This window comes from Oncorhynchus nerka, linkage group LG2 (assembly GCF_034236695.1).
Source record: "Oncorhynchus nerka isolate Pitt River linkage group LG2, Oner_Uvic_2.0, whole genome shotgun sequence".
Lineage (NCBI taxonomy): Eukaryota > Metazoa > Chordata > Actinopteri > Salmoniformes > Salmonidae > Oncorhynchus > Oncorhynchus nerka.
This window is the reverse complement of record NC_088397.1, coordinates 75373040-75445128: the sequence shown is the minus strand read 5'-3', so window position 1 is coordinate 75445128 and position 72089 is coordinate 75373040. Positions and strand designations below refer to the sequence as shown.

The 72089-nt window shown below is 43.2% G+C and overlaps 4 protein-coding genes, 1 long non-coding RNA gene and 1 pseudogene across 5 annotated transcripts; 3 read left to right on the top strand and 3 right to left on the bottom strand.

Annotated features, from left to right (window-relative positions):
• The first annotated feature begins 1764 nt into the window (after window positions 1-1764).
• LOC115142559 (acidic mammalian chitinase-like) lies at window positions 1765-7335 on the top strand (annotated as a pseudogene).
• An 8404-nt stretch (window positions 7336-15739) lies between these two features.
• LOC115142533 (gastrula zinc finger protein XlCGF48.2-like) lies at window positions 15740-22355 on the top strand. The gene is made up of 2 exons (XM_029682062.2): window positions 15740-16050; window positions 20920-22355. Exons 1-2 carry the CDS (start codon window positions 15864-15866, stop codon window positions 21810-21812), a joined length of 1080 nt encoding a protein of 359 aa, XP_029537922.1. The 5' UTR covers window positions 15740-15863; the 3' UTR covers window positions 21813-22355.
• Window positions 22356-23986: 1631 nt separating this feature from the next.
• Window positions 23987-26384, bottom strand: LOC115142551 (uncharacterized). Its single transcript, XR_003865518.2, has 2 exons — window positions 26115-26384; window positions 23987-25988 (listed from the first exon to the last, which is right to left on the bottom strand). It is a non-coding gene; the product is annotated as an uncharacterized LOC115142551 (long non-coding RNA).
• A 271-nt stretch (window positions 26385-26655) lies between these two features.
• LOC115142542 (zinc finger protein 572-like) lies at window positions 26656-29582 on the top strand. Its single transcript, XM_029682084.2, has 2 exons — window positions 26656-26946; window positions 27097-29582. The coding sequence occupies exons 1-2, from the start codon at window positions 26754-26756 to the stop codon at window positions 27837-27839; spliced, it is 936 nt and encodes a 311-aa protein (XP_029537944.1). The 5' UTR covers window positions 26656-26753; the 3' UTR covers window positions 27840-29582.
• Window positions 29583-31810: 2228 nt separating this feature from the next.
• il19l (interleukin 19 like) lies at window positions 31811-33438 on the bottom strand. The gene is made up of 5 exons (XM_029688023.2): window positions 33267-33438; window positions 33013-33075; window positions 32633-32785; window positions 32425-32487; window positions 31811-32075 (listed from the first exon to the last, which is right to left on the bottom strand). The coding sequence occupies exons 1-5, from the start codon at window positions 33429-33431 to the stop codon at window positions 31968-31970; spliced, it is 552 nt and encodes a 183-aa protein (XP_029543883.2). The 5' UTR covers window positions 33432-33438; the 3' UTR covers window positions 31811-31967.
• A 9739-nt stretch (window positions 33439-43177) lies between these two features.
• LOC115142526 (prolargin-like) lies at window positions 43178-57446 on the bottom strand. The gene is given in 8 exon segments (XM_029682051.2): window positions 43178-43900; window positions 44322-44400; window positions 44594-44790; window positions 44989-45146; window positions 45339-45524; window positions 47538-47767; window positions 47770-47972; window positions 57290-57446. Coding segments are annotated over 7 exon segments (1140 nt in total). The 5' UTR covers window positions 47969-47972; window positions 57290-57446; the 3' UTR covers window positions 43178-43809.
• Between the last annotated feature and the right edge of the window lie 14643 nt (window positions 57447-72089).

The following is a 72089-nucleotide window of genomic DNA, read 5'->3' as shown; positions in this document are numbered from 1 at the left end:
CTCCCTGACCATCCCTGACCCTAATGGCCGGCTATCTAGGGAGTGCACGGGGAAAGGAGAATCTATCGGCACCAGCGGAACCCCTAATTTAAGGGCGAGTCCGCGATCCATAAAGTTCCCAGCTGCGCCTGAATCGACTAGCGCCCTATGCTGGGAAGAGGGAAAAAAGTGAAGGAAAAAGGTTAAGACAAACATGTGGCCAACAGAGGGTTCTGGGTGAGTTTGATGCAGACTCACCTGGGATGATCGAGAAGCGTTCCGCCTGCCATCTCTACTCCCAGACGGACCCCCCCAGCACCGATCAGACGTGTGTCCTCTCCGACCACAGTTGGTGCAGGGAAGGCCTCCTCCTCCGGTACCCCTCGGCGCAGCCCCTCCCAACTCCATCGGAATGGGAGCGGAGGGGCTGGGTGGTGGAACGCACAGGACCCTCTCTGAACGCCCGCGGGCAGCCAGCAGATTGTCCAGTCGAATGGACATGTCAATCAGCTGATCCAGTGACAGAGTGGTGTCCCGACACGCTAACTCCCGGCGGACGTCCTCTCGGAGACTACACCTGTAGTGGTCCATAAGGGCCCTGTCGTTCCACCCAGATCCGGCTGCCAAGGTCCGGAACTCCAGCGCGTAATCCTGGGCGCTCCTCCTCTCCTGCCTGAGATGAAAAAGTCGTTCTCCCACCGCTCGGCCGTCTAGAGGGTGATCAAACACGGCACGGAAGCGGAGGGAAAACTCTGGGTAGTGCTCCCGCGCTGAGTCTGGGCCATTCCAGACTGCGTTCGCCCACTCCAGAGCACGACCCGTGAGGCAGGAGATGAGGACACTCACCCTCTCCGCTCCTGAGGGAGTGGGTCTAACGGTGGCCAGGTATAGCTCCAGCTGAAGCAGAAACCCCTGGCAACCCGACGCCGCTCCATCATAAGCCCTCGGTAGCGTCAGACGGAGGGTGCTGGAGTCGAGTGATGGGGAGTCCGGAGCCGTGGGTGCCGAAGGTGGAGAGAGGAGACCACTCCTCTCCCATCGGTCCATTCTCTCCATTACTTGATCCATCGCAGATCCGATCCGATGGAGAACGGTGGTGTGGTGGAGAACCCGTTCCTCCATCGATGGGAGAGGGTTGGCTCTGCTCCTGCTGACTCCATTCAATTTGATTTAGGTGCGGGATTCTGTAATGCTGCGGGTGTCGTGGGTGTGGAGTCAGACGCAGGAGACAGAGAGTGCAATGCTGTGCGTCTTTAATTGCACCAACGCACCACAGGGTACTCACAATAGTAACGACCCCAAACACAGGGAATGAAAATGTACAACGGAAAAGTCACGACCAGGCACTAACACGTACCTCTACAACAGAGCCGAAGGTTACACTGAAATAATCCCGCACAACAACCAGGCGGGCCGGCTGTCTAATAAAGACAAACTAATCATACCTAAACAGGTGCTACCAATAAACATACAAGGAGGGGGAGGAAAGACAATCAGTGGCAGCTAATAGGCCGGTGATGACGACCGCCGAGCGCCACTCGTGACAATGAGCTACTATCCGTGTAAACGTGGCCAGTGACACAGCAACATTTGAAAAAAAGTTCAAGGCGGCGTACTTTCTATAGGCACTGTGTCTTATCTGTCTTGTTTTGCATTTCTCAGCTGAGTACTGTGCATTACCTGGCACGACCCTGTCATAAATACATCTCCACCCGGTCCAGACCATTCTGTAGTTATCTTATCTGATTGTATTGCAATCATTTTATCAACCCCCCTCCCATTTGGTCACATAAACTATATAAAAGGACAGACTAAACTTCTCATCACTGGTTCTTTCATCGTTGAAATTCCCTAGGTAAGCTTGGAAGGAAACTCTGAGAGCTGACAGTTTATTCCGTCATATTTGGACCAATGATTCATTGTGTAATTGGATGAAAAAACCTTTGATGTTAGCTGCTATTTTGTTTTAGTTGCTAGACACTGTTGCTTTTAATTCTATTGCTAAATTAGTTTCCTAAAGATTCTAAGTATCTGAATGTATTAAGGAGAGTCTGTGAATGAACACATTTAATGCTATAATTTCAATAGTGTAGGACATGTTGTTTAGGACAGTACCATGCACAGTACAGTTGGTCAGGTTTATTTATCTAATGGGGAGATAAATATTAGTCGTGGGTAGTTTATTGTTGTGATGTAGTGAGCAGGTACATGTTTGACACCTTGCATCAGTTCCATCCTGGCATAACCCACTGTAAATACCAACTGTATTATATCAGATTCAAGATGAATTGATTAATCTCTCTCTCTCTCTCTCTCTCTCTCTCTCTCTCTCTCTCTCGTATCAAACAGAAGTTAAGATGTCTAAGCTGACAATTTTAGCAGGTGATAACATACAACTCATCCACTACGACTCCATAGTTTACATCAGGCACAATCACTGCCCTTTGTCGTCTAATAAAAGGATATGCTTTGACAAATGTTTTTTGGCAATATACAAAGTGCAGTTTGAAAGGCAAAGCAAATACCTATCACATCAGTGCAGATAAAAGTTATTCTCATGAGTTACTCATGTATTGACCTCAGATTTTTCTCTCTCTCTTTCTCTAGGCTTGTGCCTGGTGCTGTGCCAGTTGGGTGCTTCCACCTCAGTGTCCACCACAGCTGCAGCTTCTCCCAAGATGGTGTGCTACTTCACCAATTGGTCTCAATACAGACCAGACAAAGGGAAGTACAGGCCCGAGAATGTGGACCCCCACCTGTGCACTCACCTGATCTACGCTTTCTCCATCATCAACAGCCGCAACGAGCTGGTCACCTACGAGTGGAACGATGACGTCCTCTACAAGTCTTTCAACGCCTTGAAGGCCAAGTAAGTGGCTCGCTTCACAACTTATTAGTGTTGGTGTTGAATGAGAAACTTAGTTTCCCAATTGTCCAGGATATTTCATTGTTGTTGTTATTCATTTCTCTGAACTGGAGCTAGTTTTTAGCAGCCACTTAGATTTTTCAATCTACTTATATCCAAAATCGCTGAATAATCTCAAACTCGCCTTTCTTTGCCGTCTCTCTGCAGGAACCCTCATCTTAAGACTCTGCTGGCTGTCGGAGGATGGAACTTCGGTTCTTCCCAGTAAGTACCTTCCTTAGTCATGCCACAGGGCTATGAAACACACCATACATTTGGCTTAAACAACTAGACTTAGGTTTAGAGTACATCTTCAACTGTACCTACAGTATCGTAGTGTTTGGCGGGAAAGGGCAGCAAGCCGAAGGGTTGCTAGTTCGAATCCCTGAGCCAACAAGATTCAATATCTCTCGATGTGCCCTCGGGCAAGGCACTTATCCCTAATTGCACCAGGGTTACTGTTAATAATGGCAGACCCTGGCTGTGACCCCACTCCCTGAGGTTGTTTCAAGAAGAGTTGGGATATGCAAAAAAACACATTTCCAATTCACACATACATATTAATAGACACGTGTACATGTGTGAAATAGCTGAATTTAGGTTGTCTGGGTGTATGTTACCTATACTAGGGGACCTGAAATCACACAACGTTCATGTTTTACAAGCAAAGTGAAGATAAGATGCTGTTCAAAGTGCTTTTGACGTTTGTGTTGTCAAGATTACTTTCATCATGACTATCAGTACTATATGACTACTGATATCTGTACTAATTTACCTGTAGCACACATTAGCATCCATAGTGTATTATATTAAGGCATTGTGATAAAACCTTGATCTTCTCTCAGGTGTTCCATCATGGTGTTCTAGTAGAAAACTGAGTTAACCCAGAACGAAAATCTCACCTAGTTCTGTCAGATGCTCGATTTATGTTTACGTACTTGGTCCATGAGAAATTAGCTAGTAGTATATCTGTGGAAGTAGAACAGTAGTAGGTTGTATTTAGAAAACATATGGTGTATTGTAATACACAGCCTTATGATAAAACTTTTTTCTTCACCTCAGGTTCTCCATCATGGTGAGCAATGCTGCCAACCGTAATACATTCATCCAGTCATCCATCAGCTTCCTGAGGACTCATGGCTTTGACGGGCTGGACCTGGACTGGGAGTACCCTGGAGCCCGAGGGAGCCCCCCAGAGGACAAGAAGAGGTTCACTCTGTTGTGCCAGGTGGGTGTGGCACCTCCACTACAGTTATTAGTCAATGGAAACAATGTAGATAATGGTTTGGATTTATTAGTGCTTTACCAAGCATCCAAAGAGCTTTACAAAAACTGAGTGCATCATATTCATATATTTTCCCAAGCTCGTATGGTTTCCCATAATACATCTTTACCGTGTATCTCCAACCCTTTCTGACACATGATGCTTTCTGTATGTACGTTTTACAGGAGCTCGTGGCTGCCTACGCAGCTGAGGCCAAGTCCACCGGCAATGCCCAGCTCATGCTGACTGCTGCCGTGTCCGCTGGGAAGGGAACCATCGATGCTGGATATGAGATTGCTGAGATCGCCAAGTGAGTCTAGAGGCCATTTTTAATATGAATGTTTCCAGCATTGTTCCATCAGTTTTTATAGTGAGCTCTGGATCTTTAGAAACAGCTTCCAGGTGCCATTTCTGATCTAAATAGTTATAGTTTATGTGTCTGCTTGTGTGTGTATCTCCAGGTCTCTAGACTTCATCAACGTGATGACCTATGACTTCCACGGAACTTGGGAGCAATTCACTGGACACAACAGCCCACTCTACCGTGGTGCTCATGACACGGGAGACCTTATCTTCTTCAACACTGTAAGGAAAGTTTCCACACGAACTGACAGAATGTTTAGCAGTGTGTATAATGATACTTTTGTAGTGACTAAACAACCATCTTCATGAAGACAAATTGGTTTCATACATCATACAGCTTTACCGATGATATTGACTTATTATGGTATAATTATGACATTTGCTACGATGATAAAGAAACACCATAGTGCCACTTCACCTTTGAGTGTTATTCTACAACAGGGATGGGACATCGTGGCCCCCATTATTTTATGTTTTCTTTGGGACGGGGGGGGGGGGGGGGGGACTCAGTCAGGGTCTTAGAATACACAAGGTGCAATTTTGAAGTTTGGTTGTGCATCAGCAATCATTTAATTAGCCCATGTCAGCTACATTTGTTATAGATTGGTAAATTAGTCTAGTGGCCAGCTACCTAAACTTGTAGTAATCATGGTTGAATTACCGACCGGGGTGGGGCCCAGTGATCATCAGTTATCACATTAAACACTGCAAACATTTGCCTCCACCTTTTTTGGAAAATGTGTAGAATTGCAGGAAATTAGCTGTAAAACTTCACTTTCTCATCTCCACCCCATGGCAAGATGAGCAGAATTGCAGGATTTTTTTTCTTCTCTTTGCTGTCACGGGGGGCTAAAATGTTCGCAAGGTGGCGGGGTATGGATGTGAGTATGCAGACCCACGAGCCACTGCGGCCCCTAATGATGAGTTCCGTTTTTTTGTGGCCCCCACCTGCATCAAATTTACCCATCCCTGTTCAACAACAATAAATGCCCTAGCACTGCTGAGGTACTTGCTATATTTCTCACCTCTCTCCCCATCCCCCCCATCCCTCCACCCCTCTCTTTCTCTCTCAGGACTATGCCATGAAGTACTGGAGAGACAATGGCACCCCAGTGGAGAAGCTGAACATGGGCTTTGCCTCCTATGGTCGTACCTTCCGCCTTACATCATCTGACACCAGTGTTGGAGCACCAGCTAGTGGCCCCGCCTCCGCCGGGCCCTATACACGCGAGGCCGGCTTCTGGGCATACTATGAGGTGAGAGCTGGGGGCCAAAACATTCATACACTCCAAAGCAAAGTTATATATTTGTTTTTCATTGTTATTTCAAGAATGCAGTACAAGAGGGTGATTTCATTTGCATGATGATTTCACAAAACAACCTCCCGTTTCATGTGTTTTGTTCAGATCTGCACCTTTGTGAAGGGCACAACAGTTGAGATGATTGCAGACCAGATGGTTCCTTATGCCTACAAGGGCAATGAGTGGGTTGGATTTGACAACAGGCAGAGCTACGAGACCAAGGTCATTTTCAATTCAACATTTACCATGATACTAATTTAGAAAAGAGGACATTCTTGCTCAGTCATTAAAGTGGTAAACAAAGTATCTGGCATGATACTTAAGCTTTGTGAAAACTTGGGTGACATAGCCTCTAAATATATACCCTTTCTCTCTCTGTCTTTGTCTCTCTACCTTTCTCTGTCCTCCTTCAATCCCACAGGTCCGCTACATGAAGGCCAACAAGTTTGGCGGGGCTTTCGTGTGGGCCCTGGATCTTGATGACTTCGCCAACCAGTTCTGCGCCGAGGGTAATCACCCTCTGCTGGGACATCTGCGCAACCTTCTTGACATTGGTAAGTCTGACGTTTCAGTGAAGGAACAAACTTGACAATCCAAAACTTAACTAAAGTGTAATCGGAAGTGAACCAAATACTGGAACAGATTATCCCACTGTGGAGGGGGCCACTATGGTAAATGCAGTCAGATTAAATAATGTCCAGACATTTCATCACCTCAGCTCTGTCCCTCGTGGTAAAACCCTCTCTCCTCTTTTCTCTTTCCTCCCATCCAGAGCTGCCCCCTCTGCCCCCTACCACCACCCCCAAACCTGGCTCAGTCACCACCACACGCCCCACCACCACGCGCCCCCACCACCCACGCCCCTGGGACCGGCTTCTGCAATGGCAAGCCTGATGGCATCTACGCAAACCCAGAGGACAACAACTCCTTCTACATGTGCGCTGGTGGCATCACTAACCTCAGCAAATGCGGCAGTGGCACCGTCTTCAACGATAGCTGCAAGTGCTGTGTATGGCCTTGAGCGTGTTGTGAGGGAGTGAATTTATGACTTGTGATTTTAATTTCAGATCCCCATTAGCTGTTGAAGAAAAAGCAGCTTTCGTTCCTGGCGTCCATTAGCATCGTTAATGCTAAAGCTAACACCAACTTTGTATTTACCAACTTCAAGTGTTACCGTCGTGAAAAAGGTTTTATGGAAGAATACTTTCTGTAGACACCTGAAACCCCACCTCTTTAAGGAATACCTAGGATAGGATAAAGTAATCCCTCTCACCCCCCCTCCCCCTGAAAAGATTTAGATGCACTACTGTTCCACTGGAGGTCATAAGGTGAATGCACCAATTTGTAAGTCGCTCTGGATAAGAGCGTCTGCTAAATGACTTAAATGTTAAATGTTAACAATAGTTGAGATGCATTCAGTTGAGTCTTGCATTGAGTTTAGTAGTAGTGGAAATTGGTTGATTTGAATGTGCATTTTACTTTAGATTAGAAGCATATGAATAAAACATTTTTTTCCTGCTTTATCTTGTTGTAATTTCCCTGTGTTTGACATGGTTTTTAAGACTTTTCATTCTTAGCCCTACAACATATATTACCTTGAGGCTACCATTTTTAACATTGCACTTTTGTATTGCAATACTTCTACAAACCCAAAGCCATTTAACTATATTTTTTCTATTCTATTTGACTATCCGTATCTTTTCCCCTTTTCTTACTGACTCCTCATCAAATGGTAGGTGAAAATATACCAGTAATACTGTAACGGTTGCCTTGGTGGAAGGAGAGGAGGACCAAAGCGCAGCGTGGTAAGTGTTCATATCTTTAATAAAATAACTGAACAAAACAATAAACGACAAATGAACAGTCCTCTTAATTAAGGTGAATGAAAAAACACTAAACAGGAAAATAATCACCCACAAAACACAGGTGGGGAAAGGCTACCTAAGTTTGATTCTCAATCAGAGACAACGAACGACACCTGCCTTTGATTGAGAACCATACCAGGCCAAACATAAAACCACAACATAGAAAAAGTAACATAGACTACCCAACCCAACTCACGCCCTGACCAAACTAAAACAAAGACATAATAAAGGAACTAAGGTCAGAATGTGACAGTACCCCCCCCCCCAAAAGGTGCGGACTTCGGCCGCAAAACCTGAACCTATAGGGGAGGGTCTGGGTGGGCGTCTGTCCGCGGTGGCGGCTCTGGCGCGGGACGTGGACCCCACTCCATCATAGTCTTTGCCCGCTTCTTTACCCGCCTCCGGGGCGCTTTTAGAGCGGCGACCCTCGCCGCCGACCTCGGACTGGGGACCCTAGCAGCGGGCCCCAAATGGACGGGAGACTCCGGCAGCACCGGACAGGCGGGAGACTCCGGCAACGCTGGATTGAGGAGCGATTCCGGCAGCGCCTAACTGACAGGCGGCTCTGGCAGCTCCTGACTGACGGGCGGCTCTGGCAGCTCCTGACTGACGGGCGGCTCTGGCAGCTCCTGACTGACGGGCGGCTCTGGCAGCTCCTGACTGACGGGCGGCTCTGGCAGCTCCTGACTGACGGGCGGCTCTGACAGCTCAGGACAGACGGGCAGCTCTGGGAGCTCAGGACAGACGGGCGGACCTGGAGGGAGGAGACGGAGAGAGAGCCTGGTGCGTGGGGCTGCCACAGGTCCCACCAGGCTGGGGAGACCTACAGGAGGCCTGGTGCTTGGAGGAGGCACCGGATGGACCGGGCTGTGGAGGAGCACTGGAGCTCTGGTGCGCAGCCTTGGCACCCCTCCTCCAGGCTGGATGACCACTTTAGCCCGGACCCTCCAGAGTGCAGGCACAGGTTGAACCGGGCTGTGGGTGAGCACTGGAGATCTGGTGCATACCACTCGCACCTCTCCCTTAGGCTCAAGACCCACATTCACCCGGCACGGGCGGAGCGCAGGCATAGAACGCACTGCACCGTTCCAGCGCCCCAGAGACACAGCACGCAGCGCCGGCGCAGTATATCCTGGGCCGAAACGGCGTACTGGAGACCAAACACTCTGGGCTGGCACAACATGCCCTGGCTGAATGCCCACTCTCGCTTGGCACTTGCGGGGGGCTGGCCTTTAGCCCATCGGGCTATGAGTGCGTACTGGCTACACTGTGCGCTTGACCGCATAACACGGTCCCTGACCAGTACTGTGCTTCTTTCGGTAAGCCCGAGGAGTGGGCTCAGGTCTCCAACCTGACTATGACACACTCCCTGTGGCCTCTCATGCCTGTCGCGCTGCTGTGCTGCCTCCTCATATCGCCGCCGCTCAGATTTTGCTGAGAGCCTCCAGCTCTGCCTTGGAGCGGCAATATTCCCCAGCCTGTGCCCAGGGTCCTTTTCCGTCCAAAATCTCCTCCCATGTCCATGAGTCCGGAGATCGCTGCTGCCCGATACCACACTGCTTGGTCCTTGGTTGGTGGGTGATTCTGTAATGGTTGTCTTCGGTGGAAGGAGAGGATAACCAAAGCGGAGCGTGGTAAGTGTTCATATTTTTTATAAAATAACTGAACAAAACATTAAACGAGAAACGAACAGTCCCGTAAGGTGAATGAAAAAACACTAAACAGGAAAATAATCACCCACAAAACACAGGTGGGAAAAGGCTACCTAAGTATGATTTTCAATCAGAGACAACGAACGACACCTGCCTCTGATTGAGAACCATACCAGGCCAAACATAAAACCACAACATAGAAAAAGGAACATAGACTACCCACCCCAACACACGCCCTGACCAAACTAAAACAAAGACATAATAAAGGAACTAAGGTCAGAACGTGACAAATACAGTATTATTATTTCTGGGGTTTAGTAATACAAAAAACATAGAATTCACAACACAGGAGCCAATATTGCGACTGGCACAAGACAATGTGAAAGAGGAGTGAAAACATGTGGAAAACACATTTAAGTTAAATAGAAGGGTGTTTAAATACACATCCCCTATCTTGGGAATGGGGCTGCAAATGAGATATAGTACAAAACAAATGTTGAAATTCTTCATATAACCAAAACATGAATGAAAAACAACCCAGCAGTCGGGCTGACAGCATAGTCCAGTAGCCATAGGCTTGATCTAAGGAAGTGACATGGGGATTACAAGGATCCTGCCACCCAACACGATGCAGGGTTTGCAGTGGCGTATATTCATAGATGTTGAGGGAGGTAAAGGCTTCATCCCCCAAAATCAAAACCAAGATAATAAGAAAAAAAATATACACAACAATATATCTTTCATCTCTCTGTGTTTCATAATTTTCCTTCAATTCACAAGAGGCTGAATGTATCTCACTGGAAAAAGCATCCGAGTGAGTGTCTCTGTATGTGTACGCCATCTATCTGATGATGTCTGGTCAAAAAGAGTATGACAATATTATCAGTCGTAGCATTGAATGCCAGGTAAGCCAGTAACCATTTGGTCTCCCTTGATAAAAAAAAGTATAAAATAATAGCCAATCAGCGTTGAGCTAAACTGAGTGAGCTCAACTGTGAATGGGAAGACAGTTTGGATTTGGCTTCACCTCAGTCCCATCACATCGAGAGCAAAACGTTGTTGACAGAAAATAACTTTAATTGTTACGTCTCGTTGTGTTGTTGTCCTCCGATGGCTAACTAGCTAGCTAAAATTGGTTTTACTTAATTCTCCACAATGGCCAATGATTTCAAATGCGATCTGATCCAACTATAAATTCACACATTGACCTGAGAGGATGGAAGTTCAGTATGGAGCTAGATGTAGTAGGCTAATCTTAATGAAAGGCAGTTAGGGTAGCGAGCAAGCATTTTAGCCAGGTAGCCTAGGACACCACAATTTAAAAGCATGTACGGTATGACAGGTGCCTCTAGCTTGAACGGTTCGGGAGTTACTGTGGGTGAGTTATTTATGCAAATGTATATACATTTGTATTGTTTTAGTTGATAGAAGTTTTAAAGAATTTTGGATTGCCTGAACACGTGAAAGTTTGGTGTCTCTAGCTTAAACAGTTCAATAGTTACTGTTGTTTGGTTATTTTATGCTAATCTATGCTAATGTATATAATTATAGTTGATGACATTTTTGAAGATTTTGAAGTTATGAAATACTGCACATGAGAAAGTTGGTTCGGTGTCTCTAGCCTGAACGGGTCAACAGTTACTTCTGAGTGAGTTATTTCTGCAAATGTATGTACATTTGTATAGTTGTTAAAAGTTGCCTGAACATGTGAAAGTTGATTTGTTGTCTCTAGTTTGAATGATTCAAGAGTTGCTGTTGTTTGGTTATGTTATGCAAATTCATGCACATTTATGTAATTATAGTTGATAAAGGTTAAGAATTTAAAGTTAAGATAGACTGAACATAACAAAGTTGCTTTGGTGTCTCTAGATTGAACAGTTCAAGAGTTACTGTTGGTGATTCATTTTTATGCAAATGTATATAGGAGAACCGGCCAGACAGCAAGGCCTGCATCTTGTGACCGTAGTGTACGTGTAGGTATGTACGGCAGGACCTAATCAGAGAGATGGGTAGGAGCAAGCCCATGTAATGCTTTGTAGGTTAGCAGTAAATCCTTGAAATCAGCCCTTGCCTTAACAGGAAGCCAGAGTAGGGAGGCTAGCACTGGAGTAATATGATCAAATTTTTTGGTTCTAGTCAGGATTCTAGCAACTGTATTTAGCACTAACTGAAGTTTATTTAGTGCTTTATCCGGGTAGCCGGAAAGTACAGCATTGCAGTAGTCTAACCTAGAAGTAAGAAAAGCATGGATTAATTTTTATGCATCATTTTTGGACAGAAAGTTTCAGATTTTTGCAATGTTACGTAGATGGAAAAAAGCTGTCCTTGAAACAGTCTTGACATGTTCGTCAAAAGAGAGATCAGGGTCCAGAGTAACGCAGAGGTCCTTCACAGTTTTATTTGAGACGACTGTACAACCATTAAGATTAATTGTCAGATTCAACAGAAGATATCTTTGTTTCTTGGGACCTAGAACAAGCATCTCTGTTTTGTCCGAGTTTAAAAGTAGAACGTTTGCAGCCATCCACTTCCTTATGTCTGAAACACAGGCTTCTAGCGAGGGCAATTTTGGGGCTTCACCATGTTTAATTGAAATGTACAGCTGTGTGTCATCCGCATAGCAGTGAAAGTTAACATTATATTTTCGAGTGACATTCCCAAGAGGTAAAATATATAGTGAAAACAATAGTGGTCCTAAAACGGAACCTTGAGGAACACCGACATTTACAGTTGATTTCTCAGAGGACAAACCATTCACAGAGAGAAACTGATATCTTTCCGACAGATAAGATCAAAACCAGGCCAGAACTTGTCCGTGTAGACCAATTTGGGTTTCCAATCTCCAAAAGTATGTGGTGATCGATGGTATCAAAAGCAGCACTAAGGACTAGGAGCACGAGGACAGATGCAGAGCCTCGGTCTGATGCCATTAAAAGGTTATTTACCACCTTCACAAGTGCAGTCTCAGTGCTATGATGGGGTCTAAAACCAGACTGAAGCATTTCGTATACATTGTTTGGCTTCAGGAAGGCAGTGAGTTGCTGCGCAGCAGCTTTTTCTAAATTTTTTGAGAGGAATGGAAGATTCGATATAGGCCGATAGTTTTTTATATTTTCTGGGTCAAGGTTTGGCTTTTTCAAGAGAGACTTTATTACTGCCACTTTTAGTTTGTTTGGTACACATCCGGTGGATAGAGAGCCGTTTATTATGTCCAACATAGGAGGGCCAAGCACAAGAAGCAGCTCTTACAGTAGTTTAGCTGGAATAGGGTCCAGTATGCAGCTTGAAGGTATAGAGGCCATGATTATTTTCATCATTGTGTCAAGAGATATAGTACTAAAACACAAGTGTCTCTCTTGATCCTATGTCTTGGCAGAGTTGTGCAGACTCAGGACAACTGAGCATTGAAGGAATACACAAATTTAAAGAGGAGTCCATAATTTGCTTTCTAATAATCATGATCTTTTCCTCAAAGAAGTTCATGAATTTATTACTGCTGAAGTGAAAGCCATCCTCACTTGGGGAATGCTGCTTTTTAGTTAGCTTCGCGACAGTATCAAAAATAAATTTCAGATTGTTCTTATTTTCCTCAATTAAGTTGGAAAAATAGGATGATCGAGCAGCAGTGAGGGCTCTTCGATACTGCACGGTACTGTCTTTCCAAGCTAGTCGGAAGACCAGTTTGGTGTGGCATGAACAGTTTGGTGTTAAATGAACTCTGCTCCTTTTGCTCTCCTCACCAGTCCTTTGATGAAGACGCCCACCCAGCCCAAGGCTCGGCAGCCCACCGTTAGCTCCTCCACCTTGGACGAATTTGACGAACTGATGATCGAGTTCACAGATGACCGTCTGGGAGACGACTTGGAGCTGGACCCCGGCAAGGGAGAGGACGACTACCTGCTGGAGCTGTCTGAGATGATTGACAGCTAAACTTGTCTACCAGCTAACCCAATCACTACCCCTGACTTACCCTTGACCTTGAGTAATGCAAATGTTCATGTAACCCCTGATACCCCATTCATGACCCTTGACCTAGAGTAACTCCTTCATTCATCACCACCAATAGAATTTCACCACCGGAACTAATCAAAAACCCTCCGTCAACCACCTGAACTAACACCAGTTGAACTTTAACCTACTACCAGACAAACTTGCAGGGCATCAATGCTACTGAAGATCCCCAAACACCTTCACCATCTCTCAGCCCATGTCATGGTAGTAGACTGGTTGCTCGCTCCAACATGTCAGAGGGGACTTATGTTAATTAAAGAAAACATTTTTAGATGGTATTGTTTTTACTCTACTATTTCATTCATGGTTATTACCTTTTGTCCTGGGAAAACGATCCTTTATGTATTTTAATTTCTGTACCTTTTTGATTATTTGACACTAGTAGTGATATACTTGTCTAAGGGTTTTATTTTTTATTTCCTTTTTTTGTCCCGAAAGCAAACAATTTGTTGAATGTCATACAAATATATTTTTCAAACGTCCTCAGGAATTACCATCTTGCATTTTAAAGACAAGCTTGTGGTCTTACCTGCCAGGCCTGTCACCCATGGTTGTTCAATCATGTACCATTGTTTGTTGCAGAAAGACTGAATCTGTGTATGCTTAGAAGACTGCTTTAAATGGAAGAGCTACAATAACTAACTGGTCTAACAGGGAGACACAGACTGCTGCTGCAATTACAATCGTTAGCCTGCTCCTGCGTTTGCCTTGAGCTCATGTCTACTGTCAGACTGACGCTCCAAATATCATGTACAAAGTTTTGTTCACCTCAAGATCTGAACTGATTCAACGGTAAATGTAAAGTGGTTTTGGGAACTTTGAGTTAGCTATATTTGAGATGAACTAAATGGAAATATGGGTTGAAGTATGAAGTGAATGTTTAATGTTTTAACGTTTAAAAGTAAGATTTGTTTTTCAGTTTTGTATTACAGAAGTTAACTCTGAAATAAGTCCCTTTTTTAAATACAACTACCATGTTCCTCTAGTTTCACCTACCTATTTTCCCTATTGTACGTTGGTCAACATGTGTTTGGATTAAATACCATTTTGGACAATGTTTTAAACCTACCCAATTATTTGACACAGTTGAATATGAAACATTACACACCGTTTAACATCTAACCTGCTCTTTGTTCAACCTTTTGTTACAAATAGTGTTTTCTAGTCATAAAATGTGAAAATGCAGCTTCCCAGGGACTATGAATCTGCTGTCTGACTTTGAACCTATTTGTAATGTTCATACACCATGTCTGAATTCAGCTGACACTTTCCACTGCTAGCATGTGACAACTGGCCTTAGTGGTCGGAGTACCAATCGGTCCTGTCCCATGTCAACTGTGATCAGATATCTGCTGATCAGAGTTGTATGATCTTGGATGATGAGCCTGTTGGTTGTGTATCTGTACCTGCTTGAGCCTGTTCTTATGTAGATGTCTAAAGGGTGTTGTACATAATAAAAAGGCTTTCCTGACAAGTTGCGATTCCCCAGTCTCGTGGACTTTTTTTATTTCACCTTTATTTAACCAGGTAGGCTAGTTGAGAACAAGTTCTCATTTACAACTGCGACCTGGTCAAGATAAAGCAAAGCAGTGCAACACAAACCACAAAACAGTTACACATGGAATAAACAAGCGTACAGTGAATAACACAATAGGGAAAAAAAATAAAGTCTATATTCAGTGTGTGCAAATGGCATGAGGATGACTGAAGACATGTCAATCTAAGAAAGTGGTTGTTACAGCTACAGTATAAAAATCTGAGTGCCAGGGTCATTTCAGTTCATGTGCCCTAAACTTACCTGGAGCAATCAACCAAGTACTGTTGATTTTATAATTCTTGAAATGTGTGTTTGTCAATATAAATTGGTTTCCCCTCCGATACAGCAGACGGCGCTCTTTGGTCAGTGCTATCTGAGCAGAAATAGACGCATCGTAGCCGAAGATTTTTTATAAATCAAGATAGACCATGGCCTGTGTTTCCAATGGGAGCAAATTAATCAAAGTAGGCAGAACAAGCAAGGATATAGGCAGAGCTAGCATGTACTTGCATATTTCCGTAAGAGAACGCCTACTCTGAAGTACGCGTTTGCAATAACTCAATACGCCCTTGCGCTCCTAAAAAACGCAATTTTAAAAAACTATTCCAAAGGCTAAAGTCTACAAAGATAAGTCCACTCTGTTCGTAACAGATTCTAGTTTTGGAAAAATAAAACTATGTAGATCAATTGTTTCATCGATGAGAACATTTGCAGAATGTCGTCCAAAATCCATCTCCCTCCATCTTCTCCCACTGACGGTCACTGGGCTTCCTCTTATTATCAGATTTGGTAGTTAGTGGAAACGCCAACTGGATGCTTCACAGTTATACATCCGGTGAAATATCTGGCTCATTGTTTTATCTGTGTCGTCACATTCGTGAAACTAGATAGCTATAAACAAAGATGGTGGATTGTTAAAAATAATAACACTACCTGAAAGATAAGTAACATCTTTCATTTGTGGTACTACTCGCACAGCAAACAAAATGTCAAAATTGGAATTGTTGAATATATTTCTTACGAAGAGATTAACCGCGGCTGCCGAGGAGATATTTGGAGCTGTGAAGGGTACGATAGTTGAGTACCAGACAGAAATCGTTCGCTCTAAGGAGGAGAACAATCGTCTCCGAAAGCTGCTGGATATCGCTGTTCAGCGCGTTCTACTTCAAACAGGTAACTAGCTAAGTAACGCTAGGATATGAACCTAGTTCTATTTCTCAAAACGAGGGAATTGTTTTGTTTGTTGCCAGACTCCACAAAAGAATCTACAAAATACCGAATTGTTCTATTGGACTAACGTTAGACTAGACTGAGAATATGAAAAGCCGACCACAGGGCTGCTAACTTTGAAGAAAGCTTGGAGTGAGATTTTGCCTAGACGGGGCCTGTGAAATGTTACTGTTTTAAAGCGAATTTCCTGTAATTCTATGTATTTCGACATGGTTTAGGCCTATGACCAGGGTATATATAAAATACAATAAAAACAGGTCAACTGTATTCAGAATTTTGTAAACAATAAATGAACACTCAAAATTCTACGACGTTGTTACTTTTAGGTTTTTGGGTGATGGAATTAAAAGTATACAATTTTATTTTTTAGGTTGGTTTGACACTTTATTTTTTTTAAATTTCAGTAATGAAATTAGATGAGGAAACAGGCCAATGGGAGAAAGTGGAAAGGTCAGTGAGAATGCTCTGCACAGGAAATACTAATATTAATGGTTGATGGCAGTGGGTAACCAAATCATAGATTGCAGTTTTGTCGTAGACTGCTTTCAAGGTAAGGACACAAACATTTAGTATTTGGTCATTTTGGTGAACTCTTTAAAATAGTGCTTTCAAGGTAAGGACACAAACATTTAGTATTTGGTCATTTTGGTGAACTCTTTAAAATAGTGCTTTCAAGGTAAGGACACAAACATTTAGTATTTGGTCATTTTGGTGAACTCTTTAAAATAGTGCTGGATGAAAATCCTGCTTGCTCTCCTTGATCTATGTTTCCCAAGTGCTGCATGTCCTTAATTTGTCAATCATCCAACCTTTAAAAAAAGTCTAATGAATATCAATATTCAGGTGGTTTATGTCTACTAGTTGAAGATCATTGTCATTCTCTTACTCTACATAGACAAAATATTTGTTAATGAATTGTCAGTCTCCCTCTATCGCTGCCTTGCATGTGCACAATACTAAAATGTGAAATTATATTTGAGGCCCAGAGCATTTTAATATCCAATACTTATTTGTAGGACTTATTCAAAACTGTCAATGAATGGCTGCAAAAATATATAGTCTTATATTCATTTTCAAAGACACAAGTAGGCATATCAGATTTCAAATCTGCCATTACACTGGCAAAAATGGGAAGAAGTGAAGCAATAAAATACTGTAAATGTGGGTATCTTTCTGACATGCACACTAATTCCACTTTTATTTCAGCCCATTGTTAAGAATGAGAATTGTTCAACTGATCAGACTAAATAAAGTTAATTAATAATCAAATCTGCTCTAGGCAAGACATAAATCTGCCCCTACACCTTAACCAAAATGTTTTTATATCTATTGTCTCCCCTCTAGAATCAAACTTACGCTTTTGAATTCACAATCTGTTTGACCATATGATTTTCATAGTGACAAATCAGGTCCCCTTACCTAAACATACTGTAGGTCTGTCTGCTACCTTTTCATTGTCAGATGCCTAAATGCCAATCACCAAAACAATGGTACTAATGCAAGTGTGGATTAATTCGACATTAGTACATGCTGTCAAATTGCTGCATTCTGCAATAGGGATGGGAGTAAAAGCAACCTAAATTTGTTGACAACATTGTATCTACAAATGCACTACCGTGCTGCTCATTTTACAATTTTATAAACTCAGCAGAGAACGTTCTCTCTCTCCATTCAATTCCACTCTAATCTTGAGGGGCGTTTGGTAAAAAAATACACATTTTCAAGAATCACATCTGATCTATCCATATACGATTTTAAAAAAAGTTTACCCCCTTTTCTCCCAAATTTCAATCTTGTCTCATCACTGCTACTCTACAACGTGGAGCCCTCCCGGCCAAACCCTCCCCTAATCCGGACGACGCTGGGCCAATTGTAAGCCGCCCTATGTGATTCCTGATCACAGCCAGTTGTGATACAGCCTGGGATCGTGCCTTAGATGCTCTCCCCCGCCCTCCATTTGGCAAATCTGATCATAATTCTATCCTTCTGATTCCTTCTTACAAGCAAAAGCTAAAGGAAGAAGTACCTGTGACTCGATCCATATGGAAGTGGTCAGATGACGGCGGACTGTTTTGCAGCACAGACTGGAATATGTTCCGGGATTCCTCCAATGGAATTGAGGAGTATACCACCTCAGTCATCGGCTTCATCAATAAGTGCATCAGTGACCATAAGTAAATATCCCAACCAGAAGCCATGGATTACAGGCAACCTCCACATCGAGCAAAAGGCTAGAGCTGCCGTGTTCAAGGAGCGGGACACTAATCTGAAATCCCGCTATGCCCTCAGACGAACCATCAAACAAACAAAGCGTCAATAAAGGATTACGATTGAATCGTTCTACACCGGCTCTGACACTGTTCGGATGTGGCCGGGCTTGAAAACTATTACCGGCAACAAAGGGAAGCCCAGACGCGAGCTGCTCAGTGATGCAAGCCTACCGGATGAGCTAAATGCCTTTTATGCTCGCTTCGAGGCAAGCAACACTGAAGCATGCACGAGAGCCTGAATGACTGTGTGATAACGCTCTCGGTAGCCGATGTGAGCAAGACCTTTTTTAAACAGATCAACATTCATAAAGCCTTGGGGCCAGATGGATTACCAGGATGTGTACTCCAAGCATGCACGGACTCCAAGCATGCACAGACCAACTGGCAAGTGTATTCACTGACGTTTTCAACCTCTCCCTGACTGATTCTGTAATACCTACATGTTTCAAGCAGACCACCATAGTCCCTGTGCCCAAGGAAGCGAAGTTAACCTGCCTAAATAATTACCGCCCTTTAGCACTTACGTTGGTAGCCATGACGTGCTTTGAAAGGCTGGTCATGGCTCACATCAACAGCATCATCCCAGATACCCTAGTCCCACTCCAATTCACATTATGCCCCAACAGATCCACAGATGACACAATCGCATTCCTCACTGCCTTTTCCCACCTGGACAAAAGGAACACCTATATGAGAATGCTGTTCATTGACTACAGCTCAGCGTTCAACACCATAGTGCCCATGAAGCTCATCACTAAGCTAAGGACCCTGGGACTAAACACCTCACTCTGCAACTGGATCCTGGACTTCCTGACAGGCTGCTCCCAGGTGGTAAGGGTAGGCAACAACACATCTGCCACGCTGATCCTCAACACTGGGGTACCTCAGGGGTGTGTACTTAGACACCACAGGGTTAGGCCTGATCACCAACACCGCACACTGACTTGATACCGGTACCTGCTGTATATAGCCTCATTATGTTATTTTATTTGGTAAATATTTTCTTAACTCTTCTTCACCTGCACTGTTGGTTAAGGGCTTGTAAGTAAACATTTCACAGTATGTCTAGACTTGTTGTATTTGGCGCATATGACAAATAGTTTGATAAAACATTTTTAGACTGCTGAGCCACTCGGGAGGCCATATATCTTTTTCAGAGCCAATCTGATTGGTCAAAAGATCAATTAGTGAAAAAAGACCAGTATTGGGCTGACTGTCTAAATGCAGCATAATAGGCTGACCACACCACTCGCTCGTGTCGCAAAATAAATGTAGAAATCCATGTTATTCAATTGTTGCACCCACACTGCTCGCGCGTGCCAACAAGTGTCTGTGTTGCCAAGGGCTGAAATAGAAGTCATTCCTATTTCTGACGCAATCGCGCTGCAAGTCCTGCCTCTCCCATCTCCTCATTGGTTTATAGAAGCAGGTACCCACGTGCCATCTCATTGCTTATACCCACGTGGGTGATTGAAAGACTAAATATTTTGTCGGTTGTCGTGGTAATACTATGAATGTGTAGATGCCAATCACCAAAAAAGTTCAAAGATGAAAGAGCCAGGGAGGAGAGATGACTAGAGACTATTCGGTTGGCCGTTTTATGTGTAGAGTAGAGGACCTCGTGCATTTCAGGTAAAATAACAACTCAAAAGTTTATATCCCAGGACAAATTAGCTAGCAACAGCAAGCTAGCTAAATAGGACAAATTGGCTAGCAAGTGCAGGCTAACTAGCTGAATTGCCATACATGTTTAATGCTTTTTGACCTGTCCCCAAATGAATGTCATTGGTTCAGAGTTTGTTTTGGTATTTTAACCTTTGTCGTGATCATGTTTGGTGTAGGGGGACAAAATAAATGAGTGCACGATGGCGCACGCGCCCAGCCGGTTTGGGTTCCGTGTAAGTGCATTGTTTTTGGCCAAATCATCCACTGTTCTACACCTCCAATAAAATCACTCAATACTGCCACACGCAGGTCGGCTGATCCAGCAGCAGGAAAGGTAATTGATTTTTATCACCTACAACAGTTTGAACGTCATATCAATTTGTTGTTTCACCCATATATTACACGGAATGCAATTATATTTTATGTAAGTAGACAACAGGGTATGTTTTTACAGGGATTCTATATTTCTAGATAGACTGAGTGATTTTACTGGCGGTGCAGAAGAGGTAGATTTGGCACATGGTCAAAAACAATTCTTAGATTCTTTCCAGACAGGCCATTTTTTTCAGTTGCATTTAACTTTTTATTTAGAACTTTTTTGGAAGTACATACTGGACGTAAAGGCAGTAATGACAATGGTTGCTCTGCCACACTTGTTTTCGGTAAGTACCGAACGTATTTTGACATTTTAGGCTTGCAAAGCTGGTGAATGGCAAGTTGAATGGCTGCTTCCTGGGCTTAAAGGAGAATCTCCATATTCAACGTCTCCTGTAAACCCAGATTCTGGTTCACATGCAGGCTACACATGTCATACATGTACTGTGGTACTAAGATAGAATTGCCTTCAGCTGACTTTCTTCCTTTCCTTTCCCTCTAGACCACCATGCTATCCATCTCACTGAAGATGCATCTTCCCCTGAGCAGCAGCACTGTGAGCAGGAGTGGAGCCCCGGTCTGGGCCAGGAGGACCCAGAGCCCACACTGATTAAAGAGGAACAGGAGCTCAGGACCAGCCAGGAGGAAGACCAGCGTCACGGTCTGGAGTCTGATACCAAAGGAGAGTCTACATTAACTCCTCCCTTTGTTAGAAGTAACTGTGATCAGGACCCAGCTCAGCCTTCACATCTTCCACATACCCAAACTGTGGACATCAGAGAAGGAGACTCTTTAGCCAGAACCATATCTTCTAAGCAGATCAAAATAGAAAATGAAGAAGGCTACAACACATCAGAACCAACCAGTGACTTACAGACCATCTTCAATGTAAATTCAGACTGTCTTGCAGCTTCGAGTGAAAACGGTGCCCAACCCAATATCAACAATAGAATTCAGAGAGAAGGACTCTCAGGATATAAGGCCCCACAGGGAACAAGCAGTGCATATGAAAGAGAAAGTATAGGTCTACACATAGATGTTAGAGGCCAGAACACCTCAAAGCTGCCTCCACAGAGATCTCCCTATCAACCCCAGGGCATACAGAGAGTGTATCGTTGCAGAGAGTGTGGGAAATGCTTCAGTTTCTCCTGTCAGTTAGAGGTCCACATGCGATGGCACACCAAGGAAAGACCATTCAGCTGCTCTGTGTGCAGAAAAGGCTTCACAACCATCAGCATGTTGAGGAGGCACCACCGCATTCACACTGGAGAGAAGCCCTTCCGCTGTCACATCTGTGGGAAATGTTTCAACCAGTCGGCTCACCTCAACACTCACTTTAAAATTCACCCAGGGGAGAGACCACATGGCTGGAAAATGGCTCGGTCAAAACGTTAACAGCAGAGACATTTACGCTCTCTCTTGAAATTAAGTTCTGAGCACAGGAGAGTGACATGTAAATCTGGGCAGTTTAATTATTGTCCAGGATTTAAAACACTAGAAGAATCAGTGATTGATGTTTGAACAATGCATTACAATACAGTGGGGAATGGGAATAACTTTGAGTAATGAAAATGTTACTGTTTTTCACTGATCCATGTGATTGTGTTGCTGCATGCGTCATCATCTGAAGCCATGTTCAGTGCCAGCATGAGGATATGAATACTGCTAGTAGCTACATATATGTCGACTGATGTTGTTCTTTTGTAATTACACTACACATTTTACAGGAAGCAGAGGATGTCACCTGTTTTAGTAGATGCAGATCAATCAATTAATTTGATCCTCATCTATTTCCCCTTAGGACTTGGACATGACTGCTGGGCTGTATGACTATCCTATTAGGGCCTTGACAGTTATCCCTGATGAAATTACTGTGTCAAAATGTAGTGTTCTGTACTGAATGTTAACTGTTTTGTAATAAATAATTGGTCAAATGTTTTTTTTAAGGTCAGGATTACTTTATCTTCTACCATTCAGGCTGCAGTGTGTGTGAGTGAGGGGGGGGGTACCGTGTGTGTGTGTGTGTGGGGGGGGGTGGGGGTTGGTAAGACCGTGTGTGTGTGTGGGGTGGGTAGCGCTGTGTGTGTGTGTGACTACCAATTTCAACCTAAAGCAGTGCCTCTGAGATACAGTATGTATGTTTAGATATCAGCATCTTTCAATCTAGTTTAAACTGACACATTTCCCCCACGCAAATCATGATTCCTCCAGTTTGTAAAACAAGCTCATATATACCTTCTAAGTGATCCCATCTGATTGAAGTCTGCTGCCTTCATGGCACGGATGTGGTTTCTCCTCTATGTGAATCTTCATATGCACGGTCAGGGCTTCACTCAGCGGAGACCTTGTGATATTCTTCACAGTGATGCAGTTTCAACCCTCTGACTCATACGTGTGGTCAGGGAAGCTCTTTCCACAAATATGGCAACGATGCAGCGTCTCCTTCGTGTGTGTCCTCATGCATCTGCAAGCTTCCTTTTCGACTGAAATGTTTACCACAATCTTGACACTGAAATGGTTTCTTCCCAGTATGAATGACTTGGTGTTTTTACATTAATGATGTTTAAATTGTTTTCCACACAGGACACCGGCATGAGCCCTCACAATTTGCACTTTCAGGTTAGCCTTATGACGGGTACAAGTGTTAGTCACACATTCAGTTATATAAAATGGGCACAAACTGCCTGCCTGTACAGCATGGAGAGCTCACCCATTCATTGAAGGCTGCATGTTCTGTGAGGTTAAACAAGACCTCTTCTCTGAACTTTGACATTGCACTATCGGCAACTTTTTTTCTCCAAATAGTTTTTTCCTCTATTGTATGCTTGCTTTCTTTCTGGTTTTGTTTGACCTCTATAAATATTTAGGGAATTTCTCCCCTTTTGCTTTGTTGCAATTTCGTTCAACCCTCCGTAGCTGTTTTAACTGGAGTTTTCTTTTGCATCGTTTCTGCAATCTGCACTTTTCTTTGCTTTGTCATGTGTTGACTGAGGACTACTCTGGTTGAAGGTCCCGCTTTGGTCCAGAAGAGCATTTGTTTCCCTCCACTGTTCCCGTTTTGTGCCCTGGCTGTTTCAGACATCAATTCCATTGGAGGTCGATCCTTCTTCCCTTGAGCCCTTCTTTGATAACTAAAAGCAAAACAATAACTGATACCAGATGTAAATCACTCTACACTGACCATACAATTAATAACTAAATAAGTTGAAATGTACAATGAAATTCAGAAAATGCTACCATACTCTTCTCTTGGCAAGGTATTCCGCCTTTGCTAGAGGATCAGAATTGACCTGTGACCTGTGTCGTGCAACCCTCTCCTTGATGGATGAAGGCATCTTTTCTTTTTTTTAAAGGCTGAAAACATTTTTTCTTATTAACTGTATGGACAAGTGTCAATACTTGCAGTTTTCTTATGAAACACACCAATATCCCATTATAGTTGTTAAAATTCAATCGTGGGCAGTTGCCCAATATATTTTCACCCTTTGATATGCAAAAACTGTACAAATGTATCATTCTTTGTGATACAGTTATACAGTGCCAAACAGAAGAGAACATGTAGAAATGTGTTGTAATAAGATTGTATTTATTGTTTTTTTTCATATAAATATTATCCTTGGACACAAAAATAGGAGATCATGTCAATTACCCTCATTCATCAATCAATACATTAGATTAAGTCAACTAACAGTAGTGACATGAGGGGAATGTCCTGCATTGTTAAACTGTTCCTTCAGATATTCAGACTGACTCCTGTTTCCCTCACAGAGCACGTCCACCCTTGAGTCTGGTCTTCATATGCTCTGTTTGATGGAAGCCTTCATGCCAAACACAGCAACAAAGTTTGTTTTACCATGTGTGTATCATATGTATGTAAATATCCCTTCCTAGGGAAAGATTTGCTGCACACATTGCAGCTAAAAAACTTCTCCCCTGTGTGAACTAGCTGGTGGATGTTTAGTCTACTCTGAGATATGAAGCTGCGGTCACACAGTGAGCATGTACACTTCCCTCCATGTATTTGGAGAATGAAACTAACACTTTAATATCAGCTCCATACGCCAACATTTTGTATTTGGGATCAAATGTTCCGTATGAGGCGACAGTACAGAATGTCACCTTTTATATTTGAGGGAATTGTCATGTTTTGTGATTTTAAAAATGAAAGCACTTAAATGTATCAAGTTCCCCAATTTGAATAATTATTTCACTTCTATTAGTCAAAAGTTATTTTGTCCCATATTCCTTGCACTCAATGACTACATCAAACATGACTACAAACTTGTTGGATGCATTTGCAATTAGTTTTGGTTGTGTTTCAGATGATATTTTGCCCAATAGGAACTAAATGGTGAATAATGTATTGTCATTTTGGAATCCCTTTTATTGTAGGAAGAGAAGATGGTAATGGTGAGAGGTTAGCATGTTTTGTTGTAGCCTCTTCATCATTCATTCAGGATTATTTTAGAAGTGTGCAGAAACATTTGATCTACTTAGAAAATTACTCCAGTTATAATGAACCATTCACTTCCTATTTGGCAAAACAACCCAAGAAATGCATCCGACAAACATGTTTGTGTGCTCGGAATATGCACCAGAACTTTTTACTACTTCAAACACGAAGTGAATTTGTCCAAATACTTATGACTTCTTCAAATGGGGGCACTAGATGCATAATGCTTTTAATTCTAAACGGTAAAACCAATCTGTATGAAAATACCCTCAAATAAAAGGTGACATTACGTACCGTAGCCTCATATAAAACCTTTGATTCCCAATCCAAAATGTGGGAGCCAATTTTAAAATGTTAGCTTTACTGTCCAAATACATATGGAGGGAGTGTATATGTATCCCCTGTGTGTAATTTCATATGATCCTTCAAAAGATGAGGACATTTGATACAAACTTGGGAGTGGAATGGCTTCTCTTCTGGGTGTAACTATCTTAAATGCTCTGCCAAGTGTCCCTTCCTGGTAAAGCACGTGCCACAACCATGGTAATGAAAATATTTATCTCCTGTATGTATTTGTATGTCTTTGACAGTATTCCTCTGTAGGGAAACATTTACTGCACACATGGCAGTTAAACAGTTTCTCCCCAGCGATCTTTTGTCAGACTGCTTTCTCAGAGTTGATGTACTACTATCGACACGTTCACTGTTTTCATTCTGAGCTGGAGAACAGTCTGCATTTACTGAAGAGAGGGGCTGTAATTCACCGTTTGGTTCTGAAACTCCACAGCCCTCTCCATGTTCTGTTTGGATCTCTTCTGTTGTTTTAGTGGGTAGAAAGTCATTATCCGTCGTTTGGGTTTGGTGAATACGTGAAGGCTGGGGTGGGTCCTGATCCCAATCACTTTTCACAAAGGGAGAAGTTAATATGAATCTTTGGTATCAGACTCCAGCCTCTGAATCTGCTCTTCCTCATGACCAATCCCAAACTACTGTTCCTCTTTAATCTGTGTGGGCTCTGGGTCATCCTGCCACAGACCTGGGATCCACTCCTGGTCACAGTGCTGCTGCTCAGGGGGAACTCCTGCTTCTGGGACAGTGAGTTACTAGCTGCTGGGGATCTGTAGAGATGAAAAAATAAATATCTGGAAATATATTATGATATAGCTATAGTTAATCAAAATCTGAAACGTCTTTATGATACGTGGAGGTAAAAAGTTATGGAAACATCACTATACGCTACAGACCTGCTTTATATCACTATCAGGCTGTGTGATGACATTTAACGTTAGTAACGTTAGCCTTTGTAGACGTTCGATCTTTCTTTGATCGGGAGATGTCTTACTCGTACTCCGATATCGTTCTAACCACGGCCCTAAATATTTCAAAGGCTGCTGCTGTTAATTGCTCGGTAAGAGACACATTCAACAGATGTAGTTTAGACATTATGATAGTGTACAAAAACATTTACAGAGAAATGCTGTCCTACGGTACATGGAAGTAAACAGTGTATGCTTCCTTACCCCTCTTTGTTCATTGTTCGCTATTGGTATACCGCCACCTGTTGGGCTGGAGTGAGATAAAGCCATAAACAAACCAACCACAGATTTTGGATGGATGCAGCGCTGAGTAATTCTAAATGTAATATGACTAAACCTTATTCTTTAATATTTACATATTTTTAACAGCCCTTACGTTTGTAGACATCCATTCATTGACAGCAAAATTATCGTAATTAACCCACACAAAAGGGGGCGGTATTGCAATCTCTGCTACTCTTGTGACGTTCATACGTTTTCTTTTCACAGTCTATGGTTCACACACACAACATACTACTAATCCACGTGAGTTAAACAATAGGAACTGATACACGTTCATTCTACAAAATGTCCAAACTACATCTGCTGAATGTGTTTCTTACCGAGCGATTAACAGCGGCGGCTGTTGAGATATTTGTGGTCGTGGAAAAAACGGTATCAGAGTACCAGGAAGAAATCTCCCGTTCAAAGGAGGAGATCGATCGTCTACGGATGCTGCTGGATGTCGTTACTCAACCAAAGATACATTTGCATAAAGCAGGTTGGTAGCGACTATCACAACAATCAATCAAGCAGATTATGTAAGCAGGCAAACCACATTGCCCATAAACAACCAATACACAATTGTGTCTTTAAAATAATGTCAGGATCGATTGTAATATAATGATTGATTGATTGACTTTCCTTTTAGATCCCCAGCATCTAATACTCCCTGTCCCTGAAGAGGGGGAGCAGCAGCACTTTGAGCAGGAGTGGTGGTGCACCAGTCTGGGGCAGGAGGACCCAGAGCCCAAACAGATTAAAGAGGAACAGGAGGAGTTTGGGACAGGTCAGGAGGAAGAGCAGCTTCAGGGTCTGGAGTCTGATATCAAAGAGTTCATAAACAATCCTTCCTTTGTGAAAAGTGACTGTGATCAGGACCCACCTCAGCCCTCACATCTTTACCAAACCCCAACGGTGGAGAACAGAGAGAGGGATCGTATGAGGACACACACTGGAGAGAAACCATATCAGTGTAGTGAATGTGGCAAATGCTTCAGCCAGAAGATATACCTGGAAGAACATATGGTGACTCACAAAAGAGAGAAACCACATCAATGTGAAGACTGTGGTAAATTGTTTAGCCTCAAGCATAACTTAACAGTCCATATGAGGATACACACGGGAGAGAAACCATATCAATGCAAAGAATGTGGCAAATGCTTTGGTTACACCAAATCCCTGGCAAAGCATATGAGGAGTCATACAGGAGAGAGACCATATCAGTGTTGTTATTGTGGCAAATGCTTCACTCAGAAGTTTAGCCTGAAAGAACATATTAGTATTCACACAGGTGAGAAACCATATAAGTGTCCCATGTGTGTAAAATGCTTCAGGGCAGCACGATTTCTAAAACAGCACCAACAGATTCACAGAGAACAACCATATTGCTGACTTTTTTGGGTTTAATGTTTCGCTTGTAAGAAATGAGGATGAACACAGAGTGAGAAACATGACATTGCTGCTTAGGGCAAAATCTTTCTCTCACTTGTGCAGTAAGACCTTTCGATTCTGAGCATGGCACAAAAGTGGATAGTATGTTTTGTAGAACTAGTATTTTTAGTTGACACAGTAAGCTTTTTAAGTTTGTCCCAACATATGAGTCCCCCATTTGGATTACACCTTAAAGTCATAGCAAACTAGTACATTGGTGTTCTCTAAATACATAAAGGATGTCTACATTTTAATGGGAAAGTGCTTCACATTTGTGGACGTGCTACCTTATACCTGTAGTGGCAGGACAAACAAACCCATCAGGTCAATGATCTTGGTTTAATATACAGTGCCTTTGGAAAGTATTCAGACCCCTTGACTTTTTGCACATTTTGTTACGTCACAGCCTTATTCTAAAATTGATGAAGTAAATAAAAATCCGTAGCAATCTACACACAATACCCCATAATGATAAAGCGAGAACACGTTTAAAAAAAATAAATTAGCAAATGAAAAAAAGAAGGAAAAAATACATATTTTACGTAAGTATTCAGAGCCTTTGCTATGAGACTCAAAATTGAGATCAGTTACATCCTGTTTACATTGATCATCCTTTAGATGTTTCTACAACTTGATTGGAGTCCACCTGTGTTAAATTCAATTGATTGGACATGATTTGGAAAAGCACACACCTGTCTATATAAGGTCCCACAGTTGACAATTCATGTCAGAGCAAATACCAAGCCATGAGGTCAAAGGAATTGTCCATAGAGCTCCCAAACAGGATTGTGTCGAAGGAACTGATCTGGGGAAGGGTACCAAAAAATTCTGTACCATTTAAGGTCCCCAAGAACACAGTGGCCTCCATAATTCTTAAATGGAAGAAGTTTGGAACCACCAAGACTCATCCTAGAGCTGTCCGCCCGGCCAAACTGAGCACTCAGGGGACAAGGGTCTTGTTCAGGGAGGTGACCAAGAACCCGATGGTCACTCTGACAGAGATCCAGAGTTCCTCTGTGGAGATAGGAGAACCTTCCAGAAGGACAACCATCTCTGCAGAATTCTATCAATCAAGCCTTTATGGTGGAGTGACCAGACGGAAGCCACTCTTCAGTAAAAGGCACATGACAGCCTGCTTGGAGTTTGACAAAAGTCACCTAAATATTCTCAGACCAAGCTTGTTTTTGCTTTGTCATTATGGGGTATTTTGTGTAGATTGATGAGGATAAAAAATTGTAAACACATTTTTAGAATAAGGCTTTAGCCTAACAAAACGTGGAAAGAGTTAATAGGTCTGAATACTTTCCAAAGGCATTTTATATTGTGAATGTATTGAGGAACAAACATGCACAACATTGTAGAAGCCCAAAATAGTGTGCATAACAGAAACATACATTTTTAAGCATATGCAGTTGCCATCTCATTTTGTTTTGAATTATACACAACGCGTATTAGTGACTATCTTCTAGCTGTACTGAAAGCAGCACATATTTGGTTCCTTGTTCAAATGTTGGAGTGTCACCTCACCAGCTCTAGTTTCATGACCTCTTATATCTGTGTAGTGGGTTTGACACCACTGCATGGTGTTCTTTCTCATAAACCTGACATGGCCCCAGTCCATGTAATGCCATTATATGTTGTTGTGAGCATCTTAGAGTGGATTGGTATATCATGCTTCTTGTAAATAAAGCTTTTTATTATTAATCATGTTATTTAATTTCAAGCTGTTATAGAAGGCTATTTTATTTCTCAAATAAATACAGGTTCTCAACCTTTATTTATTATTATAAATACTATCAGGTATGGTATTTCACATTACTGCATAACTTTTACTGTGTGTTGGATTGGCATATCCCAAAAGCATTCCTTATCCCAGATACTTCAACTGGTGACTATCGCGGAGAATAAATATGTTTCTGCATAAATCGGATTTATTGACAGTACAAACAATCGGGTTAGAGTGCTCCTTGTTCTTTATTCAGTTGAAGTATCCTGAGGTATGGAATGTTTTGGGGATTTTCAAGTCCCTCAGTCGAGCACCGGATCCTCCCTTTTTCGTTTCAATTGGGCTGAAGCGTGTTTGGGTATTTACCTTTTTTATTTAGAGCGGCATCTGTTTGGGACCAACACTATCCAGGAGATGGCGGTGTTTTGCGTGTACTTCTCGCATTAAGTCATGTCACAATATTATATCATATCAGTTAGAAAACAATGTAAACAAAATCATTGATTGAGTTAATAAAGCAGCATACTCGACACCTCTGGTATTATTGTTGTTTTGAGTAAGGCAGCTTCAGAATGCATCTTTTTCAGCCTCGCTCTCTACGTTTACTGCGTTCTGTGGCGAAGGGACAGCCAGAGTTTGTAAATTCACTCTTAATAACTGATTCAGTTACGAAGGTTCAACACCCGTTGAATATGGCCGGTGTCAGTAAGTGTTGGCAAAAAAAGCTGAATTAAATTGTTGCCAGCAGCACAGTTAGTCACCAACGCTCTGGATAACATGAAAACAGCCTAACCAGCTCTGCTAGGGCGAGGCAAATGGTCAGAGTGAGCTGTTCTCTCATTTGTCTGGAAGTAGCTCGCTAGTTAGTCAACATTTAGCCAGTAAGCTTGGGTGCTTGACTGCCATTGTAAGGTCCGAACGCTCAGAACAACCCTACTCCTTTGCCAGTGTGCGCTCCGAGAGCTTAATGAGGGCAAGGTGCCTGTCAAATTATAATCAACTACGTTTAAGGATGACAGCCCAGGTACCAGCAATTGCACACTGACAGTGCCTATGGAAAGTATTCAGACCCCTGGACTTTTTCCACATTTTGTTACGTTATAGCTGTATTATAAAATTGATCAAATATTTTTTTTATTCTCAGCAGTCGGACATGAGGTGACCGAGAACCCGATGGTCACTCTGACAGAGCTCTAGAGTACCTCTGGACAACCGTCTCCGCATCACTCCACCAATCAGGCCTTTATGGTAGAGTGGCCAGACGGAAGCCACTCCTCAGTAAAAGGTACATGACAGCCCGCTTGGAATTTGCCAAAAGGCACCTAAAGACTCAGACCATGAGAAACAAGATTCTCTGGTCTGATAAAATCAAGATTGAACTCTTTGGCCTGAATGCCAAGCGTCACATCTGGAGGAAACCTGGCACCATCCCTACGGTGAAGCATGGTGGGGGCAGCATCATGCTGTGGGGATGTTTTTCAGTGGCAGGGACTGTGAGACTAGTCAAGAACAAGGGAAAGGTGAACGGAGCAAAGTACAGAGATCCTTGATGAAAACCTGTTCCAGAGCACTCAGGACCAACAGAGCTATGACCATAAGCACACAGCCAAGACAACGCAGGAATGGCTTCGGGACAAGTCTCTAAATGTCCTTGAGTGTCCCAGCCAGAGCCCGGACTTGAACTCGATCAAACATGTCTGGAGAGACCTGAAAATAGCTGTGCAGCGACACTCCCCATCCAACCTGACAGAGCCATCCAGGCCCAGAGCTTCTGCAGAGAAGAATGGGAGAAACTCCACAAATACAGGTGTGCCAAGCTTGTAGCGTCATACCCAAGAAGACCCGAGGCTGTAATCGCTGCCAACGGTGCTTCAACAAAGTACTGAGTAAAGGGTATGAATGAATACTTATGTAAATGTGATATTTCAGTTTTTTTATTTTTTTTATAAATTAGCAAAAATGTTTAAAAAACTGTTTTTGCTTCATCATTATGCGGTATTGTGTGGGGATTGATGAAAAAACAAACAATTTAATACATTTTAGAATAAGGTTGAACCTAACAAAATGTGGAAAAAGTCAAGGGGTCTGAATACTTTCCGAAGGCACTGTATATGTAATTTGTAGTGAAATTCGACAGTTTGGTCAAATTCACACTGGTTAATAACACTATCACAGAAACATTATCTATGGAACTTAGACAACCATCTGAGACTGACATATGTCTCTTTTAATACATACATTAGCATCAATACACACATTAATAAATATTCCTTTCAGGTAAACTTATCCCATCAAATAAATTATATGTGGTAACAAAAATGTAACATATCATCTGTACTGCAACATTTACACATTTTCATGTGTTATCTGTCTGTGTGAGTTGTGTGTGAGTTGTGCTTGAGTTCTTCCAGCCAGTCCAGTAGAGAGTCCAGCTCTCCTATAGCCTTTACTGCTGCCTGGTAGATCTCCAGCTACAGGATGGAGAGACGAGGATGGAGACATAAGCAAGAGAGAATGGAGAGATGAGGGGTGGTAGAATGGAGAGGTGAGGGGGAGAGGAGGAATAAATGAGGGGAGAGGATGGATAGATGAGGGTGAGAAAGGAGGGGGAGAGGAGGGAAAGATGAGGGTGAGAGGATGGAGAAAAGGCGGAGAGAGGTTAATATTGGCATGAATCTTATTGATTCATCTCCTCTCTCTCACTCTCTTCTCTTGGACTGTCTAAGCCTCTTACACCATACACTCGCCAAACAGTATTTTCTCTATTTCGCTATCTATCTCCCTATATATGTATATTTATATGTCAGTGTGTGTAGTTACCTTGTCAAACTGGGCCTGTAGGGAGTCCATTTTTCTCCTGGTATCTTCTCCACAGTGGCAGTGCTGGAGGACATAAAGAGATGTCATTAGATAACGATAGTAGTAGCTTTTGTTTATGTGTGAGTTTTTAGGTGTAAAATGTGTGCTGTTGTGTGTTAATATGTGTGTGTGTGTGTGTGCATGCCTGTGTGTGTGTGTGTCTTCTTACACATTGCCTCAGGTTCTTGTTGATTGTGAGGAAACTATTAGCGAGAGCGCTGGTTGAGCGTCGGTGCAGTGGCTGAGACATGCCGTGGCTAACAAACACTCTCTCCACATAAAAACGTAGCAAAAGACGCAGGAAACAGCAGTACTCCCCCTCCTGAAAGGGAGGACACACTACATGTTACATTTACTGCAGCACATTGTTAAAGAAATGTTCCAAATTATATCATGCTGCCAGGTTATGAGGGTTTACTGTATTTTTTTGTACAGATACATATATGTGCTTTTTTGCACCAGGGAAAGGTCTCCCGTAATGGACAACACTAGACTGAGCGCCTTTCAAAGAACATTGATATTCAGGTTAAGGTAGTGAGAACAATTTACCTGTATGTTCTTCATCACGTCTCCCCTCAGCAGTCTCACTCCCATCTGACTGTCTGCTGCTATCTGCACACATTTAACCCACAACAACACAGTCAATAAAAAATTCTATTCACTCTAATAAAATATGTATATGTAAAACAGACAGTGTGACAGAGAGTGAGGAGAGGTAGAGACTGAGAGCCTCAGGGTAGGTTTCTTGTTCTAATACAGGATCATGGAAATGACTGTGTTTGTGTGTGTGTTTGTGTGCTCACCACAGAGCTCCGTATCTCTGTGTAGTGCTTGCGTAGTTCGTGAGTGTGTACGGTGACAGAGCAGGTTCCCAGGTGTATGCCATGTCCCAAGCCACACCCACTGAGACACGCTAACAGGAAGAGGAGCCTGGGAATGGTGGGGCTTAACAGCAGCTTCATCTCCATGTCAACCTGGAGACAGACAGAGCATCACTTAGAAAGTAAACTCACACACCTTACGTACTGGTAACACATAGCCTAGAGGTTAGAGCGTAGGGCCAGTTACCGAAATGGTTGCCGGTTTGATTACCTGAGCCGACAAGGTAAAAAATCTGTTGTTGTACTCTTGAGCAAGGCACTTAACCCTAATTTGCTCCAGGGGTGCCGTACTACTATGGCTGTGACTGTACAAAACAACACTTTTCAGGTTTATGTGACAATAAAAACATTTTTACTGACAGGTGTATGGAGAAAAAAGTATACTTGATGAAAGGAAAAGTCCAACTTTTAGATAAAAGTTACTGACATAACAACATACACATTGATGTTAAGTCTTCTCAGTCTAAGTTAGCTAGAGTTATTAACTTATTGTTTCGAGTTATTGCGACAGTAACGCTGCTTCAAGCCTCCAGAAATGACTCGGTAGTTACATTTTTATAGTTTGTGACATATCCATGTTTATAGCGTATTGTCAGTTCAGTGCAGCATCCAGTAATCAATTTAAAAAGTCTTCCCCGCATCCAAGTCAAAATCTCCCCCGGCCTCTACGCCATGCCCCCCCTCCCGGACCACATGCCCCCAACAAATCCTTAGGTGTGTGGCAGGTGTTCCAACTCACCTGTCTGTGTGTCTGTGTGTGTGTCCTCTATCTCTCTGATGAGCAGCCCTCTGTGTGTGTGTCCTCTATCTCTCTGATGAGCAGTCCTCTGTGTGTGTGTCCTCTATCTATCTGATGAGCAGTCCTCTGTGTGTGTGTCCTCTATCTATCTGATGAGCAGTCCTCTGTGTGTGTGTCCTCTATCTATCTGATGAGCAGTCCTCTGTGTGTGTGTCCTCTATCTCTCTGATGAGCAGTCCTCTGTGTCCATGTTGGCGCTCATGTCTGGCTCTTATAGGGCAGAGAGGGGAATTTCGCCAGATACTCCACAAGGTGTTCACATGCACAGTCACACAGAAACAGGTAAGAGGAAATACAGCAGCCTAGGAAGGAATAACAGCTCATCTCTACATGAGTAATTTTAATGAAGAGGAAGGAAGGAACTGATGACAGTTCTGGGATTTAATATCAAGGCTTGCGTAATATATCCTTGACAGTTAACGATATACAGTGGGGCAAAAAAGTATTTAGTCAGCCACCAATTGTGCAAGTTCTCCCACTTAAAAATATGAGAGAGGCCTGTAATTTTCATCATAGGTACACTTCAACCATGACAGACAAAATCCAGAAAATCACATTGTAGGATTTTTTATGAATTTATTTGCAAATTATGGTGGAAAATAAGTATTTGGTCAATAACAAAAGTTTATCTCAATACTTTGTTATATACCCTTTGTTGGCAATGACAGAGGTCAAACGTTTTCTGTAAGTCTTCACAAGGTTTTCACACACTGTTGCTGGTATTTTGGCCCATTCCTCCATGCAGATCTCCTCTAGAGCAGTGATGTTTTGGGGCTGTTGCTGGGCAACACAGACTTTCAACTCCCTCCAAAGATTTTCTATTGGGGTTGAGATCTGGAGACTGGCTAGGCCACTCCAGGACCTTGAAATGCTTCTTACGAAGCCACTCCTTCGTTGCCCGGGCGGTGTGTTTGGGATCATTGTCATGCTGAAAGACCCAGCCACGTTTCATCTTCAATGCCCTTGCTGATGGAAGGAGGTTTTCACTCAAAATCTTACGATACATGGCCCCATTCATTCTTTCCTTTACACGGATCAGTGGTCATGGTCCCTTTGCAGAAAAACAGCCCCAAAGCATGATGTTTCCACTCCCATGCTTCACAGTAGGTATGGTGTTCTTTGGATGCAACGCAGCATTCCTTGTCCTCCAAACACGACGAGTTGAGTTTTTACCAAAAAGTTATATTTTGGTTTCATCTGACCATATGATTTTCTCCCAATCTTCCTATGGATCATCCAAATGCTCTCTAGCAAACTTCAGACGGGCCTGGACATGTACTGGCTTAAGCAGGGGGACACATCTGGCACTGCCGGATTTGAGTCCCTGGCGGCGTAGTGTGTTACTGATGGTAGGCTTTGTTACTTTGGTCCCAGCTCTCTGCGAGTCATTCACTAGGTCCCCCCGTGTGGTTTTGGGATTTTTGCCTACCGTTCTTGTGATCATTTTGACCCCACGGGGTGAGATCTTGCGTGGAGCCCCAGATCGAGGGAGATTATCAGTAGTCTTGTATGTCTTCCATTTCCTAATAATTGCTCCCACAGTTGATTTCTTCAAACCAAGCTGCTTACCTATTGCAGATTCAGTCTTCCCAGCCTGGTGCAGGTCTACAATTTTGTTTCTGGTGTCCTTTGACAGCTCTTTGGTCTTGGCCATAGTGGAGTTTGGAGTGTGACTGTTTGAGGTTGTGGACAGGTGTCTTTTATACTGATAACAAGTTCAAACAGGTGCCATTAATACAGGTAACGAGTGGAGGACAGAGGAGCCTCTTAAAGAAGAAGTTACAGGTATGTGAGAGCCAGAAATCTTGCTTGTTTGTAGGTGACCAAATACTTATTTTCCACCATAATTTGCTAATAAATTCATAAAAAATCCTACAATGTGATTTTCTGGATTTTGTCTGTCATGGTTGAAGTGTACCTATGATGAAAATTACAGACCTCTCTCATCTTTTTAAGTGGGAGAACTTGCACAATTGGTGGCTGACTAAATACTTTTTTGCCCCACTGTATATGGACAGCCTGTATATGGACAGCCTGTAGCCTAGCGGTTAGAGCATTGGGCCAGTAACCAAAACGTCTCTAGTTTGAATCCCTGAGCCAACAAGGTGAACAATCTCTCTATGTGACCTTGAGCAAGGCACTTAGCCCTAATTGCTCCAGGTTCGCCTTTGATAATGGCTGACCCTGGATGTGACTCCACTCTCCAAGGGTGTCTCATGGTGAGTTGGGATATGCAAAAACACACTTTTACATGTGTGAACTAGGACAAATATAAGCACATACATTATTACTATATTGCAGGCCTTAACCACTAACCACTGTACGTTTCTGTCAAAATCATTTCCCTTTGAGAATTCCGTTCCTTGCTCTTCCACCCCAATTTCACCTCTGTTTACAGTAACTTTCCATGGAGAACACAATAATACACTACCACAGTGAGGTGCTTCCCTAACTTTCTTTGACCTTCCAAGAAGGCCAAGGGTCTGGGTGTGAGGCTGGAACTCAGGCTGAGGCTTGAGCTGGGGCTGGGGCTGGGGCTGAGGCTGGGGCTGGGGCTGGGGCTGAGGCTGAGGCTAGGGCTGGTGCTGAGGCTGGGGCTGGGGCTGAGGCTGAGGCTAGGGCTGGTGCTGAGGCTGAGGTTGGGGCTGAGGCTGGGACTGAGGCTGGGGCTGGGGCTGAGCTGGTGCTGAGGCTGGGGCTGGGGCTGAGGCTGAGGCTGAGGCTGGGGCTGGGGCTGAGGCTGAGGCTGAGGCTGAGGCTGAGGCTGGGGCTGGGACTGAGGCTGGGGCTGGGGCTGGGGCTGATGCTGGGGCTGGGGCTGGGGCTGGGGCTGGGGCTAGAAAGCTCTGGCTCCATCTCTGCTGTATTTTCAGAACATTTCCCAGCAGCATCTCTTTCCTCCGTGAACTGAAAATGTTTTTGTTGAATGATTGTCATCTCGTCATCTTGTGACATAAATATGTACGGAATCTCCATCCACCCCCAGCAGAGCTCTCTGTATGATGTCACACCTTTCTGCCTGAAGCTCTCGACGTGTTCTCCCACCAGACAGGTGCTTATGGGAATCCATCAGCTGCTCAGCTATGTGGGATGAGAAGAAGCATATAGGAAGCAGGCTGCAGGTCCAGGAAATCAAAGCACACAGTGGAACCAGAATATACTGCATTAACAGAAAAAAGTACTTCCTCTCTAACCTCTCTAAGAAGTGACTCAGCACTCTAGGAAATGTAGGGCAGAACATTGTGTAATACCTACACTACCATTCCAAAGTTTGGGGTCACTTAGAAATGTCCTTGTTTTGAAAGAAAAGCATATTTTTGTCCATTAAAATAACATCAAATTGATCATTAATACAGTGTAGACATTGTTAATGTTGTAAATGACTATTGTAGCTGGAAACGGCTGATTTTTTAAATGGAATATCTACATGGGCGTACAGAGGCCCATTATCAGCAACCATCACTCCTGTCTTCCAATGGCTTTTTCTTTGAAACTCTGCCTAGAAGGCCAGCATCCCGGAATCGCCTCTTCACTGTTGACTGGTGTTTTGCGGGTACTATTTAATGAAGCTGCCAGTTGAGGACTTGTGAGGCGCCTGTTTCTCAAACTAGACACTTTAATGTACTTGTCCTCTTGCTCAGTTGTGCATCGGGGCCTCCCACTCTTTCTATTCTGGTTAGAGCCAGTTTGCACTGTTCTGTGAAGGGTGTAGTACACAGCATTGTACGAGATCTTCAGTTTCTTGGCAATTTCTCGCATGGAATAGCCTTCATTTCTCAGAACAAGAATAGACTGACAAGTTTCAGAAGTAAGTACTTTGTTTCTGGCAATTTGGAGCCTGTAATCAAACCCACAAATGTTGATGCTCCAGATCCTCAACTAGTCTAAAGAACGCCAGTTCTATTGCTTCTTTAATCAGGACAACAGATTTCAGCTGTGATAACATAATTGCAAAAGGGTTTTCTAATGATCAATTAGCCTTTTAAAATGATCAACTTGGATTAGCTAACACAATGTGCCATTGCAACACAGGAGTGATGGTTGCTGATAATGGGCCTCTGTACGCCTATGTAGATATTCCATAAAGAATCTTCGGTTTCCAGCTACAATAGTCATTTCCAACATTAACAATGTTTACACTGTATTTCTGATCAATTTGATGTTATTATAATGGACAAAAAAATGTGCTTTTCTTTCAAAAACAAGGACATTTCTAAGTGACCCCAAACTTTTGAAAGGTAGTGTACATAAGCTTGTCAAAACCCACAACACGTACCACACAAGGCAAAACATTCCATGACACCATAAACTACTTATCAACAGTATGTTTATGTTATATAACATTTCCTGAAATAGACCATGTTAAATTGTAATTGTAATTGTGCACGCATTGATGTCAGACATGCACCTACCTCAATGCTCTGTTGCTGAATGATGAATGCAGGAGCAGATTTCAGGAGCAGGACAAGACATCCTCATTTTGACTGACTACTGACATAAGGGCATGTTTTGTCACTCTTATGTGGGTGTCATAACCAACCATAAAGTAATGCAATATATGTCACAACAGGTGTAAATATATGTGTCATGACAATGTTAAGACCATATCATGACAGTTTATGACAAGTCATATCAGCTGTTACGACATCGTATGACATGGTTATGACTGTGTCATAACGCGTTATGATGCTGGGTGTCAAGTAAAGTGTTACCAAAATGAATGTGAAACTTTCTTCAATTAGTCAGCACCTCACTTTGAGGGTGTGCTGTTTTTTCTTCTTTCCTTTTTCATTGATGTAATACATGTTCTAACCATAAGAGGTCAGCATTACTGTGTTTATGGGAGTGAGTTTCAGTTCCCTTGAATATAAGCTGTTAGGCCCCTCAGGGTATTGTAGCCCATTGCAGCTGGGTGAGATTGAACATTTATGATTAGAACTCTCTAGGCCAGTTTTGCAGAACCCAGATGAATTAAGACTACTCCTGGACTCTAATGCACTTTGGTTCTACTTTATTTGACAGTGTCACTGTGACATGAACATGAAGGTTTACGACGCTTTCATTCATTTACTCCATTGAAAGTGCTTTTTAGTCCAGGAATAGGTTTACCGTAATGTGTCCCTAAAAGAGTCTTCCTCACTAAACCACTTCCTGGCAGCAGACTCTGATCTCATAGTTCAAGACACAAATAAGGTTGGGCTGTTGGGCTGACGGTATTTAAGCCCTAAGGCCAAGCTTTACAGGATTCCTGGAGTGAACGAGACGCTTACAGTTACTGTTGTAAAACGTGTTATTTCCAGGACTCATGCTGGATTAGCTGGTATGTTTTGGCATTTTATAGAAGTATATATAACTTGGCAAAAGATCATAGCTATGGCACAACAAGAGAGAAGAAAGAAAGCATCTACGTCAACTGTCGAGTAACAAAGGATGATCAGTTTATTTTCGCTGGCGTGTCATGAGGAAAGAGGTTAGACCTTAGTCTTGAGGGACGTCATCTCATTCACTCAGTACGTGGATAGGTGTGAGTTTATGTTTATCTGAATAGGTGTGGGTGGAGGTTTACATCTGGAAATGATCTGTTTCTCCTTTCCTTGTGCTGTAGTTTCACCTTTTAGATGACTCATCACAAGGATCCAGGTAAGCAGGGATGGCCAAGACAGCTTGTGGAGAAGCGGTCATTTTCTGCAGTCATTTTACATTACATTTACATTTAAGTCATTTAGCAGACGCTCTTTTCAGCACAATGAACGGTGCGATATGAATGTGAAATATTTCTACATATGAGACACATGTGCATCCTCAGCAAGGACTCATTCTTCCTTCCTTTATTTTTCAGATGTAGACTGAACTTCTCATGACTGCATACATGTGTTCTTCTCTTTTTGGGACCAATCATTTTAGTTTTTGTTGTAATTTTAGGAGGGAGGGGGGTAATAGTTCATATTCACCTGTGAGCTTCTACTCAAAAATAAAAAACATAGAAAAATGTTTTACATACATACAAAGTATTGATCATTATGATAAAAAATAATAATAGATGTAGTATGTAATGGGAAAAAACCCCAAAAAGAAGTGAGACTCCAGCCCCAACTCCCATCTCATTCCCACAATCCCATGTCCTCCATCCATTTTGCCTGTGCTTAGCTCCATTCCTTTTATTTTTAGCCGGAAAAACTCCCCTTAACAATTAGTCCTTAACAATTACAGTGCCTTCGGAAAGTATTCAGACCTCTTGACTTTTTACACATTTTGTTTGGTTACAGACTTATTCTAAAATCTATTAAATACAAAAAAAATCTACATACAATACCCCATAATGAGAAAGCAAAAACGTTTTTTTGAAATTTTTGCTAATTTATAAACAAAAAACAATGGAAATATCACATTTACATAAGTATTAAGACCCTTTACTCGGCACATTATTGAAGAACCTTTGGCAGAGATTAAAGCCTCGAGTCTTCTTGAGTATGACGCTAAATCTTTGCACACCTGTATTTGGGGAGTTTCTCCCATTCTTCTCTGCTGATTCTCCCAAGCTCTGTCAGGTTGGATGGGGAGCGTCGCTGCACAGCTATTTTCAGGTCCCTCTAGAGATGTTAAATTGGGTTCAAGTCCGGGATCTGGCTTGGCCACTGTAGGACATTCAGAGACTTGTCCCGAAGCCACTCCTGCGTTGTCTTGGCTGTGTGCTTAGGGTCGTTGTCCTGTTGGAAGGTGAACCTTCGCCCCAGTCTGAGGTCCTGAGTGCTCTGGAGCAGGTTTTCATCAAGGATCTCTCAGTACTTTGCTCCGTTCACCTTTCCCTCGATCCTGACTAGTCTCCCAGTCCCTGCCGCTGAAAAACATTCAGAAGCATGATGCTGCCACCACCATGCTTCACCATAAGTATGGTGCCAGGTTTCCTCCAGATGTGACACTTGGCATTCAGGCCAAAGAGTTCAATCTTGGTTTCATCTGACCAGAGAATCTTGTTTCTCATGGTTTGAGAGTCCTTTAGGTGACTTTTGGCAAACTCCAAGCGGGCTGTCATGTGCCTTTTACTGAGGAGTGGCTTCTGTCTGGCTCCTCTACCACAAATGCCTGATTTGTGGAGTGCTGCAGAGATGATTGTCCTTCTGGAAGGTTCTCCCATCTCCACAGAGAATATCTGGAGCTCTGTTAGAGTGACCATCAGGTTCTTGGTCACCACCCTGACCAAGGATCTTCTACCCGAATGATCAGTTTGGCCGGGCAGCCAGCTGTAGGAACAGCCTTGGTGCTTCCAAACTTCTTCCATTTAAGAATGCGTTTGAATATATTTACGTTCATGCACTTCTAAAAAATAAAAGGTTTACTTTGTCCCAGAAGCATTTAACTGCAGGGCACTACCACATCATTTAGGGGACACTGAACAGCCTGGAGATGGGTCCAATTTCATTGTAAAATGTTTCCTCCTTGTTAAATAGACTGTGAACAAATTTAAAATGTATAACTTGACAGCTCGGATTACGGGATGCCAAGGTCCTTATGGAGCAGGTGTGTTTCTTGGAGCGTTGCTATAGTATATCAATACAGTTGTAACATTTGATAGGACAATTTAGGCCTTTCAAATTCCAAGACAGAATACCTAGTGTTGTCATTGTTTCTCAGAAATGAATGTTATATTAATGATATAATTGTTATCTTTAGTGTTGATAAGCCCATAGATGAGTAGCAAAAAGCACCACCCACAGGGACATTCATCAATTGGTCGTTCCTCACCCAGAAAACCCTTCCAAAACATATTTTTCTAAAAGACAACAAACGGACTCATTCTCCTGTGTGTGTGCGTGTAGGCACATACATGTGTGTGTCTGTTTATATATTCTGTACATACAGTATGGTTCGACAGACAGACAGGCGGATAAGGAGATAATAATTCACTTCACATGGCAAATTGTCTGTCTCTAACATGCAGCACAACATGCTCTCTCCCTGCCTCTCTCCCTGCCTCTCTCCCTCTCCCCGGCTCTCTCGCTGGCTCTCTCCCTGGCTCTCTCGCTGGCTCTCTCCCTGGCTCTCTCGCTGGCTCTCTCCCTGGCTCTCTCCCCGGCTCTCTCGCTGGCTCTCTCCCTGGCTTTCTCCCTGCCTCTCTCCCTGGCTCTCTCCCCGGCTCTCTCGCTGGCTCTCTCCCTGGCTCTCTCGCTGGCTCTCTCGCTGGCTCTCTCCCTGGCTCTCTCCCTGGCTCTCTCGCTGGCTCTCGCTGGCTTTCTCGCTGGCTCTCTCCCCGGCTCTCTCGCTGGCTCTCTCCCCGGCTCTCTCGCTGGCTCTCTCCCCGGCTCTCTCGCTGGCTCTCTCGCTGGCTCTCTCCCTGGCTCTCTCGCTGGCTCTCTCGCTGGCTCTCTCCCTGGCTCTCTCGCTGGCTCTCTCGCTGGCTCTCTCCCTGGCTCTCTCGCTGGCTCTCTCGCTGGCTCTCTCCCTGGCTCTCTCGCTGGCTCTCTCGCTGGCTCTCTCCCTGGCTCTCTCGCTGGCTCTCTCGCTGGCTCTCTCCCTGGCTCTCTCGCTGGCTCTCTCGCTGGCTCTCTCCCTGGCTCTCTCGCTGGCACTCTCCCTGGCTCTCTCCCTGGCTCTCTCGCTGGCTCTCTCCCTGGCTCTCTCGCTGGCTCTCTCCCTGGCTCTCTCCCTGGCTCTCTCGCTGGCTCTCTCGCTGGCTCTCTCCCTGGCTCTCTCGCTGGCTCTCTCCCCGGCTCTCTCGCTGGCTCTCTCCCCGGCTCTCTCGCTGGCTCTCTCCCCGGCTCTCTCGCTGGCTCTCTCGCTGGCTCTCTCCCTGGCTCTCTCGCTTGCTCTCTCACTGGCTCTCTCGCTGGCTCTCTCGCTGGCTCTCTCCCTGCCTCCCTATAACAGCAGCAGTCATATTCTGGGTTTTCCAGACGATATAGCAAGAATGGGTTGCCAGGAACAAGGATGACAGTGATAATAGGTTAATGTTCATGAGGAGGTAGTGGAGACTGTGCTTTCAGAGGGGGACAGTGAACACACTCAGAAGGATAGGAATGATGTGGCTAGGAAAGGATTCATGATTAGCCCACGAGCACATTTTATTTATTTTATTTGTACAAAACAAAGGGATACAATTACTTTTATCGAAAGTACCTCAAAAACACAGATACACCAAGGACATTTTAAACTACATGGTAGTCACGTTTTTAACCTGTTTTTCATTCACCAAATGCCATACCTGTGTATTGGCCCCTGTAAACCATTACCATGCTTCTTTCCTACCCCAGATGTAGTGTTACAGTACATTCATTATGTGCAAAGACTAATCATACCTTAATTGTAACTACACTATATTTGTAGCATGTCAGTCAATGTACCTTTATTTTCCATCTGCCACTTGTTCCATTATTCTATGGTACTTATTTACCTTAATATTAGAAACACAACTTACAGACAAAACAACTCCTATCTTACTGTAACTGCAAATACATCCATGCACCAAAACCTAGTTTTATAAATATTTGTTTTAATGTTTTAAAATCTTTCAGCTGTGAAATATTCCTGAAGTTGTCAAAGCCGTACAGTTATCATTTTACTCAGTTTATCTGGCACCATTTCACTCATCTAAAATACTAATGTGTGTGGTTGTGTGTGTGTTGTGTGGTTTTGTGTGTGTGTGTGATGTTGTGATGTCCAGGCCTGACTCTAGATGACAATAGACTTGAGGTGTCTGAAACACATGATGACATCCAGAGGGACAGGAGGGCTCAGGTGGTTCCCATCCAGACGCAGGTACCTGTTGGGTATCAATCAATCAATCATACAAACTATCAATCAAACTATAAATCAATCAATCAAACAAACTATCAATCAACCAAACAAACTATCAATCAATCAAACACACTATCAATCAATCAAACAAACTATCAATCAATCAATCAAACAAACAATCTATCAATCAACCAAACAAACTATCAATCAATCAAACAATCTATCAATCAATCAAACAATCTATCAATCAATCAAACAAACTATCAATCAAACTTTCAACCAAACAATCAAAAAATGATCAATCAATCAATCAACTTTCAATAAATCAATCAATCAAACTGTCAAAAAACGATCAATCAATCCAAAAAAATATCAATCAATCAAAGACACAAATCAATAAATCAATCCATTTATCGTACCTATTGTGTTATGAATATTTATATTACCTGAGTCTGGGCATCAGAGCCTCATCAGTCAGACTCTCAGAGGACAGACTGAATGGACAAAGCTGGGTCCCGTTAATACCTGACATATGAACACGCACGGACACACACACACACACATGCACACACATAGGTTAATCAATGCTGTCGTGGTTATGTTACTAATGTTTGCATCTCCATTGCATGTTACTCATTCTCAATGCTGTTATAGTTGTGATGTGGTTGTGTTGTGGTCATGCTACAGACCTATTATGGCCTTATGTTAGGCTACTCACTCTCAATGCTGTTGTGGTTGAGGTGCAGTTGCTCCAGCTGGGGGTTGAACAGGGGGACGGAGGTGAGCTGGTTGTGGGCCAGGTGAAGGTCTAGCAGGGTGGAAACGTTGAACACAGCCTTAGGTACTCCCTTATCACTTAGCTGGTTGAAGTTGAGTCTCACAAACGCCAGGTTGGAGAAGCCTTGGAAGTAGTCCCTGCATTGGGAAGACAACTGGGTTACTGTAAATAGTGGGATGATGCAGTATTTTCCAAGTGCTTAGAGGATAGAGAGTTCAGAACACTGTCATTCTTGTGTGCTTTACTGGATCTCACACCAATGTTTCGGCCAATAGATAATGTGTGTGTGCGTACGTGTGCGTACCTGCATTGTGTGTGCATGCATGTGTCATTACTTAGGGATGTCCTCGATGTTGTTCCTGTCCAGGAATAATTGTGTGATGCCGTTGGGGATGTTAGCTGGCATCTTCTTCAGGATGTTGTGGGCCAAGTTCAGCTGAACCAGGTTCTTCATGTCTTTAAAAGTGTTCTTCCCCACATCACTGTCACTCAACTAAACACAACAGAGAATACACAGGGAGAATTAACATTGAGTGAGCGTGAGAGTGAGTGCATTTGTGTGCGCATGCAAGCATGTGTTTGTGCGAGTCCGTGTGCATACATGCCTGTGTGCATGTGTTTGTATGTGTGTGTGTGCATGCATAAATGCGTGTGTATGTTTGTGCATTTGTATGTGTGTGTGTACCTTGTTGTGGTGCAGGTCGAGCAGAGCAAGGTGCTCCATCTTGCCGAAGGCTCCAGAGGGGATCTTGGAGATCTGGTTGTGGCTGAGAATGAGCTGCTCCAACCCAGCTGGCAGGTCATCAGGAACCTCCTTCAGCTGGTTCCTCTCCATGTAGAGAAACAACAGACCAGGTACCTTCTCAAACACCTGGGACACAGAGAGACAGAGAGAGAGAGACGGAGAGAGAGAGAGAGAGAGAGAGAGAGAGAGACAGAGAGGGAGAGAGAGACAGAGAGGGAGAGAGAGACAGAGAGGGAGACAGAGAGAGAGAGACGGAGAGAGAGAGAGAGAGACAGAGAGAGAGAGGGAGAGAGAGAGAGAGAGAGACAGAGAGGGAGAGAGACAGAGAGAGAGAGACAGAGAGAGAGAGACAGAGATACGGAGAGAGAGAGACGGAGAGAGAGAGACGGAGAGAGAGAGAGAGAGAGAGACAGAGAGACGGAGAGAGAGACGGAGAGAGAGACGGAGAGAGAGAGGAGAGAGAGAGAGAGAGACGGAGAGAGAGAGAGAGAGAGGGAGAGAAAGGGAGGGAGAGGGAGGGAGACAGAGAGAGAGAGAGAGAGAGAGAGAGAGAGAGAGAGAGAGAGAGAGAGAGACGGAGAGAGAGAGAGAGAGAGAGAGAGAGAGACAGAGAGGGAGAGAGAGGGAGGGAGACAGAGAGAGAGGCAAGAAGGGCATCATTCTATGCCATCAAAAGGAACATACATTTCAACATACCAATTAGGATTTGGCTAAAAATACTTGAATCAGTCATAGAGCCCATTGCCCTTTATGGTTGTGAGGTCTGGGGTCCGCTCACCAACCAAGACTTCACAAAATGGGACAAACACCAAATTGAGACTCTGCACGCACAATTCTGCAAAAATATCCTCTGTGTATAACGTAGAACACCAAATAATGCATGCAGAGCAGAATTAGGCCAATACCCACTAATTATCAAAATCCAGAAAAGAGCCGTTAAATTCTATAACCACCTCAAAGGAAGTGATTCCCAAACCTTCCATAACAAAGCCATCACCTACAGAGAGATGAACCTGGAGAAGAGTCCCCTAAGCAAGCTGGTCCTGGGGCTCTGTTCACAAACACAAACACACCCTACAGAGCCCCAGGACAGAAGCACAATTAGACCCAACCAAATCATGAGAAAACAAAAAGTGGAAAGAATTAACAAAAAAACAGAGCAAACTAGAATGCTATTTAGCCCTACACAGAGAGTACACAGCGGCAGAATACCTGACCACTGTGACTGAACCAAAATTAAGGAAAGCTTTGACTATGTACAGACTCAGTGAGCATAGCCTTGCTATTGAGAAAGGCCGCCGTAGGCAGACATGGCACTCAAGAGAAGACAGGCTATGTGCTCACTGCCCACAAAATGAGGTGGAAACTGAGCTGCACTTCCTAACCTCCTGCCCAATGTATGACCATATCAGAGAGACATATTTCCCTCAGATTACACAGATCCACAAAGAATTCGAAAACAAATCCAATTTTGATAAACTCCCATATCTACTGGGTGAAATTCCACAGTGTGCCATCACAGCAGCAAGATTCGTGACCTGTTGCCATGAGAAAAGGGCAACCAGTGAAGAACAAACACCATTGTAAATACAACCCACATTTATGCTTATTTATTTTATCTTGTGTCCTTTAACCATTTGTACATTGTTAAAACACTGTATATATATCATATGACATTTGTAATGTCTTTATTGTTTTGAAACTTCTGTATGTGTAATGTTTACTGTACATTTTGATTGTTTATTTCACTTTATATATTCACTTTATATATTATCTACCTCACTTGCTTTGGCAATGTTAACACATGTTCCCCATGCCAATAAAGCCCTTGAATTGAACTGAATTGAATTGAGAGGGAGACAGAGAGAGAGAGACGAAGAGAGAGGGACAGAGAGAGAGAGAGAGAGAGATAGAGAGAGAGAGAGAGAGAGAGAGAGAGAGAGAGAGAGAGAGAGAGAGAGAGAGAGAGAAAGGGAGACAGAGAGAGAGAGAGAGAGAGAGAGAGTGAGAGGGAGAGGGAGAGAGAGAGGGAGAAAGAGAGACAGAGGCAAATAGCGAGAAAAAAGAAAGAAAGATGGAATTATGAAAATCAGTGAATGCATAAATAAATGAAATCAATAAATAGAAAAAAGCTCCCACCTGCTTGTCTACTTTTCTTATGCGATTGTTGGCCATGTTAACCCATCGCAGCTCTGTGGCATTGTTGAAGGGTTCCGCTGTTACCACAGAGATGTAGTTGTTCTGCAGGTAAAGGTAGTGGACTCTCGACGGGATCACAGGGACCGTACGGAGGTTCCGGTTCTCACAATAGAGGGCGTTGGGGAAGGAGGGGGGGCAGAAACACTCGCGGGGGCAGTCAAGGAACATGGAGGGGGGCCAAGGATGGGAGGGGGGAAGTCTGTGGGCTCCTGGGGTTCCAGCTCATCAGGGGGCAGGCTAGGCTTGAAAGAGGGCCGCTTGGTGGCCTTAGGAGGCTTAGGAGGTTTTTTAGGTCTCGGTCTCTGGGAGAACACTGCCCCCATCAGGAGACAGAGCACCAGGGCAGAGTAGAGTCCCACAGCTGCCTTCATTGTCCTGGATGGAGAGAGAAGAGGTGGAGGAAAAAGAGATAGAGAGATTTGAATTGAATTGAGAGAGAGACAGAGAGTTGGAGAGAGAGAGAGCGAGAGAGAGAGAGAGAGAGAGAGAGAGACAGACACAGACAGACAGACAGACAGAGACAAGGCAAGAAGGGCCTTCTATGCCATCAAAAGAAACATACAATTTGACATCCCAATTAGGATCTGGCTTAAAATACTCCACTCAGTTATAGAACCCACTTGGTGGCCTTAGGACGGAGAGAGAAGTGGTGGAGGAATTGCCTTCTATGGTGGTGAGCCCTGGGGTCCACTCACCAACCAAGAATTCACAAAATGGGAAAAACACCCAATTGAGACTCCGCATGCAGAATTCGGCAAAAATATTGTCAATGCATAACCCAAATAACGTATGCAGATCAGAATTAGGACTATACCCGTGAATTATCCAAATCCAGAAAAGAACTGTTCAATTCCACAACCACCTGAAGGAAAGCGATGCCCAAACCTTCCATCACAAAGCCTTAACCTACAGAGAGATGAACCTAGAGAAAAGTCCCCTCAGCCAGCTGGTTATGTGGCTCTGTTAACAGACATAAAATTAGCCCCAACCAAAGTATGAAAAAAACTAACAGAGAAGTACTTGACAGATTGGAAAGAATCAACCAAAAAACCTGACCAAATTGGAATGCTACCTTGCCCTTATCAGAGAGTACACAGTGGCGGAATACCTGACCACTGGGACTGACCCAACACGAAGGAAAGCCTTGACTATGTACAGACTCAGTGAGCATAGCCTTGCTGTTGAGAGTGGCTGCCATAGGAAGACCAGGCTCTCAAGAGAAGACAAGATATGTGACCACTGTCCATAAACTTAGTTGAAAACCAAGCTGCACTTTCTACCCCCCTGTCAAATGTACGACCATATGAGACACATATTTCCCTCAAATTACACAAACCCACAAAGAATTCGAACACAAATCAATCCCAGCAGCAAAATGTGTGACCCCCCCTCCCTCCCATGGTACTCTCTTGAAACCTTTTGCTTGTGTAGTAATGTTTACTGTTAATGTCTGATTGTTTCTGTCTTTGTGATGTTTAATTCCCTTTGTTGGTTTTTGTCATTGTTGTTTTGGCAATGTAAACACATGTTTCCCATGGCAATAAAGCCACTTTGAAATGAATTGAATTGACAGAGAGACAGACAGAGACAGCGCGACAGAGAGATAGAGACAGAGTGACAGAGACAAAGTGACAGAGATAGAGAGACAGAGATAGAGTGACAGAGATAGAGAGACAGAGACAGAGTGACCGAGAGATAGAGACAAAGTGACAGAGACAGAGTGACAGAGATACAGAGACAGAGTGACAGAGATAGAGAGACAGAGACAGAGTGACCGAGAGATAGAGACAAAGTGACAGAGACAGACAGAGACAGAGAGATAGAGACAGAGTGACAGAGACAGAGTGACAGAGATAGAGAGACAGAGACAGAGTGACCGAGAGATAGAGACAAAGTGACAGAGACAGACAGAGACAGAGAGACCGAGAGACAGAGACAAAGACAAAGACAGAGCGACAGAGAGATAGAGACAGAGTGACAGAGATAGAGAGACAGAGACCCAGAGACAGAGAGACAGAGACAGAGTGACAGAGATAGAGAGACAGAGACAGAGTGACCGAGAGACAGAGACAAAGACAAAGACAGAGCGACAGAGAGATAGAGACAGAAAGACAGACAGAGACCCAGAGACAGAGACAGAGACAGAGTGACAGAGACAGAGTGACAGAGACAGAGAGACAGTGACAGAGAGACAGAGAGAAAGAGAGACAGAGACAAAGACAGAGAGACAGAGAGTTGGAGAGAGAGAGAGCGAGAGAGAGAGAGAGAGAGAGAGAGAGAGAGAGAGAGAGACAGACACAGACAGACAGACAGACAGAGACAAGGCAAGAAGGGCCTTCTATGCCATCAAAAGAAACATACAATTTGACATCCCAATTAGGATCTGGCTTAAAATACTCCACTCAGTTATAGAACCCACTTGGTGGCCTTAGGACGGAGAGAGAAGTGGTGGAGGAATTGCCTTCTATGGTGGTGAGCCCTGGGGTCCACTCACCAACCAAGAATTCACAAAATGGGAAAAACACCCAATTGAGACTCCGCATGCAGAATTCGGCAAAAATATTGTCAATGCATAACCCAAATAACGTATGCAGATCAGAATTAGGACTATACCCGTGAATTATCCAAATCCAGAAAAGAACTGTTCAATTCCACAACCACCTGAAGGAAAGCGATGCCCAAACCTTCCATCACAAAGCCTTAACCTACAGAGAGATGAACCTAGAGAAAAGTCCCCTCAGCCAGCTGGTTATGTGGCTCTGTTAACAGACATAAAATTAGCCCCAACCAAAGTATGAAAAAAACTAACAGAGAAGTACTTGACAGATTGGAAAGAATCAACCAAAAAACCTGACCAAATTGGAATGCTACCTTGCCCTTATCAGAGAGTACACAGTGGCGGAATACCTGACCACTGGGACTGACCCAACACGAAGGAAAGCCTTGACTATGTACAGACTCAGTGAGCATAGCCTTGCTGTTGAGAGTGGCTGCCATAGGAAGACCAGGCTCTCAAGAGAAGACAAGATATGTGACCACTGTCCATAAACTTAGTTGAAAACCAAGCTGCACTTTCTACCCCCCTGTCAAATGTACGACCATATGAGACACATATTTCCCTCAAATTACACAAACCCACAAAGAATTCGAACACAAATCAATCCCAGCAGCAAAATGTGTGACACCCCCCCCCCCCCTCCCTCCCATGGTACTCTCTTGAAACCTTTTGCTTGTGTAGTAATGTTTACTGTTAATGTCTGATTGTTTCTGTCTTTGTGATGTTTAATTCCCTTTGTTGGTTTTTGTCATTGTTGTTTTGGCAATGTAAACACATGTTTCCCATGGCAATAAAGCCACTTTGAAATGAATTGAATTGACAGAGAGACAGACAGAGACAGCGCGACAGAGAGATAGAGACAGAGTGACAGAGACAAAGTGACAGAGATAGAGAGACAGAGATAGAGTGACAGAGATAGAGAGACAGAGACAGAGTGACCGAGAGATAGAGACAAAGTGACAGAGACAGAGTGACAGAGATACAGAGACAGAGTGACAGAGATAGAGAGACAGAGACAGAGTGACCGAGAGATAGAGACAAAGTGACAGAGACAGACAGAGACAGAGAGATAGAGACAGAGTGACAGAGACAGAGTGACAGAGATAGAGAGACAGAGACAGAGTGACCGAGAGATAGAGACAAAGTGACAGAGACAGACAGAGACAGAGAGACCGAGAGACAGAGACAAAGACAAAGACAGAGCGACAGAGAGATAGAGACAGAGTGACAGAGATAGAGAGACAGAGACCCAGAGACAGAGAGACAGAGACAGAGTGACAGAGATAGAGAGACAGAGACAGAGTGACCGAGAGACAGAGACAAAGACAAAGACAGAGCGACAGAGAGATAGAGACAGAAAGACAGACAGAGACCCAGAGACAGAGACAGAGACAGAGTGACAGAGACAGAGTGACAGAGACAGAGAGACAGTGACAGAGAGACAGAGAGAAAGAGAGACAGAGACAAAGACAGAGCGACAGAGAGATAGAGACAGAAAGACAGACAGAGACCCAGAGACAGAAAGACAGAGACCCAGAGACAGAGAGACAGAGACCCAGAGACAGACCGAGAGACAGAGCGATAGAGACAGAGTGACATAGAGAGACAGAGTGACCGAGAGATAGAGACAGAGAGAAAGAGAGATAGAGACAAAGTGACAGAGACAGACAGAGACAGAGAGACCGAGAGACAGAGACAAAGACAAAGACAGAGCGACAGAGAGATAGAGACAGAGTGACAGAGATAGAGAGACAGAGACCCAGAGACAGAGAGACAGAGACAGAGTGACAGAGATAGAGAGACAGAGACAGAGTGACCGAGAGACAGAGACAAAGACAAAGACAGAGCGACAGAGAGATAGAGACAGAAAGACAGACAGAGACCCAGAGACAGAGACAGAGACAGAGTGACAGAGACAGAGTGACAGAGACAGAGAGACAGTGACAGAGAGACAGAGAGAAAGAGAGACAGAGACAAAGACAAAGACAGAGCGACAGAGAGATAGAGACAGAAAGACAGACAGAGACCCAGAGACAGAGAGACAGAGTGACAGAGAGACAGAGAGAAAGAGAGACAGAGACAAAGACAGAGCGACAGAGAGATAGAGACAGAAAGACAGACAGAGACCCAGAGACAGAGAGACAGAGACCCAGAGACAGAGAGACAGAGACCCAGAGACAGACAGAGAGACAGAGCGATAGAGACAGAGTGACATAGAGAGACAGAGACAGAGTGACCGAGAGATAGAGACAGAGAGAAAGAGAGACAGAGACAAAGACAAAGACAGAGCGACAGAGAGATAGACAGAAAGACAGACAGAGACCCAGAGACAGAGAGACAGAGACCCAGAGACAGAGAGACATAGACCCAGAGGCAGAGAAACAGAGACCCAGAGACAGAGAGATAGAGACCCAGAGACAGAGAGACAGAGACCCAGAGACCCAGAGATAGAGACCCAGAGACAGAGAGATAGAGACCCAGAGACAGAGAGACAGAGACCCAGAGACAGAGAGACAGAGACCCAGAGACAGAGACAGAGAGAAACCGAGACCGAGAGTGGGAGGGAGGAAAAAGAGATTGTGGCAAAAGGGTTATGGGAAATGTGTCATTTGGTAAAGAATATATATGCCCCTTTATTTGGCATGACTTTGTTTCTAAATAGTTTATGATGCAGTTTAAATGGGAGTTATGATTGCGTTATTAAACCTTAAAAGTGATCACAGTTTAAAGTGGATTACTTGCTAGCAGCCACTACAGTAAATGTTTTCCTCTAGCCTTCTGCAGGGGTTTGGTAATCTGCTTATATAAAGGCTGAGTTGAGAGCAGTGACCTGTGCAGGCGAAGCACACAGACATGGTTCTCATTAATGACTGGGTGAAGCACTAGCTTTTCCTTTACAGCTGTTAAAAATAAGAGAGAGAGAGAGAGAGAGAGAGAGAAGGGGGAGAGAGAGAGAGAGGGGGACAAAGAGAGAGAGGGGGAGACAGAGAGAGAGAGAGAGAGAGAGAGAGAGAGAGAGAGAGAGAGAGAGAGAGAGAGAGAGAGAGAAGGGAGAGAGAGAGAAGGGAGAGAGAGAGAGAGAGAGAGGGAGAGAGAGGGGTGGGGGAGACAGAGAGAGAGAGAGAGAAGGGAGAGCGAGAGAGAGGGGTGGGGGAGACACAGAGAGAGAGAGAGAGAGAGAGAGAGAGAAGGGAGAGAGAGAGAGAGGGGTGGGGAGACACAGAGAGAGAGAGAGAGAGAGGGGGAGACACACAGAGAGAGAGAGAGAGAGAGAGAGAGAGAGAGAGAGAGAGAGAGAGAGAGAGAGAGAGAGAGAGAGAGGGGGGTGAGTTTTAATAGGGAGCTTAAAGTGGGAACATTGCCTTTCAATCACGCTGTAAAGCTGAACTTCTGAGATCCAGGTTGAATACAGCTCTTGGTCCAATGTGAGTGGATCCTAACGAGGGGGTCAGAGGGGGCTAGAGTTCTGAGACGCCCAGCCCAACAGGGGACCCTAAGTCTCTCTCTCCATCTCTCTCTCTGTCTTCCTCTCTTTTCCCTTGGTCTCTCTCACTCTGGCAATCTTACAACCTAGCATACAGGAGACCACACCAAACCAGTTGTTGGTCATTAGTTAGTAATTGACAGAGTCCACAAGATACAACAAGTGACTACTCACAAAAATACAAGGTGTTATGGATCAGCATCTTACAACAGTGTGGGATTGACTGTGTTTTTCTGTCCTTTGTTTGTTGTGAGAAAGCCTTCTGTTGAGTCTGATAAATAGCTGAGAGTCATTGCAAAACTATTCTCCTAGCCAGAGTCTGTCCAGGCCAGGATAAACAGTTCTGAACTTCCCTTCCTCCTAAACTAATCGTGTTCCTGGCAATGCCACTCAGCCCAGAGTGTGATTTCACTTTTCCTCTCTCAGTAGTCCAGAACTCCAACAGCTATAATCAGATGTTACGACGTCAGGACAGAGAGTTAGGGCTGTTGGTAGACACAAGAGAGAGATGACAGAGTTCTGCACATCTATACTATAGTCACAGCTATGTGTATGTGACTTAGGGTTGTTAGTCATCACAATATATATATATATTTTAAAACTATTTTCTACATTGTAGAATAATAGTGAAGACATCAAAACTATGAAAATAACACATATGGAATCACGTAGTAACCAAAAAAAGTGTTAAACAAATCAAAATATGTTTTATATTTCAGATTCTTCAAAGTAGCCACCCTTTGCCTTGATGACAGCTTTGAACACTCTTGGCATTCTCTCAACCAGCTTCATGAGGTAGTCACCTGGAATGTATTTCAATTAAGAGTTGTGCCCTGTTAAAAGTAAATTTGTGGAATTTCTTTCCTTCTTAATGCGTTTGAGCCAATCGGTTGTATTGTGACAAGGTAGGGTTGGTATACAGAAGATAGCCCTATTTGGTAAAATACGAAGTCCATATTATGGAAAGAACAGCTCAAATAAGCAAAGAGAAATTACTTTAAGACATTTAAGGTCAGTCAATCCGGAAAACTTCAATAACTTTTAAAGTTTCTTCAAGTGCAGTCGCAAAAATCATCAAGAACTATGATGAAACTGGTTCTCATGAGGACTGCCACAAGAAAGGAAGACCCAGAGTTACCTCTGCTGCAGAGGATAAGTTCATTTGAGTTACCAGACATTGGTATTAACTGCACCTCGGATTGCAGCCCAAATAAATGCTTCAGAGTTCAAGTAACAGACACATCTCAACATCAACTGTTCAGAGGAGATTGCATGAATCAGGGCTTCATGGTTGAACTGCTGCAAAGAAACCACTACTAAAGGACAGCAATAAGAAAATGAGACTTGCTTGGGCAAAGAAACACGGACATTAGACCGGTGGAAATCTGTCCTTTGGTCTGATGAGTCCAAATTTTAGATTTTTGCTTCCAACCGCGGTGTCTTTGTGAGACGCAAAGTATGTGAATGGATGATCTCCACATGTGTGGTTCCCAAAGTGAATCACCCTGCAGCGATACACCATCCCATCTGGTTTGCGCCTAGTAGGACTATCATTTGTTTTTCAAGAGGACAATGACCCAAAAATACTTCCAGGCAGTGTAAGGGCTACTTGACCAAGAAGGAGAGTGATGGAGTGCTGCATCAGATGACCTGGCCTCCACAATCACCCGACCTCAACTCAATTGAGTGTATGTGGGAACTCCTTCAAGACTGTTGGAAAAGCATTCCAGGTGACTACCTCCTGAAGCTGGTTGAGAGAATACCAAGGGTGTGCAAAGTGCCATCAAGGCAAATGGTGGCTACTTTGAAGAATCTGAAATATAAAACATATTTTGATTTGTTTAACACTTTTTTTGGTTACTACATTGATTCCACATGTGTTATTTCATAGTTTTGATGTCTTCACTATTATTCTACAATGTAGAAAATAGTAAAAATTAAGAAAAATCCTTGAAAGAGTAGGTGTGTTCAAACTTTTGACTGGTACTATATATATATATATATATATATATATATATATATATATATATAAAAAGTATGTAGATAGATAACACCCGTAATACTCAGGCTTCAGCACATCTGAGTAAGAGTTGCTCCAAGATCATCCTCGAACCATGGTAAGAATCCTTCAACTTTATTCACTTTTCCATTGTCGCTTACATCTCCCGGAATATATTTTCTGCTCCACTGGAGAAAAGGGTTGGCCACTCTATTAAGGGGAGCTATAAAGTCTAGGCAGAAATGTGACTGGTAACACCTCAACCTTACTGGTTTACCTTACAGGCTATAGCTCCAGCCCAAGAACGCTTGGCTATGAAACACCATTTGGAAAATACTGAGACAGACAGAGGAGGGTCTGCAGACAAGCAAGGAAAATGATTGGACTGTCTGCACTGTTAAGCCTGGTTGAGATGGCAGGCAGATATATAGCCTGGTTGAGATGGCAGGCAGATATATAGCCTGGTTGAGATGGCAGGCAGATATATAGCCTGGCTGTCTAATCTCCTGGATGACCCACATTCTAAAGGAAATATCGCCAAATGTCAAATAAGAAACTTTGTTTTGGCAGAATGATATAGATATTTTATAGCACGTGTTAGACAACAGATAATGTTGTATGATCAAATATCATACAACGGCAGGGTAGCCTAGTGGTTAGAGTGTTGGACTAGTAACTGGAAGGTTGCAAGTTCAAATCCCCGAGCTGACAAGGTACAAATCTGTTGTTCTGCCCCTGAACAGGCAGTTAACCCACTGTTCCTAGGCCATCATTGAAAATAAGAATTTGTTCTTAACTGACTTGCCTAGTAAAATAAAAAATATATTTAAAAAATCAACAATGATCCATTTTAACAATGTTTCCCATGCAGGGACATTTTTTGTCAATAATAAATTCAATTGACAGTTTTATTGCTGTGTAAAAACACAGATGTCCAATTCAACAGAACCAGTCCAGACCACAGACCATTATGAAGGAATGAACATTCCTGAGATGATTCTGGAAATTTCAGAAAGCTTCTCCTCTCTTTTCAAAGACATTGATCAACAAAAATCTGTATATAATTGTGACCTACCAATCCTAGAAGACAGACAGACGTCTTGACAGACACCTGGACAGTTGTCAAGCCCTATCTGATTTAAAGCTTAGGAGCTGTAGAGGGTAGCGTGATATAGCCAAACACCGCAAAGCAATGTAATCCTAAGTCTGACTGTGAAAATTAACTTCACTTTCAGTTCAGTCTTTTTGCCACCCAGTACTACCCTTCCATCAACTTGCAACAAGAAAGCAGCATGTTTAGCTGAACGAAATGGATAGGCGTGTCGCTATTTGTCTGAATGTCGCAGAGCAACAGGGTTCTAGAATCTGCTTTGTGAGAGAACTTTAGCAGAAGCAACTCGCTTTGGGAGGAGAGGACAGTACCACTCTCATTCAGCATCTCTATAGAAACACACACTGTCAGGCTCTGTTCACGTCCGCCTCTCTGCCAAGACACGCACACAGAAACACACACTCCTCGTCCCACATACACCTCACACACTGTAAGACACAAACACTCTCTCCTGGTCTTGCTCTGTTTACATGCTGTTATCGAGCGTGTCACATCTAATAGCATCCCCCCCGGAAGAAAGAAACAACAAATATTGTCTTACCTGTCAATGGTACCTGCCCTCTTTTATCAAGTTTGGAGTTTTCTGTCTCTCTGCTCTCTGTCTCTCTTACCCTTCTCTTACCCTTACCTCTCTCTCCCTCTCTCCTTCTTAGTGGACAAGCCTCCTATTGGGTTGGTTCCCTGGCTATTATTCCTTCTGAAAGTCATAGTGTTTCCCACTCTCCTCCACTTCCTCCCACTCCCTCCCACTCCCTCCCCCTCCCCTCCCCTCCCCTCCCCTCCCACCCACCCACCCACCCTCACTCCCTCTCTCTGCCCCTCCACAGCAGAGATCAACAATTAATCTCGGTCACACTTTACTACTTGGATAGTCCGGATATTCCATCTGTAGTTGCTCTACAGATGGTCATACTATCCACAAATGATCTGTTGATAAGCAAGGTTAGGTTTAGAATAAGAGTTAGGTAAAGGGTTAAGGATAGGGTTAGAGCTAGGGTTACTAGATAGTTCGTTTGTAGACTATCCAAAAAAGTGTTACAATCTCCAGTGTTGGAGGATGTTTTCTCACCATGCGCTGTGCGTGTGCATGTGTGTGTCTGTTAAGTCGTTTTTAATTTACAGTTGAGGTCGGACGTTTACAGACACCTTAGCCAAACACATTTAAACTCAGTTTTTCACAATTCCTGACACTTAATCCTAGTAAACATTCCATATTTTAGGTCAGTTAGGATCACCACTTTAAGAATGTGAAATGTCAGAATAATAGTAGAGAGAATGATTTATTTCAGCTTTTATTTCTTTCATCACATTCCCAGTGGGTCAGAAGTTTACATACACTCAATTAGTATTTGGTAGCATTGCCTTTAAATTGTTTAACTTGGGTCAAACGTTTCAAGTAGCCTTCCACAAGCTTCCCACAATAAGTTGGGTGAATTTTGGCCCATTCCTCCTGACAGAGCTGGTGTAACTGAGTCAGGTTTGTAGGCCTCCTTGCTCGCACACACTTTTTCAGTTCTGCCCACAAATGTTCTATAGGATTGAGGTCAGGGCTTTGTGATGGCCACTCCAATACCTTGACTTTGTTGTCCACAAGCCATTTTGCCACAACTTTGGAAGTATGCTTGGGGTCATTGTCCATTTGGAAGACCCATTTGAGATCCAGCTTTAACTTCCTGACTGATGTCTTGAGATGTTGCTTCAATATATCCACGTAATTTTCCTCCCTCATGATGCCATCTATTTTGTGAAGTGCACCAGTCGTTCCTGCAGCAAAGCACCCCCACAACATGATGCTGCCACCCCCGTGCTTCACGGTTGGGATGGTGGTCTTCGGCTTGCAAACCTACCCCTTTTTCCTCCAAACATAACAATGGTCATTATGGCCAAACATTTCAATTTTTGTTTCATCAGACCAGAGGACATTTCTCTAAAAAGTACGATCTTTGTCCCCATGTGCAGTTGCAAAACGTAGTCTGGCTTTTTTTATGGCGGTTTTGGAGCAGTGGCTTCTTCCTTGCTGTGCAGCCTTTCAGGGTATGTCGATATAGGACTCGTTTTACTGTGGATATAGATACTTTTGTAACTGTTTCCTCCAGCATCTTCACAAGGTTCTTTGCTGTTGTTCTGGGATTGATTTGCACTTTTCACACCAAGGTACATTCAGCAGAAGTCGTGACAATTATAAGTGAAATAATCTGTCTGTAAACAATTGTTGGGAATATTACTTGTGTCATGCACAAAGTAGATGTCCTAACCGACTTGCCAAAACTAGTGTGTTAACAAGAAATTTGTGGAGTGGTTGAAAAACTAGTTTTAATGACTCCAACCTAAGTGTATGTAAACCTCTGACTTCAACTGTAAATTAAGACCTGGGAAATGGTTACAGGGGAGAGGAGGAGGGATGAATGAGCCAAATGGAAGATTAGGTGACCATGATGCAATATGGTCCAATTCATGCACCTATCAATATAACACAATGTCACCCCTACCCGCTCTGACATAGTGTACTCACTAAACACAAATACCACATTTGTAAATGATTTCTGAGTGTTGAAGTGTGCCCCTGGCTGTCCGTAAATAAATAAAAGTACAAGAATAGTGCCATCTGGTTTGCTTAATATAAGGAATTTGATGTATTGCATTTACTTGTACTTTGTACTTTTAGTATGACAAATGAATCATTTCTCCACCACTGCACTTTAACCACATTCAAAACCAGAAACTTTTAGACTTTTACTCAAGTAGTATTTTACTGGGTGGCTTTCACTTTTTCGATTAAGGTATCTTTACTTTTACTCAAGTATGACAATTTAGTACTTTTTATGTGTGTGTGTGTGTGTGTGTGTGCTTCTGTATGTGGCTGGAGCAAGTGTCAATCATAACCTAAAATAGAACTCTTACCACCAAAAAAGCACTCTCCCATTCAGCCTCTTGGTCCTAGACTTTGGGATCGTTAAACGGCCAGTGCCAGAGGACCTGAGGGACCTACTGGGTACATAACTTAAACGCGTGTCTGACATGTATTGGGGTGATTTAAAAACAAACAGAATAATCTTAAAATGAATTGTAAAACTCACAGGCAGCCAGTGCAGAGACCTTAAAACCGATGAAATGTATGCTCTCCAATTGGCCTTGGTCAGTATCCGTGCTGCAGCATTACAGTAGTCAACCCTGCTTGTAATAAAAGCATGGATGAGGCTCTCTGCATCAGCCTGAGAGAGAAACGGCCGCACCTTGGCAATGTTCCTCAGGTGGTGAAAAGCTATTTTGTTCATGTTCCTAATGTGTGACTCGAAACTGAGTTCAGAATCTAAAATAACAACTAGGTGTTTTACCTGGTGTTTTAATTTTATTGCCCGTAAATTAAAATGCCAGATTCTCTATCTGTGCTTTGGCTCCAACAATAAGTACTCCGGTCTTGACTTGGACAAGATGTTAGAAAATTATTATATTGGTCTCATGACTTCAATGGGATTTGTTAGCATTTGGAAACAGTGCCCGGGAAACTAAACCATAGCATGGTTTGCTCTCATATCTTGTCCATAGACTGCTTACAGACTAAGAAAACCAATATGTAATTATGTAATTTCTGTGAACTATTCCTTTGAGGTTTGTATTATGTGATGTGCTGTATCGCACAGAGCAGCTGTGTGGTTAGAGCAATGGGGAGTCTTATTAAGTGTGGTGTGGTGTGTGTGTGTGTGTGTGTGTGTGTGTGTGTGTGTGTGTGTGTGTGTGTGTGTGTGTGTGTGTGTGTGTGTGTGTGTGTGTGTGTGTGTGTGTGTGTGTGTGTGTGTGTGTGTGTGTGTGAAGGTGGAGGTTACAGACACGTTAGCAGCACATTCCTGCAGAATGAGCAGCATGCAGCTCAGGGTAATGAGGAGAACACATGTGGAGAACTCTTTCCCTCAGCCCTTTTCTCCCTCACTCTCTCTTGTCCCTCAGGTTCTCCCCCCCCCTCTCTCTCTCTCTCTCTCTCACTCACTCACTCACTCCCTCTCTCCTTTCTTTCAACCCTCCATAACCCTGACTGTTACTGCACCCGACACCCATATCTCATCTATAAACCCCAGTGTTACAATACCCGACACCCATATCTCATCTATAAACCCCAGTGTTACTGCATCCTACACCCATATCTCATCTATAAACCCCAGTGTTCCTGCACCCTACACCCATATCTCATCTATAAACCCCAGTGTCAATGCACCCTACACCTATATCTCCTCTCATCATATAAACCCCAGTATTAATGCACCCGACACCCATATCTCATCTATAAACCCCAGTGTTACTGCACCCTACTCCCATATCTCATCTATAAACCCCAGTGTTACTATACCCTACACCCATATCTCATCTTTAAACCCCAGTTTTACTGCACCCTACTCCCATATCTCATCTATAAACCCCAGTGTTACTGCACCCTACACCCATATCTCATCTATAAACCCCAGTGTTACAATACCCGACACCCATATCTCATCTATAAACCCCAGTGTTACTGCACCCTACTCCCATATCTCATCTATAAACCCCAGTGTCAATGCACCCTACACCCATATCTCCTCTCATCATATAAACCCCAGTATTAATGCACCCGACACCCATTTCTAATCTATAAACCCCAGTGTTACTGCACCCTACTCCCATATCTCATATATAAACCCCAGTGTTACTGCACCCTACACCCATATCTGATCTAGAAACCCCAGTGTTACTGCACCCTACTCCCATATCTCATCTATAAACCCCAGTGTCAATGCACCCTATTCCCATATCTCATCTATAAACCCCAGTGTTACTGCACCCTACAGCCATATCTCATCTTTAAACCCCAGTGTTACTGCAACCTACTCCCATATCTCATCTATAAACCCCAGTGTTACTGCACCCTACTCCCATATCTCATCTATAAACCCCAGTGTTACTGCACCCTACACCCATATCTCATCTATAAACCCCAGTGTTACTATACCCAACACCCATATCTCATCTATAAACCCCAGTGTTACTGCACCCTACTCCCATATCTCATCTATAAACCCCAGTGTTACTATACCCGACACCCATATCTCATCTATAAACCCCAGTGTTACTGCACCCTACACACATATCTCATCTATAAACCCCAGTGTTACTACATCCTACACCCATATCTCATCTATAAACCCCAGTGTTACTATACCCGACACCCATATCTCATATATAAACCCCAGTGTTACTGCACCCTACACACATATCTCATCTATAAACCCCAGTGTTACAATACCCGACACCCATATCTCATATATAAACCCCAGTGTTACGGCACCCTACACCCATATCTCATCTATAAACCCCAGTGTTAATGCACCCTACTCCCATATCTCATATATAAACCCCAGTGTTACTGCACCCTACACCCATATCTCATCTATATACCCCAGTGTTAATGCACCCTACACCCATATCTCATCTATAAACCCCAGTGTTACTGCAACCTACTCCCATATCTCATCTATAAACCCCAGTGTTACGGCACCCTACTCCCATATCTCATCTATAAACCCCAGTGTTACTGCACCCTACTCCCATATCTCATCTATAAACCCCAGTGTTACTGCACCCTACTCCCATATCTCATCTATAAACCCCAGTGTTACGGCACCCTACTCCCATATCTCATCTATAAAGCCCAGTGTTACTGCACCCGACACCCATATCACAACTATAACCCCCACTGTTACAGTTTCTGCACCTTATCCCCACTATTCCAGCAGCTGTTTCCCAATCATAGGCCAGCCATAATCAGGTCAACTGGGTAAAAGTGCTGCAGAAACGTTCTGTTCTGTCATTGTCAAAGATGATTGGGATGATTCTACTGTTTAGATCTCTATCTGTGCTTTGTGGCGGCAGGTAGCCTAGAGTAGTTAGAGCGTTGGGCCAGTAACCGAAAGGTTGCTGGATCGAATCCCGCAAGCTGACAAGGTTCAAATCTGTTGTTCTGCCCCTGAACAAGGCAGTTAACCCACTGCTCCTGGGTAGGTGTCATTATAGATAAGAATTTGTTCTTAACTGACTTGCCTAGTTAAATCAATTAAAAAATGAATACATCCCAGAGCTGATGAACTTAGACTGAGTCCTAAATGGCACCCTATTCCCTATGTAGTGTACTTGTTTTGACCAGTGCCCATAGGGGTAGGACTCAGTCTAAGTTCATCAGCTCTGGGATGTATTCATTTTTTAATTTAACTAGGCAAGTCAGTTAAGAACCAATTCTTCAAGATTTATTCCACATTTTGCCTGAATTCAAAATTGAATCTACTCACAATAACCCATAAAAACAAAGTGAAAACATGTTTTTAGAAATTTTTGCAAATGTATAAAAAAATTAAATACAGAAAACTCATCAAATGTTTGGTTTCACTTAGAAATGTCCTTGTTTTTGAAAGAAAAGCACATTTCTTGTCCATCAACATCAAATTGATGAGAAATACAGTGTAGAAATGTTTTATGTTGTAGCTGAAAACGGCAGATTTTTTTATGGAATATATCAACATTTTATCAGCAACCATCCCTCCTACAGTGACGTGCAAAAGCATTCATCCCCTTTGTGTTTTTCCTATATTGTTGCATTACAACCTGTCATTTAAATTGACAAAATACACAAAATAGTCCAAATTGGTGAAGTGAAATGAAAAAATGTACTTGTTTAAAAACAATTCTCAAAAATAAAAAACTGAAAAGTGGTGCGTGCATATGTATTCACCCCCTTTACTATGAAACCCCTAAATACGATCTGGTGCAACCAATTACCTTCAGAAGTCATATAATTAGTTAAATAAAGTCTAACTGTGTGCAATCTAAGTGTCACATGATCTGTCACATGATCTCAAAATATATACATCTGTTCTGAAAGGAGCCGGAGTCCACCAAGCAAGCGGCACCATGAAGACCAAGGAGCTCTCCAAACAGGTCAGGGATAAAGTTGTGAAGAAGTGCAGATCAGGGTTGGGTTATCAAAAAATATATACAGTAGCGAGGCTATATACAGTAGAGAGAATATATACAGTAGCGAGGCTATATACAGTAGAGAGGCTATATACAGTAGCGAGCCTATATACAGTAGAGAGGCTATATACAGTAGCGGGGCTATATACAGTAGCGAGGCAATATACAGTAGCGAGGCTATATACAGTAGCGGGGCTATATACAGTAGCGAGGCAATATACAGTAGCGAGGCTATATACAGTAGGAGGCTATATATAGTAGCGGGGCTATATACAGTAGCGGGGCTATATACAGTAGCGAGGCTATATACAGTATCGAGGCTATATACAGTATCGAGGCTATAACAGTAGCGAGGCTATATACAGTAGCGGGGCTATATACAGTAGCGAGGCAATATACAGTAGCGAGGCTATATACAGTAGGAGGCTATATATAGTAGGGGGGCTATATACAGTAGCGAGGCTATATACAGTAGCGAGGCTATATACAGTAGCGGGGCTATATACAGTAGCGGGGTTATATACAGTAGCGGGGCTATATACAGTAGCGAGGCTATATACAGTATCGAGGCTATATACAGTAGCGAGGCTATATATAGTATCGAGGCTATAACAGTAGCGAGGCTATATACAGTAGCGAGGCTTTAACAGTAGCGAGGCTATATATAGTATCGAGGCTATAACAGTAGCGAGGCTATATACAGTAGCGAGGCTATAACAGTAGCGAGGCTATATACAGGCACCGGTTAGTCAAGCTAATTGAGGTAGTATGTACATGTAGGTATGGTTAAAGTGACTATGCATATATGATTAGCAGAGAGTAGCAGTAGCGTAAAAGAGGGGTTGGCGGGTGGTGGGACACAATGCAGGTAGCCAATGTGCGGGGGCACCGGTTTGTCGGGCTAATTGAGGTAGTATGTACATGAATGTATAGTTAAGTGACTATGCATATATGATAAACAGAGAGTAGCAGCAGTGTAAAAGGGGGTTGTGGGGGGACGACACAATGCAAATAGTCCGGGTAGCCATTTGATTACCTGTTCAGGAGCCTTATGGCCTGGGGGTAAAAGCTGTTGAGAAGCCTTTTGGTCCTAGACTTGGCGCTCCGGTAGTAGAGAGAACAGTCTATGACTGGGGTGGCTGGGGTCTTCACTCCACATAGTCTACACTCCACAGTCTACACTCCACAGAGCTGGGCTTTACGGAAGAGTGACCAGAAAAAAGCCATTGCTTGAAGAAAAAAATAAGCAAACACGTCTGGTGTTCATGTGGGAGACTCTCCAAACATGTGGAAGGAGGTACTCTGGTCAGATAAGACTAAAATGTTGCTTTTTGGCCATCAAGGAAAACGTTATGTCTGGCTCAAACCCAACACCTCTCATCACCCCGAGAACGCCATCCCCATGCTGTGGGGATGTTTTTCATATGCAGGGACTGGGAAACTGGTCAGAATTGAAGGAATGCATGGCGCTAAATACAGAGAAATTCTTGAGGGAAACCTGTTTCAGTCTTCCAGATATTTGAGACTGGGACGGAGGTTCACCTTCCAGCAGGACAATGACCCTAAGCATACTGCTAAAGCAACACTCTACTGGTTTATGGGGAAACATTTAAATGTCTTGGAATGGCCTAGTCAAAGCCCAGACTTCAATCCAATTGAGAATCTGTGGTATGACTTAAAGATTGCTGTAAACCAGTGGAACCCGTCCAACTTTAAGGAGCTGGAGCAGTTTTGCCTTGAAGAATCGGCAAATCTTCCAGGGGCTAGATTTGCCAAGCTTATAGAGACATACCCCAATCAGAACAACAGCTTTCAGATGTGCTAACATAATTGAAAAATGGTTTAATAATTATCAATTAGTCTTTTAAAATGATAAGCTTGAATTAGCTAACACAACGTGCCATTGGAACACAGGAGTGATGGTTGCTGATAACGGGTATCTGTACGCCTATGTAGATATTACATAAAACATCAGCCATTTCCAGCTACAATAGTCATTTACAACATTAACAATGTCTACACTGTATTTCTGATCAATTTGATGTTATTTTAATTGACCAAATTTTTTTATTTTCTTTCAAAAACAAGGACATTTAACTTTTGAACATTAGTGTAATTATTCACACCCCTGAGTCAATACTTTGGAGAAGCAACTTTGGCAGTGATTACAGCTGTGAGTCTCTAAGAGCTTTCCACACCTGGATTGTGCAACATTTGCACATTATTCGTTTCAAAATTCTTCAAACTCTGTCAAATTGGTTGTTGATCATTGCTAGACAACCATTTTCAGATCTTGCCATAGATTTTCAAGTAAATTTAAGTTAGAACTGTATCTCGGCCACTCAGGAACATTCACTGTCTTCTTGGTAAGCAACACCAGTGTAGATTTGGCCTTGTGATTTAGGTTATTGTCCTGCTGAAAGGTGAATTAATCTCCCAGTGTCTGGTGGAAAACAGACTGAACCAGGTTTTCCTCTAAGATTTTACCTGTGCTTAGCTCCATTCCGTTTCTTTTTTATCCTGAAAAACTCCACAGTTCTTAATGATTACAAGCATACCCATAACATGATGCAGCCATCACTATACTTGAAAATATGGACAGAGGTCCCCAGAAATGTGTTATATTGGATTTGCACTTTGTATTCAAGACAAAAAAGTTCATTCCTTTGCCAAATATTTAGCCTTCTTGCAAACATGATGCATGTTTTGGAATATTTTTATTATATACAGGCTTCCTTCTTTTCACTATGTCAATTAGGTTATTATTGTGGAGTAACTACAACTTTGTTGATCCATTCTCAGTTTTTTCCTATCACAGCCATTCAACTCTGTAACTATTTTAAAGTAACCATTGACCTCATGGTGAAATCCCTGAGCAATCCCTTTCCTTCCTCGCTGGCAACTGATTTAGGAAGGACACTTGTGTCTTTGTAGTGACTGGGTGTATTGATACACCATCCAAAGTGTAATTCATAACTTCCCCATGCTCAAAGGTTATATTCAGTGTCTACTATTTTACCCATCTACCAATAGGTGCCCTTCTTTGCGAGGCATTGGAAAACTTCCCTGGTCTTTGTGGTTGAATCTGTGTTTGAAATTCACTGCTCGACTGAGGGATAATTGTATGTGCGTGGTAGAGATAAAATAGTCATTCAAAAATCATGTTAAACACTATTATTGCACAGAGTGAGTCCATGCAACTTATTATGTGATTTGTTAAACACATTTTTACTCCTGAACTTATTTAGGCTTGCCATAACAAAGGGTTGGAATACTTATTGACTCAAGACATTTGCAAACATTTCGGAAAACCAAATTCCACCTTGAAATTATGGAGTATTGTGTGTAGGTCAGTGAAAAAAAATCTGAATTGACTCCATTTTAAATGCTGGCTGTAGCACAACAAAATGTGGAAAAGGTCAAGGGGTGTGAATACTTTCTGAAGGCACTGTAGCAATCTGATGCCCGACTGAAGAGTCAATGACGAGGCACACAACCATTGGTTGATGCAGTGCAATGTCCTGCTCATCTAGTCGGACAGGAATTTGATTTGATTTGATTTGGAATTCAACATCTGTGTCTGCAGGATTGGTGATCCTCTGCTGAGCATGCTGTAACAGACTGTAGGACCTCCCACTGAAGCTCATCTATGCCACAGCCAGACAGAGGGGCTAGCCATGTAGGATGACAGCTCAAGCCTGTAACTGACTGACTTAATCCATCTCATTCCTGGAAGAACATGGGGCTGTACTAAAGTTTTCCAATACTGCTGGTCTTTCTGGCTGCTTTCTTAGCCTCTGGGAAAAGTGACTATGACAAGTGGATTGTCTTGAGTTCTACGTTTAAACATCTGAGACAGGTCTTTTGTTGAAGGCTGTAAGACAGAACAGCACTCATCTGTCAGTAGCTTATCAGACATTATCCATCAGCCCTCATAGCATACACAACCAGACCATGACCTAGACAGATATACAAACACACTTTGAGCAGTAACATACCATAGTAGATAACACTAACTGATGAACAGGCAGACTGATGGAGATCGAGGGTGATATCCTTGAGATGACCTTCATGCAGGTGTATCTCACTGATCATCCCTAAAGACAACACCTCATTTGGCCGCCTTTCGTTCCAGTTCTCTGCTGCCTGTGACTGGAACCAATTGCAAAAATCGCTGAAGTTGGAGACTTTTATCTCCCTCACCAACTTCAAACATCTGCTATCTGAGCAGCTAACCGATCGCTGCAGCTGTACATAGTCTATCGGCAAATAGCCCACCCATTTTTACCTACCTCATCCCCATACTGTTTTTATTTATTTACTTTTCTGCTCTTTTGTACACCAATATCTCTACCTGTACATGACCATCTGATCATTTATCACTCCAGTGTTAATCTGCAAAAGTGTAATTATTCACCTACCTCCTCATGCCTTTTGCACACAATGTATATAGACTATTTTTTTCTACTGTGTTGTTACGAATCCCTTTTGGCCCGACAGTCTAGGGGGGGATGGTAATGAGACCCGTAACATAACTCATGCAAATTATTATTGTGACAAAGTAAAAGTGTGCACGAAATAACCACGACAACAGAAATCTACCGTCAAACTCTAGGTTTATTTATAAACACACGGTAATGGGGGGAGCAGGAAAAGGGGCTGAGCTGGACCCAAGAAAAGAAACAATAAGTATTCAAAAACACCCCTAAGCTAGACTAGCCTACTTTAACAACGGCTAACTAACTAACCAAAAATACAGTGGGTAGTCCGCCCAGTTCTAACTAGTGTATTTAACAAAGTTCACCTACGGGTAGTGTATGCCCATGGGCGACTTGTCTTGGTTTCCCCCTTTTCCCACCAGCAACAAACAAACACCATAACCAAAAACAATACTCACAGGTGATGACAAAGTGCTATGAGGTGTTTAAACAAAAGAGAGGTTAAGACACAAAGCGAGAGTGAAACACAGAGACCTACAGACATGGCATTTACAGAGAGATTGAGCTCCAGAACAAACAAATGATGGGGTTTTTAAACCATGGGGAAGGAACTGTGATAGGATAGGAAGTAGGAGGAGGTGGGTCTTCTGATTGATGATTGATTGTTGACTGATTGGGGAGTGATGGTTTTCACCTGTGAGGGGAGAAGGAGAGAAAAGAAACACACACACAGGATACACACACAGGATAACTGTATCCGTAACACTCCCACCCTTAAAAGAGCAACCCTAGGGGTTGCGACTACAGTATTTCAGTGAATACTCACAACAAAGCAACAACCTTGCAAATCATACAGAAATCATTTTCACACCCGAGACAAAGCATCTGCCAACACATTATCAGAACCCTTTTTGTGGCGGATCTCCAAATTATAATTTTGTACAATCAGCGCCCAACGCATAAGGCGCTGGTTCTGGTTGTACATTCGGTGGAGAAAAACTAAGGGGTTATGGTCAGTATATACAATCACGGGTAGGGCACTGGAACCAATATATACATCAAAGTATTGCAGAGCCAACAACAAAGCAAGAGCTTCTTGTTCTATTGTCGCATAGTTTGTTTGACATTTATTAAATTTACGTGAAAAATAACAAACGGGATGATCCACTCCACTCTTGTCCTGCTGCAGTAGAACAGCACCAGCACCTCTGGCACTAGCATCTACCTCAAGTTTGAACGGTTGTTCAAAATCTGGAGCAGCAAGTACAGGTGTACTACATAAGAGTGCTTTCGCTGATTCAAAAGCTCTCTTACAATCAGGGGACCACACAAATGATCGAGCCGGACTAAGCAAATCGGTCAATGGAGCAACTACCGCAGAGAAATTTTTACAGAAGCTACGGTAGTAGCCAACCATCCCTAAAAAGCGGCGTAGCTCTCGTCTGGTGGTAGGTGCAGGGAATGCAGTTATAGCAAAGACCTTGGCATCAACAGGGCGCACCTGTCCATGGCCAACCTCTTTACCGAGATAGGTAACAGTAGCCTTCCAAACTCACACTTTGCCAAGTTCAGGGTTAGAGAAGCAGCTGCCAACCGTTCACATACTACCCTTAGAGAGTCAACATGATCTGACCACTCAGACGAATAAATCACTAGGTCATCAAGGTATGCACTACAATTAGGAACGCCAGCTAATACGGAGTTAACCAGTCGTTGGAAAGTGGCTGGTGCATTTCGCATCCCAAAAGCCATGACTGAGTACTGTAGGAAGTTGTCTGGGGTCACAAAGGCAGAAATCTCAGAAGCACATGAAGTTAACGGAACCTGCCAGTAACCTTTTAAGAGGTCTAACTTGGTTACATACTTAGCAGCACCAATAGTGTCGATACAGTCGTCCAGTCGGGGTAACGGGAACGAATCTAGCATTGTGACAGAATTTACCTTTCGATAATCCGTACATAAGGAACCAGAATGCAAGGAGAACTCCAAGGGCTTGAACATGGCTTAGCCAGGTCATTCTCCAACAAATATCTCACCTCATCCCTCATTATCTTCCTCTTGGAAGCGTTGATACGATATGGGTGTTGCTTGATAGGTGTAGCATTTCCAACATTAATGTCATGTTCCAACACATTTGTGCGAGTAGGAACGTCATTAAAGAGACATGGAAAACTGTGTAGTAGCCTCACAATATCATTGGCCTGTCCATCCGTTAAATGAACCAGACCGGATTGGATAGACAGCAGCATTTCTGAGTTGGGCAATCTAACACACTGCTGCTGAGTATTGCGCAACTCCAAGCCATCAACATCATCAATATGACAGTCCACTATCATAGCAGTAGTAGCAGAGGAGACAGCAGTACCTTCCTCTGTTTTTGAACTCTCTAACTGTGTGATGGGTCGGGTGTGGTAAGCTTTCAACATGTTAATGTGACACACACGAGATTGGCGTTGTCTATCTGGAGTTTGAAGCACATAGTCACTTTCACTTATTTTCTTTTCAATTAAATAAGGACCCGAGAAACGAGCTGACAGTGAAGATCCTGGAACAGGTAATAACACCAGTACTTGGTCACCTGGCTGTAGTGGACGAGAAACAGCCTCTTTATCATAGTGTCTTTTCATGCTCCTCTGTGAGGAAGACAGAGCTTCCTTTGCGAGAGCACAAGCTTGGTGTAGGCGCTCACGAAAGCGACTAATGTAGTCCAACACATTCTCATCTCTGGTACACAACTCTTGGGACAAGAACTGTTCTTTAAGGACTTTCATTGGTCCTCTCACTGTGTGACCAAACACCAGTTCAGCCGGGCTGAAACCTAGGGACTCCTGCACAGTTTCACGAGCAGCAAACAAAACTAGAGGAACTCCCTCATCCCAATCTTTCTCAGATTCCAAACAATATTTACGTAGCATAGACTTCAGTGTCTGATGCCATCTTTCAAGTGCACCCTGAGACTCTGGGTGATAGGCGCTTGACACACGGTGCGTAATTGACAAGGATTTTAACACCTGCCTGAAGAGCTTGGATAGGAAATTGGTACCTTGATCGCTTTGTACCACCTAGGTAACCCGAATGTCGTGAATAATTTTATTAAGGCTTTACTCACTACCGGGGCTGTAATCCTTCTCAGAGGAATGGCCTCGGGGTATCTTGTAGCCATACACATTATCGTTAACAAAAACTGGTTACCCGATTTTGTCTTCGGTAACGGTCCGACACAATCAACCACCACATGCTCGAATGGTTCACCTATGACAGGTATGGGACAAAGAGGAGCGGGAGGAATAACCTGATTTGGTTTTCCTGTTATCTGACATGTGTGGCATGTCCGACAGAACTGAGCCACATCTTGTTTTAAACCCGGCCAAAAGAAATGTCGAAGGATCCGATCATAAGTTTTTGTGATTCCTAAATGACCAGACCACTGGTGATCATGAGCAAGGGATAACACATTTTGTCGAAAGGCTGTAGGAATCACTATTTGGTAAACAGCATTCCAATCTCCATCCGCGTCAACATGGGATTTCCATTTACGCATGAGGAGATTACCATCAATGAAGTAAGCCACATTCTTCTTCACATCTTCCAATGAGACAACACTAGAAAAACATTTAGCAAGCTTGTTGTCAACCTTTTGGTTAGCAATCAGCTGCTCACGAGTGACTGGTAACTGTATTGCATCAGCAATAAGTTCAACGTTCTTTGATTCTTTCCTGGGCTGTTTGTCAGAGGTGATCAGCTTCTCAGAGGTATCACACAATCCATCTTCTTGATCAACCTCTTTGAACAGAACAGTGTTCGACAAATCTATCACGTCACCCTCTTGTAGTGCCTGAGCACGAGTGACAGCACAAGCGGGGAACACATGTGGATAACTCTGTGCCAGCTCATTCGAGAGAGAATGGT

Bases quoted from the DNA above. Each gene is read 5' to 3' on its own strand.
- LOC115142542 (XM_029682084.2), top strand. From the start codon at position 26,754: ATGTCCAAACTACATCTGCTGAATGTGTTTCTTACCGAGCGATTAACA. The intron at 26,947-27,096 runs GTTGGTAGCGAC...CTTTCCTTTTAG, and splicing joins GATACATTTGCATAAAGCAG to ATCCCCAGCATCTAATACTC.
- LOC115142533 (XM_029682062.2), top strand. From the start codon at position 15,864: ATGTCAAAATTGGAATTGTTGAATATATTTCTTACGAAGAGATTAACC. The intron at 16,051-20,919 runs GTAACTAGCTAA...CTTTCCCTCTAG, and splicing joins GCGCGTTCTACTTCAAACAG to ACCACCATGCTATCCATCTC.
- il19l (XM_029688023.2), bottom strand. From the start codon at position 33,431: ATGGAGATGAAGCTGCTGTTAAGCCCCACCATTCCCAGGCTCCTCTTC. The intron at 33,076-33,266 runs GTGAGCACACAA...AAATGTGTGCAG, and splicing joins CAGAGATACGGAGCTCTGTG to ATAGCAGCAGACAGTCAGAT. The intron at 32,786-33,012 runs GTAAATTGTTCT...CCTCCCTTTCAG, and splicing joins ACGTGATGAAGAACATACAG to GAGGGGGAGTACTGCTGTTT.